Genomic DNA, 72,089 nt, shown 5'->3' on the forward strand with positions numbered 1-72,089 from the left:
CATCAGAACAGAGGCTTCTATATGCAGTGTCTTTAACAGAAAAAGATGCACTTGATTGGTGGGAAACAGTTTTAAGAAGCAGAGATCGACCAATGACTTTGATTTGGAATGATTTCTTAAGAGAATTTACTGAGAAGTATACTCTAGAAATTTATAGAGATAGAAAGAAGCTTGAATTTCTTCTGTTGAAGCAGAATGATATGTCAGTTGCAGAGTACGAAGTTCAATTTGTGAGATTATCTAAGTATGCACCAGAAGAAATAGCCACAAAAGAACTGAAAAGGAAGAAATTTGAGATGGGCTTGAGGGTTGACATTCGGGAGAAAATGGCAGTGAAACTTCAGAATTACAATGCCTCAATTGAAGCTGCTTTGAGAGCTGAAGAAACATCATTTGAAAATAATACTATGGAAGCTAAAAAGAAGAAAATCATTGGTACTTATAGTAATCCTCCAAGACAGATTAGTATTTCTTCGTTCAGAGGCTCTAATTCACAGAGGAGTAGTTATCGTGGATGAGGTTTTGGTGGTCAGTCTAGTAGATCCTCCACAGTACCTTATAGTATATGTGGATACAATTCATCCAGACTTGAGGGAGGACAAGTTTTGGCCAGTAAAGGGTTTGCTCCTGTTTGTCCTACGTGCAATAGGAGACATACTGGAGAATGTTGGGGACCTAGACCAGTAGTATGTTTCACTTGTAGTAGGCCAGGACATTATTCTAAAGATTGTCCTATGAGAAGAAATCATGTTGGAGAATCTTATACAGTAGGGCAGAGTAGTTTTGGTGAAAATATTCCAGTTGGTTCAGGCAGAGGCAGAGGAAGAGGTGGCAGAGGAGGTTTAACTATTTCAGCAACACCAATATAACAGATTGGTCAACCTCAAGCACAAGCTAGAGTATTTGCTACTACTAGAAATGAAGCATTTGTAGCATCTGAAGTTGTTACTGGTATACTTTCTATTCATGATTCTGATGCACATGTTCTTATTGATCCTGGATCCACATGTTCATTCATGTCACATGATTTTGCATCACATGTTCATGGCAATATAGAGGCTTTAGGTTATGATATATATATGTATCTATCCCTGCTGGGGGTATTATAACAGTAAATACGATAGTGAGATCATGTCCTATAGTAGTAGATAGTGTCAAACTACATGCAGATTTGGTTGTTATTAATCTTAGAGAGTTTGATGTTATCTTGGGGATGGATTGGTTGTCAAGGAATCATGCTATTGTTGATTGTAAAATGAAGGAAGTGGCTATAGAAATACAAGGAGAAATGAAAACAGTAATGGTGGGTGAAAGGAAGACAATTCCTAATTGTTTGATTTCAGTTGTGACTGCATGTCAGTTAGGTAAAGATGGATGTGAAGCATATTTGATTAGTTTTGTAGATACTACTAAGGTCAGTCCAGGGGTATTAGACATTCCAGTGGTCAGAGAATTTCCTAACGTATTCTAAAATGATTTGCCTGGTTTGCCACCAAATCAAGAGGTTGATTTTGAGATTGACATCATCCTTGGCGCGACACCTATTTCCATTGCACCATACAGAATGGCTCCATTGGAATTGAGAGAATTGAAGAAGCAATTAAAAGAGTTGCTTGATAAAGGTTTCATTAGGCCAAGTACTTCAAATTGGGGAGCACCAGTTTTGTTTGTGAAGAAAAAGGATGGTAGTATGTGATTATGTATTGAGTATAGGCAATTGAATAGAATTACAGTGAAGAATAAATATCCATTACCGAGAATTGATGATTTCCTTGATTAGTTAAAAGGTGCAACTATGTTCTCTAAAATTGATTTAAGATCAGGTTATTGGCAACTCCGGGTTGAAGAGAAATCTATTGCCAAGACAGCATTCAGAACAAGGTATGGGCATTATAAATTTATTATGATGCCATTTGGGTTAACAAATGCTCCTGTTGCTTTTATGTCACTAATGAACAAGACTTTCCAGCCATATTTAGATCACTTTGTTATTATGTTCATTGATGATATTCTGATTTAGTCTAGAAGCCTAGAAGAACATGAACAACACTTGAGAATTGTTTTACAAATTTTGAGGGAAAAATAGTTGTATGCAAAATTCAACAAATGCGAGTTTTGGATGGAGAAAATTGCATTCTTAGGGCATATTATTTCTAAACATGGAGTGCAACCAGATTCATCAAAGATTAAAGCAATTATTGAATAGGAACTGCCTAGAAATGTTTCTGAAGTTCAAAGTTTTCTTGGGTTAGCTGGCTATTATAGAAGATTTATAAAAGATTTTTCAGTTATTGCTAAGCCTCTCACAGCTTTGTTAAAGAAGAATGTGCCATTCCAGTGGACTGAATTGTGTGATCAAAATTTTCAAGAGTTGAAGAAAAGGCTTACTACTACACCAATACTTGCATTGCCATCTGAAAATGAAGGTTATGTTGTATATATTGATGCTTCTAAACAATTGCGACCTCATGAGCTTAATTATCCTACGCATGATCTTGAATTAGCAGCTATTATACATGCATTGAAGATATGGTGACATTATTTATACAGGGAGACATTTCAGATATTTACTTATCATAAGAGTTTGAAATATATCCCTATGTAAAAAGAGTTGAATCTGAGACAATGAAGATGGATTGAGCTTCTGAAGGATTATGATTGCACTATTGATTATCATCCTGGAAAAGCAAATGTTGTTGCTAATGCTTTAAGTAGGAAGACAGTGGAAATTTTTTCAAGTATGATTTGTTACAATGTGGAATATTTATTTGCACTTAGAGCTATGGATGTGAAGTTTTATGTTTATGACGATGTTCTGTTAGCCACATTACCAGTAAAGCCTTTGATTGGAGATAAAATTAAAGATGCACAGTGTGAAGATTCTTATTTGCAAAGGATGAAGGGTAGAGTACAAGAAGGAAAGAATACACAATTTGTGTTGAAAGATGATGGTGTGTTATTGAATAGAAATCGTGTATGTGTACCTGATGTAGGGGATTTAAGAAAGGAAATCATGCATGAAGCGCACTATGCACCTTATACAATGCATCCTGGAAGTACCAAAATGTAAAAAAATTTGAAGCCTTATTATTGGTGGCCGACAATGAAGAAGGATGTGGCAGAATTTATCAATAAGTGTTTGACATGTCAGCAAGTGAAAGGAGAGCACCAGGCACCTGTAGGTAAACTTTATTCTTTATCTATACCTGTGTGAAAGTGGGGCAAGATTACTATGGATTTTGTTATGGGATTGCCGCATACATTTAACAAGCATGACATTATTTGGGTAATTGTTGATCGACTTACTAAATGTGCTCATTTCTTACCTATGAAGCAAACAGATTCACTTGATAAACTTGCTAAATTGTATACTTCTGAGATTGTTAGATTGCATGGTTTGCCTATATGTATTGTATCAGATAGAGATCCTAGATTTACTTCTCGTTTCTGGGAGAGTTTGTAGAAAGCACATAGTACTAAGCTTCATTTCAGTACAGCTTTTCATCCTCAAACATATGGGCAATCAGAAAGAACTATTCAGACATTAGAAGATATGATGAGGGCTTGCACACTTGAGTTCAAGGGTAACTGGGATGATTACTTACCACAGATGGAATTTGCGTATAATAACAGTTTTCATTCTAGTATCGGTATGGCTCTATATGAAGCTTTGTACGGGAGGAAATGTAGAAGTCTAGTATGCTGGGATGTTGAAGGTTTAAGACAGCTTGAAGGTCCAGAATTGGTACAAGAAATAGTGGATAAAATAGAGATAGTTAAATAGAATTTGAAAGTAGCACAGGACAGACAAAAGAGTTATGCTGATTTGCATCGAAGGGAAATGGAATATATTGTGGGTGATAAAGTTTTCTTGTGGGTATCACCATGGAAAGGAATATTAAGGTTTGGTAAACAAAGGAAATTGAGTCCGAGGTATATAGGACCTTATGAAATTATTGAAAGATTTGGACCATTGGCATATAGGTTAGCATTACCTACAGAGTTGTCTTCTATTCATGATGTTTTTCACGTTTCTATGTTGAGGCGATATAGATCAGATCCTAGTCATATTATTCTAGAGCTAGAGATAGAAATCACAGAAAAGTTGACATATGTGGAAGAACCAATAGAAATTCTTGATCGAAGGGTTAAGAAAATGAGAAATAAAGACATTCCTATGGTAAAAATTAAGTGGAGTCATCATTCACCAAGAGAAGCAACCTGGAAAGTGGAAAAGCATATGAGACAGAAGTATCCGCATCTATTCTATAGTAATGTTGGTGAGTTGTTAAAATTTCGGGGATGAAATTCTTAAGGAAAGGAGAGTTGTAACGCCTGCATTTTCTCATCATACATGTTATGTGCATTTACATTTAATCATTGGGCATATGATGGTATATTAATAATATTTTTATTTTATGAGAATAGATATATATTAATTATAAGTAGAGAATAAGAAGCATGATATTAGATTATTAATTTAGATAAGTTGATTAAGTACTTGGTTTAGGTGTATTAAGCCTTAAGACTCAATTAAACCAATAGTTGAAGGTTGGGTAAATATATTGGACTTAAAAGATACAATTAAAAGTTAATACCTATGTATGGTTAGTAAGAATTAACTTAGGATGATAAAACTAGTTTAAGTAGGTGGTGGCATTGAGAGATGAATCTTGGAAATTGGAACAATGAGCAAGCTCATTTTACCTCTTCATTTCTCTAAAATTCGTACATGGCCAAAAACTCAAAATTTGGAACAAGAGAGAGGAGTGAAATACCTAGAATAACTTAAGATTAAGATAGGATTTTACCAACTATTAAAGGAGCCAAGCTAAAGCTAAAGGATTTGAGCATATTAGCAACCCAAAAGCTGAAATTGGTGAGTTGTTACTTGAGTATTATTAATTTGTCATTAGGGTTCTTGATTATAAATTGGAAAAACTTCAATTAATGCTTTCATTGATTAATTAAAGGTCTGATTATCATGAATTAGTAGAGTATTGAATGATTGCATAGAGATTAAGCTTGATTTAAGTTTAAGAATGTCAAGACAGAAAACTGTCAAAATTCCAGCAACCTTGATGTTATGTATTTTGGGCATAAAATGCGTTATATAAGTCTAAATTAAGCTTAATTGGTGTCTATGGAAATTAAGAGTCCTCTATAACTTTGTACTTTTGTTATTTTGCTATTTTTCCCATTTTGGTTACTTAAATTGAGCAAACAGATTGCTACTCGGGTACAACTAGCTGTATGACCCTTGCTCAGTAATTTGGGAATAATTAAATCTATAGAAGTCGGAATTGAGTAATTCTTCTTGCATATGAAACTAGACGTATAAAAGTATATGTCTATTTAATACGAGATTTTTGTATTAAGCAAATTTTGCCCAGCAATAAATATACTTTGGTACTAAATTCTATCAAGAAAACAGAGATGTTGGAGATTAGTTTTATGCAATTTATTTGATGGTAATTTGAGTTAAATTGGTATATAGCTAGATGGAACACGTTTATATGATATTAAAACACTAATTGAGAGTCTTAGAGGGAGAGTTAGACCTATGAATTAGAGAGGGGATGATCTTGTAATTCATTAGAACTAGCATTTACATGAATATTTGGAATATGCATGAAATGTGAATTGGTGAATGCGTTAACAGGAACTCAAAGGCTTGGAAAGGAAGTTGTGGAGAAAGGAGGTTCTTCTATGCTGAAGGAATAAGTGTATTTTGAGTAACTAAATAGTTAATATTTGTTATATTCATATATTTAATCAAATGTTTTGCGAATGGTTGTGTTTGCTTAATATTGTGTTATGTTTGAATGAATGAGATGGAAATGATTGGTGTTGAGTGGAACAATTGTTATTGCTTGAATATGATATAAGTGAAATGATTGAATTGTGATGTTAAGTGCATATGTGCATGTGAATGGTGGATTCCCCTGTGAAAAGAAATATATATATAAAGCCTTGGGAGGCTAAAGCCTAGAGAGGCTATAAAAGTGTGTAATGTGAGGATGAGGCGGATTAGCTTACGTGTGCGATAGGTGAGGATGAGGCGGAGCAGCATATTAAAGGGGATCCACAAGCCGTGAGAACTAACCATAATTGCTGAATTGTATTTTTTTTCTATGATGGTTGTAATGAATTGAGTAGAATTGTATGAATTTATGCCTAAATTATGAATCATGGTAAGTTATGTGATTGGGTGGAAATTGTATTAAGTGTATGTGATATAGATTATGTTGATTATTTATTTACTGAGCTGGAGGCTCACCCCTCTCCCAAATTTTTCTTTTCAGGTTTGTAAATAGTACTGTATCCGTTGGTTGTATCTCAAGTCTAGCTTTTAGCAGTTCTGTCAGCTTGGGCCAGTTTTGTGGAGTCTCCTCCTGATGCATTTTGTATGCAGTTATGTGATTATATGGAAGTGTGCCTTGTAAGGCATAAGAAGATTTTTGAATACTTGTTAAATGATGTTTATGTATAATCATATGTTTATATGTTAATAACCTTGTGTCTTGATTCTTAACAATCTGCATATTGACCTATCTACATGTAGTATATATTCTACGACGCTTGTATGCTACCTGGCTAATGTCTGTTGGTTAGCATGTAATGGGGGTGTGACACCATACTTTGTCTTAAATGATGTTTTCCACTCATCCACAAATTTCATGCGAATTTGATAACATCCTGAATGCAAATCAATCTTAGTAAAGTAACTTGCACCATGCAACTTATCAAGCATATCATCTAACCTCGCTCTCTTTTGTATCTTTATACACTCCTTGATTTTTCCCCCTCAATTTTGCTACTTTCAGCCTCACTCCTTTTTCTCTCCAATTTACATTGTTCATTATACACTTCTTTTGGAGAAAGAGGTGTAAGTGTGACTTTTCTCCCATCTTTTATAAAAGAGTACCTATTAAGGAGCCCATCATGAACATCCCTTCTATCAAATTGCCATAGCCTACATAGCAAGCTATGGCCAACATGCATTGGCACTTCATAGCACTTCATCTGAATACCTCCCAATAGTGAAAGTCACAATAACTTGCTTATTCACTTTTATCCCACTACAATTGGTTAACCATAACAACTTATAAGGTTTTGGATGCAGAATGAGATTTAATCCTTATTTCCCTTTGCTACTCCATATTATCTTCCTCCTACATTTGCACATTAAGTGTGCGCCTAACAACCAAAAGATCACCTCCCATAGGACCTTCAATACCATCATCACTATGATCCTATAATGGTGGCATCTCATCTTCACTACTCTCTTCACTTGCTGTTTCTATCTCACCATGCTCCCTAGCAACCATTGTCCTCTTATTAGGACATTGTGAAGCAATGTGCCCATGCCCTAAATATTTGAAGCATTTAATGTCCAAATTTTTCCCTTTGTTAGCTTCATTTGTGTTGGTCTCCTTGTTGCCTAAGACATTCTTACTCTTATTCCCATCAAAAACAGCCTTATCATCTCGTCTTTTATTTTCTTTCTATTGATTAGACCAATTAGGCCTACTTGAAGTGCTTTTCTATTCAAACCTTGCTGCTCCCCTTGGTTTTAATTGCTTTTCAACCTTATTTGCAAGATTAAATAACTCCTCAAGTTCTACATAATGTTGCAGTTCGACCCTATTTGCAATCTCCTTATTAAGCCCACAAATAAAACCTGTTATCATAGCTTCCCTATCTTCATCCAAATCAGTCCTTGTCATGAGCATCTCCAATTCCTTATAATAACCCTCTATGCTTTTTGTACCTTGCTTCAAAGCATAGAGTCTTTGATGTAACTCCCTATGATAATGTCTAGGTACAAAACGTCTTATCATGATGGTTTAAAGAACATGCCAAGTATCAATAGGCTCTTCCATGTTTCTTCTCCTACTCACCATCAATTGATCCCACCATACTATTGCATACTCAGAAAATTGAGTAACCACTAACTTTACCTTCTTCTCCTCATAAAAGTTATGATAATCAAAGATAAGGACTACTTGCTTTTCCCACTCTAAATATGCCTCCGGATCTTGTTTTCCTAAAATGGTAGGAATCCTAAGTTTGATGCTACCCATATTCCTATCCACATCATCATTATACCCATAATAACCACCAAACTCACCTCTGCAATTCCCTCTACCCATTGCGTTGTTTTGGCCTCCCCTAGCTTCTCTACCCATGCCACGGCCAACACCTATAATTATTGCATTATCATCATCATCATAATCTAGTTCTAAGTCTTCCTTAATGCCTACCATGCTCTGCCTATCATTTCCTAAATAAGCATTAGCATTGATTTGCTTTAATATGGCTCTTTGGTTGGTTGTCATATCTAACCGCATCCTCTCTACAGCCTCATTGATGTTCATTATGCTCCATTGCACTCTTTCATTTTCATGCATTTGTGCCACGGATATGCCATGATTAACTTGAGGCACATTCTCCTCTCTCCCACCTCCACTAAAGGTATTTGACATTGCTGTAAGAAAAAGTCAGTATGCAAAAACAAGAATTAAAAGTATTAGTACCTCACTAATCGCACCTTAATATAGATGATTCTATGCATGTTTATTGACTGTTTATCAGTCGTTTATTCGTATATTTGAGTCATATTTAATCCTGTTTGATCGTACTTTGGTATGTTTATGAGTTTTCAGGTTTTCAGACTCCTTGATGGGAAATTGATTGATTTTCGGGCAGAAACCAAGCTATTTTGATGACTTAAACATATTAGATGTTCGTCGGAGTCGATTCCTTGTTGGCGCGCATTTCAAGGCTTTTGCATCGGCCATTGCACGGCCCATTGCACAGCTTCCCTTGGATGGTTTTGAAGATTTGCATTTTTGGATGTATGTGGCCGTGGCACGGGCAGTGCATATTTGCACGGGCCGTGGCACGGGCTATGGCACTTCTACCTATAAATAGGCACACGCAAAATGAGACAGGGTTTTGCTTCTAACTTTTGGACTTCTCTACGCGCGCGACCCTTTACTTCTACACCTCTGTTCTTGACATTTTAGGAGACCAAACATCATTTCAAAGGATTGATTTGGGAGATTCAAGCAAAGATTAAAGGTTCCAGATGATTGATTGAGACATCAGAGATCCATACTTGAGGCTGGTTTTAGAGTTGGTGCTTGCAACATTTCCACTCTGATTCGAGAGAAGAGGGGTTACATGTTCCATTTCCTTTTCTGTTATTTATTTCCTTTTGTATTTGTTTCTTTCATTATGAGTAGCTAAGGCTACCAAACCCATTAGGGTTTACCTTTATTGATAGATTATGCTTATTTGTTAGATTTGTATTTGCCATTCTTGTAATCTGCTTGCTATTGATTAATAAAGTTTAATTTAGTTAATTTGAGACGTTGAATTAATTATCTTTTAGGTTATTTCTTGACATTGAGAAATGCTTGTTACAAATGGAATTTGAATAGTAAGAACTGGTAGTTAACACTTAAAGATAAGGTTAATTTACTTGCCGGATTAAGAATTAACAACTCTTAATAGTTCTAAATCACGCTTAATGCTAATCTGTAATAATCTGATAGAAAGAGATTCCATTAGGTTAGTGCAAGTTTAGGAACTCGGTGAGCTCGAGAGAGGAACCGAGTTCGATTCAGGATTTAGGCACGGGTAAGCAAGATTGGTAATTTATAAAATAAACCTTTAGAATTCCATCATTTAGGTCCCCTTTGGGTTTGTTTCTCTTGTTGCAGTTGTCTTTCGATTGTTAGTTGCTATTCATTTATTTATTTGCATTCATAGTCATTAGTTAGTTAGTTTAGACTTCTCACACCCTATTTCAAACTAGATAACATAGCGAACAGTAGTAACTCTAGGTTCACCCGATCTCCAGGGATAGGACCTTGATACTCACTAGTGCTAGGCCGCATCGATAGGTTCACTGCCTTAGGTGTAGGTTGTATCAGTAGACCATCACACCCTTACGTGTCTACTCTCCAAAAATGGGGTTTTGCTCTTATGTTTACACACAATAAGGTTAACACTCCAGGCTGAAACTCACACCACTCGACTTGGTCTCAAGTGTTCTTATGTGAATTAAGAACTCACACACAAAGTTCAAACTATACAAGCAACACATAAAGAATCAAGCTTTAAAAGTCTAGTTGAAGTAAGTGGGTAAAAATGAAGAATTTCAAGCAAAACAGTAATGAAATCAAGAAAAATAGGAGTCAAGGATAATAGACAACTCAAATAGATTCAATATACATGTGAAAGAATTCATCTAAAATGCAAAGATTTAAGGAAAATCGTTCAAGAATCAAGAAAGTATGGAAGAGAACAAAGAACTTTTGAATTCTTTCCTTATTGGATCTGAAATCTTATCTATGTAATCATTTTGTTCATCTCTTTTGTGCCTCTCTTTCTAATCTCTGTTTAGTATGATGGTTTGGTTTTATTTGGAAAGCAGAAACACGAGTGTTGTATGGAAGCATGTGGAAGCGGCAATTGTAGGCACCGATTCAATGCTTGGATAAATGCGAAGAAAGAAAATTAGTTAATCAAGTATTGATATCATTCTCTAAATGATATCAGACGAACCTTTTAGAGGAAAGAGGGAACAATTAGAATCTAGGCATGATCAAAATTTGACCACTCCCATCATTCATTGTTCCTCTAGGCGTAAGGAATGATGGGGATGTAGTTGTCAAGCTTGACCAATGGCATTGGGGCTTATCTTGATGATCATCTAGGATGAGACATAAATCACTCGCGTAAGGGAGAAATCATGTTGTTTTCAGTTAATCCAAGGGTAAAACAATTAGGAATGCGAGTTTTTTTTTATGTTTGGGATGCATATAATGAAGTAATTTGATTCGGAGCATTATTAGGTTTGCCCATGCGAATTTCCCCTTGTATTCGTTAAGCTAGTTCTTAAAATTTAGGACTATGAGATTTGTTGAATAGTCAACTCCTCTCTAGTTCTTGATTTGACTTTAGTTTATTTGTTTTTCTCTATTTATTTATTTATATTTAGCTTATAGTTTCTTCTTCTTATGGAATGAGGGCTTTTGCACTATAAAAGCAACATGCAACCGAATACTTAAGGCTAATGAGCATATAATTTCAATTTTTATATGAATCAAGGCCCATACACCCTTATGTGCTCCTTTATTCTCATTATGTCGATATTAGATTTATTCAAGCCCAATAAACTGAATTAGATTAATGAGCCTTGAATTTGAATCTAACTCTTCAAGCCTTAATGTGTCCTTAGCCCAAACATCTTGAATAAGCCTATTGAGAGCTTCTTTTATCTTTTTAGCCTTGGACTTTGTAATTGGGTCTTCATGGATGTGAAGTGGATCTTGAATCCTAGTTTGATTAGGATTCCCAATGTCACTTGAATTCTTGATGTCATTTAGACTCCTAATATCATTAGGACTTCTTGATGTCATTTAGACTCCTAATATCATTAGGACTCCTTGTTGGAGTAGAACTCCTAGTTAGAGTAGGACTCCTTATCAAAATAGGATTCTTTCAGCTAGTAGAATTTTCATCTTTAGGATTCCTTGTTGGAGTAGGATTTCTTATGCTAGATGGGCTCTTATTAGTTAGTGTAATATTTGAGGACTTATAAACACAAATGCTAACAAGCATAGACGTATTGCTCATGTCCTTCTATCTTTTTTATTGAGTATTAATATCATTCTCCGGATGATCACGGACGAACTTTTAGAGGAAAGAGAGAATAACGAGAATCGAGGCACGTCCAAATATTCTGATTCAAGATTTAGACCAATGGGATCTACATCATTCATTATTCCTCTAGGCACGAGGGCACTTGATGACACAAGGATTAGTATAAGGAATCATGGGAATATAATTGACAAGCTTGACCAGTGACATTGGAGCTTAGCTTGATAATCATGCAGGATGAGATGTAAATCTACTTGCGTAAGGGAGAAATCATGTTGTTTTCAACTAATCCGAGCATAATACAATTGGGAATGCAAGTGTTTTGATGTGTAGGATGCATATAAAAAGAAGTAATTTCTCCTTAGGTAGGTCCATGTGAATTTCTCCTTTTTTGGTTAAGCTAGATCACAAAATTTGGAACCACAAGATTTGTTGGCCAATCAACTCCTCTCTAGTTTGGATTTGACTTTAGTTTATTCTTCTTTATTTATTTATTTATTCATATTTAGCTTCTAGTTTCTTCTTCTTATGGAATGAGGGATTTCGAACTATGAAAACCGCATGCAACCAAATACTTGGCTAATCAGCATAATATTTTAGTTTTCTACCTTGCGGGAAATCAAGTTATGGGTTCTTTCAAGAACTTTGTAGAGTTATCAACACTCATGCTAGCGAAAATAGACTTAACGCTCACGTCCTTCCTTTATTTTGATCGAGTATTGATATCATTCTCCGAATGATCACGAAAGAATCTTTTGGAGGAAAGAGAGAACAACGAGAGTGTAGTAGGCGGGACGAAATTCGCACGACCATGCTTAGCCCATGCTTCATTCTTTATTGAAAGAACAGTAGATGACATGTCCTTGAGCACGGTCATGCATCTACCATGCTTCATTCTTTTGAAAGGGAAGTAGACGATAAGATCTGGAGCATGCCCATGCTTAGCCCATGTTGCGTTCCTTTTAAACAAAAGTTCAAGATTTGACTTCCAATGCCTTTAGTTTGGGTTTGATTAGTCCACATCCCAATGGTGCAAATCCTGAATCAAAATATTTGGGCGTGCCTCGATTCCTATTTTTCGTTGTTTCCTTCAAAAGATATCAATACTTAATCAATCGATTTTATCCTTTGCATCTGTCCGAGCATTGGATCGATGCTTATGATTGCCGCTTCCACACACTTTTACTCAACACTCGTGTTTATGCTCTCCAAATAAAAGCAAAGCATCATACTAGACCAAGATTAGACGTAGAGACAAAAAAGAAACGATCAAAATGAGAACATAAGGTTTTGAATCCAATAAGGAAAGAAATCACAAGTTCTTTGTTGTCTTCCATACAGCTAAGCATAAGGATTAAATCATAATTGATTTAAACACAAGGGTAGACGAAGAACATAAAAAAGGAAGGACATGAGCGGCAAGTCTATGCTCACTAATGTGAGTGTTGATAAATCTGCAAAGTTCTTAAAAGAACCTAACTTGATTTTCTACAAGATAGAAAACTGAAATAATATGCTCATTAGCCTCAAGTATTCAGTTGCATTCGGTTTCTATAGTATGTAAGCCCTCATTCCATAAGAAGAAGAAACTAGAAGCTAATTAGGAATAAAAAAATAAAGAAAGATAAATAAGCTAAAGTCAAATCAAGAACCATAGTGGAGTTGACTGGTTAACAACTCTCGTAGTCCCATATTTTAAGAACCAACTTAACGAATACAAGGGCAAAATCATGTTAGCCTTCCTAATAACACTCCGAACAAAATTACTTCATTATATGCATCCCATACATCAAAAAGCTCACATTCCTATTTGTATTATACTTGAATTAATTGAAAACAACATGATTTCTCCCTTATGCGAGTGGATTTATGTCTCATCCTGCTTGATCAACAAGCTGAGCCCCAACGCCACCGGTCAAGCTCATCAATTATGTTCCCATGATTCCTTATGCTAATCCTTGTATAATCAAGAGTCCTTATGGCTAGAGGAACAAGGAATGCTAGAGATCGCGATGGTGCAAATCCTAAAACGGAATATATGGGCATGCCTGATTCTCGTTGTTCCCTCTTTCCTCCAAAAAATTTGTTTGTGATCATTCTTCGAATGATATCAATACTCTATCACTTAATTATTTTTCTTCGCATTTGTACAAGCATTGGATCAGTGCCTATGATTGCATCTTCCATGCGCTTTCACTCAACCCTCGTGCTTATGCTCCTTAAATAAAGCCAAACTATACAGAGATTAGACAGAGAGGCACAAAATAAACGAAAAAGAAGAGAAAATAGGTAGGATTTTGGATCCAATAAGGAAAGAAATCATAAGTTCTATGTTCTCTTTCATATAGCTAAGGAGAAGGATCAAATCGAATTGATTTAAATACAAGGGTAGACAAAGAACACAAAAGAAAGGAAGGATGTGAGCAATGAGTCTATGTTTGCTAGCACGAGTGCTGATAAGTCCGTAAAGTTCTTGAAAGAACCCATAACTTGATTTTCCGCGAGCTAGAAACTAAAATAATATGCTCACTAGCCTCAAGTATTCAATTGCATGTAGTTTTTATAGTGCGAAAGCTCTCATTCCATCGGAACAAGAAACTAGAAGCTAAATATGAATAAATCAATAAAGAAATATGAATAAACTAAAGTCAACTCAAGAACTTGAGAGGAGTTACTGATGAATAACTCTCGTAAACTAAAATAATATGCTCACTAGCTTCAAGTATTCTATTGCATGAGCTTTTAATAGTGTGAAAGTCGTCATTCCATAAGAAGAATAAATTAGAAGCTAAATATGAATATATACATACAGAAAGATGAATAAACAAATGTCAAACTAAGAACTAGAGAGGAGTTGATTAGTCAACAACTCTCGTAGTCCCAGATTTTATGAGTCAGCTTAATGATAACAAGGGAGAATTTGTATGCTCCTACATAATAATACTCCAAACTAAATTACTTCATTATATGCATCCTAAATATTCCTGATTGTATTACGCTTGGATTAATTAAAAACAACATGATTTCTCCCATATGCAAGTGGATGTACATCTCGCCTTGCTTGATCATCAAGCTAAGCCACAATGCCATCGGTCAAGCTTATCAATTGTGTTCCCATGGTTCCTTATGTCAATCCTTCTATCATCAGGTGTCCTTGTGACTAGAGGAACAAAGAATGATGGAAATCCTAATGGTGCAAATCTTGAATTAAAATATTTCAACATGCCTCGATTCTCATCATTCCCTCTTTCTTTTCTTTTGCATTCTTTGTCTATCCTTGTGTTTATAACTATTTGATCCTTACGCTTAGCCTGATGAGAGAGGGAATGATAAGAAGCCTAGCACTCCCCAATATTCTGATTCAGGAGTAGCATGATTAAAATCTCCATCATTTCTTAATCCTCTAAGCACGAGGACTCCTAATGACACAAGGATCGGCGTGAGGAATCATGGGAATGAAATTGACAAACTTGACGGATGGCATTGGGGCATGACTTGATGACCAAGTAGGACAACACATAAATCCATGAGCGTAAGGGAGAAATCATGTTTCTTTCGATTAATCCAAGCATAAATGCGCAGGTTTGACAACTTTGGAGGCATATAATTAGTAATTTGGGTCGGAGTCTTATTAGGTAGGCCCACGCGACTATCCTTTTATTTTTGTTAAACTGGCTCGTAAAATTTAAGACTACAATAGTTGTTGGCTAATCAACTCCTAGTTTATTCATCTTTTTTTATTTTTTTACTCAAATTTAGCTTGTAGTTTCTTCTTCTTATGGATTAAGGGCTTTCGCACTATGAAAACCGCTTGCAACTAAATATTTCAGTCTTCTACATTGCAAGAAATCAAGTTATGGGTTCTTTCAAGAACTTTGTTGACTTATGAAGACTCGCGCTAGCGAACCTGCACTTATTGCTCACGTCCTTTCTTTCTTTTGCGTTCTTTGTCTACCCTTGTGTTTAAATCAATTCGATTTGATCCTTACCTTAGCCATATGGAAGAGAATAAAGAACTTATCATTTCTTTCCTTGTCGGATTTGTAGTCCTACCTATGTTCTCATTTTGTTCGTTTCTTTTATGCATCTCTTTCTAATCTCTCTATAGTATGATGGTTTTGTTTTATTTGGCGAGCATAAACACGAGGGTTGAGTGAAAGTGCGTGGAAGCTGCAATCATAGGCACCGATCCAATGCCTAGAAAAATGCGAGGAAAGAAAATTAGTTGATCGAGGATTAATGTCATTCTCCAAATGATCACAAATGAATCTATTGGAGGAAAACAGGAACAACATCAATGGAGGCACGCCTAATTATTCCAATTCAAGATTTGCACCATTGGGGTCTCAATTATTCTTTGTTCCTCTAGGCACGAGTACTCTTGATGCTACAAGGATTGGCTTAAGGAATCATAGGAATGCAATTGACAAGCTTGATCGGTGGCATTGGAGTGTGACTTGATGATCAAGCAGGACGAGATGCAAATCTGCGAGTAAGGGAGAAGTCATGTTGCTTTCGACTAATCCAAGCGAGAATGCGTGAGTTTTGATGTTTAGGACGAATACAATGAAGTATTTTGGACCGGAGTGTCATTAGGTAGGCCATGCAAATTTTTCTTATTTTGTTAAGCTGGCTCATAAAGTTTAGGACTACGAGGGTTCTCTAGTTCTTGATTTGACTTTAGTTTATGGATCTTTCTTTATTATCTAGACTTGCGCTAGCAAACATAGATTTATCGCTCACGTCCTTCTTTTCTTTTGTGATCTTTATCATCCTTGTGTTTAAATCAATTCGATTTGATCCTTATCCTTTGCCATGGAAGAGAATAAAGAACTTGTAATTTCTTTCCTTAACAGACAAAAAATTCTACCTAGGTTCTCATTTGTTCGTTTCTTTTGTTTGTCTCTTTTTAATCAATGTCTAGTAGTATGGCTTGGTTTTATTTGACGAGCCTAAACATGAGTGTTGAGTTAAAGTGCATGGAAGCGGCAATTGTTGGCTGCATCTTGATGTGCTATTTATATAGCTACAATCTAAGGCAGGGAACCTATTGATGCAGTCTAGCACTCATGGCGAGTATCAAGATCGTATTCCTCGCAAAAGTGAAAGCCTAGAGTTACTTTTTTGTTCTCTGTTATATTAGCCTAAAATGAATGATGAATAATTTTTAAACTAACTAATAACTATAAGCTAAGTTCTAAGGGAGATGCAGGAATGAATGGATAAATAAAACAACCAAGACAAGAAAGCAAACCCAAAGGGAACCTAAACTAGTTGGCAATCAAACAAAAGATAACAGATTGATGAATCCAATTATGCTACCTGTGGATGAATTCTTAACTGAATTCTATTTCTCTCTCGAGCTCACCGAATTCCTAAACTCAAGAACCTAAAGTTGAAATCTCTTCCTAACAATTGATTCTTAAATTAGCATTAAGCTTTAATCCGCCTCTATTAAGCTTTGTTAATTCTTAATCCGGCTAGTTAATTATCCTTATCTCTAAGTGATTATTAACCAGTTCTTGCTATTCAAAATTCCAATCGCCAAATGGATTTCTCAATCACATAAAGCAATCTAAACATCACAATTCACAACGTCTCATGAACAATGCATCATCTTATTAATACTGAAAGCAAGAAGGATACAAAACTAAACTCAAATAATCCAACAATTTAGTACTAAGCCAACATAGTAAAGAAATCCCAATGGATTTATTCAATCTAGCTAAACATGTTCATCTTTAAAACAACTAGGAAATCAATTATAATGAAAGAATAACAAAAATGGAACATATACACCCTTTTCTCTAGAATCGGATGACCAGCTCCAAATATGAATCAGCACTATGATCAGTCTTCCCAATTGCCTCTCGAATTGCTTCACTACTCTTTTGCATTCGAAACCTTGTGATTACGGGATTCTTCCTCTCTGTAACTCTCTCCCGAACTCAGCAGCACTATGTAAAAACCGAACCAGCCGCCAGGGCTCTCTACTTGCTTCTTGCTTAGCTAACCCTAAAAAAATAGTTTTTCTTATATATTTGTCTCAGCACGGCCGTGGTTATGGCCGTGCTGAAGCTTCGGATCTCACCAATTAGGGTTTCTTCATGGTCATGCCCCCGCCAGTGCTGAGCCACCATGGGCCGTGCTGGAGGGGGTGGTGGCTATGGAAACCGTGCCCAAAGTGCCATGTTTTGAAGACCAAAAGCTCATGGTTGGTCACGACCAGAGTCCAGGCCGTGCTTAATGTATGCACTGCGTGCTCTTGTCCGATTTTGATGAATTCCCATCTATTTTCGCATGTATTGATCTATAATTGCTCAAATACTTATGATGGTCCTATAAATTCTCCTGAATTGCAAAAGAACACAAAACACGGGTGATCTTGGAATAAAAGCACAATAGTTGCTAAGAAAATACGCAATAATATGCAAGCAAATATGTGTAAAACTATGCACATCACATCTAATGCTTGGACAAATGCGATGAAAGAAAATTAGTTGATCGAGTATTGATATCATTTTCTAAATGATCGAGGGCGAATGTTTTAGAGGAAAAAGGGAACACCAAGAATCGAGGCACGCCCAAATATTTCAATCCAGGATTTGCACCATTGAGATCTCCATCATTTCTTGTTCCTCTAGGAATGATGACTCATGCTGACATAAGGATTAGCATAAGGAATCATGGGAATGCAATTGATAAGCTTGATCGGCAGCATTGAGGCTTAGATTGATGATCAAGCAGGATGAGACGTAAATCCACATGCGTAAGGGGGAAATCATATTGTTTTCAATTAAGCCAAGTGCAATACAAGTGGGAATGCGAGCATTTTGATATTTGGGATGCATATAATGAAGTAATTTGGGTCAAATTATTATTAAGTGGGCTCTCATGAATTTCTCTTTATTTTCATTAAGATGGCTTATAAAATTTGGGACTACGAGAGTTGCTAACTAGTAGACTCCTCTCTAGTTCGTGATTTTACTTTATTTATTACTCTTTATTTATTTATTCATATTTAGATTTTAGCTTCTTCTTCTTATGGAATGAGGGCTTTCCCATTATAGAAACCGCATGGAACCGAAAATTTGAGGCTAGTGAACGTATTATTTCAGTTTTCCAAGAAATCAAGTTATAGGTTCTTTCAAGAACTTTGCCGACTTATCTAGACTTGTGCTACCAAACATAGACTTATGCTTATATCCTTCCTTTCTTTTGGGTTCTTTGTGTACCCTTGTGTTTAAAACAATTCAAATTGATCCTTACGCTTAGTCATATGGAAGAGAATAAAGAACTTGTGGTTTCTTCCTTATCGGATATGAAATCCTACGTATGTTCTCATTTTATCTTTTTATTTTATGCCACTCTTTTTAATCTTTATCTATATAATGGTTTGGTTTCATTTTAGGAGTATAAACACTAATGTTGAGTTAAAGTGAGTGAAAGCAACAATTATAGGCACCGATCCAATTCTTGGACAAATGCAAAGAAAGAAAATTAGTTGATTGAGTATTTATATCGTTCTTTGAATGGTCACAGACGAATCTTCTAGAGGAACGAGGGAACAACAAGAATTGCAGTACGCCATAATACTCCGATTCAGGATTTACACCATTAGAGTCTCTATCATTCCTTGATCCTTTAAGCACAAGGACTCTTGATGACATAAGTTTTAACATAAGGAATCATGGGAATGCAATTCACAAGCTTGACCGGTAGTATTGGGGCTTAGCTTGATGATCAAGCAAGACGAGACATAAATCCATATTGTAAGGGAGAAATCATGTTGCTTTCAATTAATACGAGCGGGAATGCATGCGTTTTGAAGTTTAGCAGTCATATAATGAAGTATATTCGGTCAGAGCGTTATTAGGTACACCTAAACAAATTTTCCCTTGCTTTCGTTAAGGAATTATGGAAATGTAATTGACAAAGTTCACTAGTGGCATTAGATCATGACTTGATGATCAAGCAGGACGAGACACAAATCCATGCGCGTGATGGAGAAATCATGTAGCTCTCTATCAATCCAAGCAGGAATGTGCACATTTTTATGTTTAGGACGTATAAAATGAAGTAACTTGGGCCGGAGTGTTATTAGGTAGGCCACACGAATTTCCCCTTACTAGATTCATTCAAGCCTAATAAACTCAATTAGATTAATGAAATTCTTCAACACTTGATGTGTCCTTAGCCCAAATATCTTGGATAAGCTTATTGACTTATAATTTGAATCGGACTAGGACTCCTAGTTAAATTATGATTCGTTTTGTTGCTTGAACTCCTAATATCATCAGGACTCCTTGCTAGATTAGGATTCCTAGTTGAGTCAGGATTCCTTGTTGGATTAAGATTCCTTGAGCTAATAGGATGTGCATCATTAAGACTCCTTGTTGGAGTAGGATTTGTTGTCCTAGTTTGGTTTGTATCATTCCCCCTTTGATTGAAAAGATTCGTCCTCGAATGTTGCCCGAATATTGTGAAAGAAGCAAACATATAATCTCCAAGAACAATATTAACTCATTATCAACCTGCAAATCTTTCACAGAAGTTGTTAGAGGAACTTTAGAACAAAGAATACTTTCAATGCCAATAAACTCAACATGTTCAACCCCCTCAATGGCATCAAACAAAATATCTTCATTCTTCACCAGCTCAACTTTTGCTTCATCTTTAACAATGATCTCTTCACCTTGGGTTTCATTCAAAAGTTGCAAATCATTGTCTTTTTTACCATCTTCATTAATCATGTCTTCAGAATCTTCATTGACTTTGGTACAGTGTTGTAACTCCTATACATCATCAATCTTCTTGTTTTTACTCTCCATAGCACTCTTTTTATCTTCACTCTCTAAAGCACTTTTTTATTTTTCCATCTCTTTCTTTTCGGCCTCTACTCTCATTCTTTCCATTTTGCATTGGTCTTCATACATTTCTTTTGCTAAAAGTGATGCAAGTGTAGTCTTTCTTCCATCCTTAGTGAATGAATACCTATTGAGGTACCTATCATGCATCGCCCTCCTATCAAATTGCCATGGTCTCCCAAGCAAAATATCATTAGCATGCATAAGTACTACATTGCACAACACCATATCATGTTATTTACCAATAGAGAAGGAATTAATTGCTTGCTGGTTTACCTTAACCTCACCACAATCATTAAGCCATTTAAGCTTATATGGACGTTGGTGTGGTATGGTAGGCAGCCCCAATCTACTAATTAAGAGAGTACTTACAACATTAGTGCAACTCCCACTATCAATAATCACATTACATGCCTTGCCTTGTACATGACATCTTGTGTGAAACAATTTGTCCATTTGTTGCTCATAGCAATCCTCCTTTTGATAATACATCTCACACACACAACTCACGTCTTTAACACTCAAAACAAATCAGAATTAAAACGACACGACAACCAGAAGACAAAACTAAACTTAATAAACAAGATTAAGCCTAAACATAATAAAACATGTAAGAACAATATGTAATGGAGAATAACTAATCTTAATGAATGAATAATAAAAAGTATAGAATACCAAATCAATTTTTTTTTTAATTTTAGAAGTCTAACAATTGAATTAGACAAAGAAGTAATAAGAACCAAATTAAAAGAAAGAAAAAGGAAATAAGAAATTAGAATTTAATAATGAAAATATGAAAGGATAAAATCTGATCTAAAGCCAAAGCTCTGATACTAAATGATATGGAACCTCCATGAATAAGCTATAGAACCCTTTTTGAATTACGGACCCCCAACACATTAACATGAAAATTGGTTCAACCCCTAAGAAAGGTTAGAAAACAGATTATTTAGAAAGATTACCAATTTCGAAACACTCCATAAGAAGATGATCAATCTACTTAAATGTTTCTTAAGCATGCATTCTATAAAAGAATGCAAAGACAAAGCAAACAGCTTTAAGGTAAAAATACTAATTATCATTCAACTTTTAACTTCAACTTTTTAATTCATTACATCAAAATTCGTACTAGCCTTATATAGGCCCTAGAAAACCCCAAATCTTAACTAATAAGGATTTACATCTGATCTAGGATAAAGATAACCTTCCTAACTAAAAGAGATAACTTAAACAAAATCCTAATTAGGTTAAAATACATGTGTGGCCGCCCAAAATAAGCTATAAAACCCTAATTTACATAAGTCATATAGATGGGCCTCACAGCATAAGCCAATTTAGGCTCAAAGTCTTCATATGCTCCAATTCATATACGCCAATCTTTATGTCATCAGCAGTACTCATGCCTAGAGGAACAAATAATAATGGAGACCCCAATGGTGCAAATCCTGAGTCAGAATAATTGGACATACCTCTATTCATGTCATTCGCGCTTTCCTCCAAAAGATTCATCTGCAATCATTCAGAGAATGACAAAAATATTCGACACCAAAATGAGCTCATTCCCACTTGGATTAATCGAAAGCAACATGATTTCTCCGTCATGTGTGCGGATTTACATCTCATTACGGTTGACCATCAAGCTGAGCCCCAATGCCACCGGTCAAGCTTGCCAAATGTGTTCCCATAATTCCACATGCCAATCCTTGTGTCATCAGGAGTCCTCATGCCTAGAGGAATAAGGAATGATGGAGACCCCAATGGTGCAAATCCTGAATCAGAATGTTTGGTTGTGCCTCGATTCTTGTCGTTGCCTCTTTCCTCCGAAAGATTCATCTGCAATCATTTAGAGAAAGATATCAATACTTGATCAAGTAATCTTCTTTCTTTGCATTTGTCCAAGCATTGGATCAGTGTTTATGATTGTCGCTTCCATGTGCTTTCACTCAACACTCGTGTTTATGCTCCCCAAATAACAAACCATCATATTATACAAAGATTATAGAGAGAGGCACAATAGAGACGACCAAAATGGTTACATAGATAGAATTTTAAATTCGATAAGGAATAAAATCAAATTGATTAAAACGCAAGGGTAAATAAAGAATACAAAAGAAAAGAAGGACATGAGTGATAAGTCTATGCTCGTTAGCACAAGTGCTTATTAAACCGCAAAGTTCTTAAAAGAACCATAATTTGATTTCCTGTAAGATAAAAAAACTAAAATAATATGCTTATTAGCCTTAAGTATTCGGTTCCATGCAGTTTTTATTGTGTGAAAGCCCTCATTCCATAAGAAGAAGAAACTAGAAGCTAAATATTAATTAATAAATAAAGAAAGATGAATAAACTAAAATCAAATTAAGAACTATAAAGGAGTTGACTGGTCAACAACCTCGTAGTCCCAAATTTTAAGAATCAACTTAACGAATCCGAAGGGATATTCGCGTGGGCCTACCTAATAACACTCCAAACCAAATTACTTCATTATATGCATTCCAAACATTAAAATGCTCGTATTCCCAATCGTAACTAAAGTGAAATCATGAATGAGAGAGGAGTTAAGTGGTCAACAACTCTCGTAGTCCCAAATTTTATGTGTCAGCTTAACGAAAACAAGGATAAATTCATGTGGGCGGCCTACCTAATAACATTCTGACCCAAATTACTTCATTACATGCATCCCAAACATCGAAACACTCACATTGCTACTTGTATTATGCTTCAATTAATTGAAAACACCATGATTTCTCCCTCACGCTCGTGGATTTATGTCTCATCCCACTTGATTATCAAGCTAAGCCCCAATGCCACCATTCAAGCTTATCAATTGCATTGCCATGATTCCTTATGCCATCAGGAGTCCTCGTGCCTAGAGGAACAAAGAATGATGGAGATCCCAATGGTGGAAATCCTGAATCGAAATATTTAGGCGTGCCTCAATTCTCATTATTCCCTCTTTCTTGTAAAAGATTCATCCGTGATCATTCGGAGAATTATGTCAATACTCAATCAATTAATATTCTTTCTTCACATTTATCCAAGCATTGGATAAGTGCCTATCATTGCCACTTCCACGGGCTTTAACTCATCGCCAAACAAAACTAAACTATCATACTAGACATAAATTAGAAAGAGAAAAATAAAAGAAAGGAATGAATGAGAACATAGGTAGGATTTCATATCCGATAAGGATAGAAATCGTAAGTACTTTATTCTCTTCCATGGCTAAGCATAAGGATAAAATCGAATTGATTTAAATACAAGGATAGACAAAGAACACAAAAGAAAGGAAGGATGTGAGTAATAAGTCCAGGTTTGCTAGCACGAGTCTTTATAAGTTCGCGAAGTTATTGAAAGAACCCGTAACTTAATTCTCCACAAAGTAGAAAACTGAAATAAAATACTCACTAGACTCAAATATTATGTTGCATGCGGTTTTCATTGTGCGAAAGCCCTCATTCCATAATAAGAAGAAACTAGAAGCTAAATATGAATAAATAAATAAAGAAAGAAAGATGAGTAAACTAAACTCAAATCAAGAACTAGAGAGGAATTGACTGGCCAACAACTCTCATAGTCCTAACTTTTATGAGCTAGCTTAACAAAAAATATGAGCAATTCACGTGGGTCTACCTAATAATACTCCGAACAAATTACTTCATTATATGCATCCCAAACATAAAAAAATGTACGCATTCCCACTTGGATGAATCGAAAGCAACATGATTTCTCCATCACACGGGTGGATTTGCCCCTCGTCCTACTTGATTATTAAGTCATGTTTCAATGCCACCGATTAAAACAAGGGACAATTTACAAGCCTTGATTCTCATCGTCCCTCTTTCCTCTAAAAGATTCATCTGCGATCATGTGGAGAATGATATCAATACTCGATCAAATAATTTTCCTTTTTTGCATTTGTCTAAGCATTGGATTAGTGCCTATGATTGCCATTTCCATGAGCTTTCACTCAACACTCATGCTTATGCTCCCCAAATAAAATCAAACCATCATACTAGATAGAGATTAGAAAGAAAGGCAAAAAAGAAACGAACAAAATGAGAACATAAATATTATTTCAGATCTGATAAGGAAAGAAATCCCAAGTTCTTTGTTCTCTTCCATACGGTTAAGAGTAAGGATCAAATCAAATTGATTTAAACACAAGGGTAGATGGAGAACACTAAAGAAAGGAAGGACGTGAGCAATAAGTCTTTGTACACTAGCGTGAGTGTTGATAAGCCCATAAAGTTCTTCAACGAACCTATAGCTTGATTTCTCGCAAGGTAAAAGACTGTAATAATTTTATACAAATGTGGCTAACTTGTGCCAAACCCATATTCAATGTTGATGTCTTCACCAAGGATCGCTCACCTAATCAAGCAAAAAAACTCTAACTCCCAAAAAGGCCCTTAAATAAATTGTACTTAAAAACCTTAATTATAAGAATTAAAGGCTGTTTAACATAAACAAAAGTTTAGATTTAAACTAAGTTTGTAAAATACCAAGCCCCCACTTGATAAGTTCACCAAGTTCATAAAAGCCAAAAGAAGAGAATTAACTCCAAAATAATCAATATTCAACAACCTTTACATAGAAATTCATACTAGCTCATATAGGCCTTAAAAAACCTAATTCTATAATGATAAGGAAACAAATAATAATAAGACTATGAATAGAACTTCTAAACTAAAAGGATAACTTAAAACAAGACTCCTAGTTATTAAAAGACTTCTTTAAATGAACAAATACTCCTAAAATTCGTCCAACACAAGCCCATCTAATAAACATGACATTTGGGCTTAAGTAACATGTAATAAGCAGCCCATTCTTAAGTATTGTACTCAAAATAGCTTAACTTGTATATTTTGGGCTTATCTTGACTTGTTCATGCCTCCATATGTTGGATTAAGTTGATAAGAGTATCTTGAGACCTATTATTTTGATTAAGCCCAATCTTACTTGGACTTTGAATCTGACTAGGACTCTTAGTTGGAGTAGGATTCCTAGTGGAAATAGGATTCCTTTCGTCACTTGAACTCCTCCTGTCATTAGGACTCCTTACTGGATTAGAATTCCTTGTTGAAGTAGGATTCCTTGAGCAAGTCGGATTTCCATCATTAGGATTCCTTATTGGTATAGAATTCCTTGTGCTACATGGGTTCTCATCATAATTAATCGAAAGCAATATGATTTCTCCCTTATACGCATGGATTTGCATCTCGTGCTGCTTGATCATCAAGTCATGCCCCAATACCACCCGTCAAGCTTGTTAATTGCATTCTCATGAATCCTTAATAAAAACAAGGGGAAATTCACTTTAGCATTACCTAATAATACTCCAGCCCAATTTACTTCATTATACGCCTGCCAAACATCCAAACGCGGTCATTCTTGCTTGGATAAATCAAAAGCAACATGATTTCTCCCTTACGGGCATGGATTTACACCTCGTCCTGCTTGATCATCAACCTAAGCTGCAATGCAATCAGTCAAGGTTATCAATTGCATTCCCATGATTCCTTAACCAATCCTTATGTCACCAAGAGTCCTCGTGCCTAGAGGAACAAGAAATAATGGAGAATCCAATGGTGCAAATCCTAAATCGAAATATTAGGGCGTGTCATGATTCTCGTTGTTTCTTCTTTCATCCAAAAGATTCATTTGTGATCATTCGGAGAATGATATCAATACTTGATCAACTAATTTTTTTCTTTGCATTTGTCCAAGAATCGGTGCTTATTACTTATGCTTCCATGCGCTTTAACTCAACACTCGTGTTTATGATCTCCAAATAAAACCAAACCATAATACTAGACAAAGATTAGAAAGAGAGGCATAAAAGAAATGAACAAAATGAGAACATAGGTAAGATTTCATATTCAATATGGAAAGAAATCACAAGTTGTTTATTCTCTTTCATACAGCTAAGCATAAAGGATCAAATCAAATTGATTTAAATACAAGGGTAGACAAAGAACACAAAAGAAAGGAAGGACATGAGTGATAAGTTGTTCACTCGCACGAGTCTAGATAAGTCCGCAAAGTTCTTGATAGAGTTCATAACTTGATTTCCTATAAGGTAGAAATGATGTAAATGCTATTGGCACTAGGAGTCTTACACCAACAAGGAATCCTACTTTAACTAGGATTCAAGATCCACTTCATATCCATGGAGGCCTAATTACAAGGTCTAAGACTAAGAAGATAAAAGAAGCTCTCAATGGGCTTATTCAAGATATTTGGGCTAAGGACACATCAAGGCTTGAAGAGTTGGATTCAAATTCAAGGCTCATTAATCTAATTCAGTTTCTTAGCTTGAATAAATCTAATATGGGCTTAATGAGCATAAAGGAGCACATAAGGGAGTTTGGGCCTAAGTAGCTCCACCAAAGATGGCCCATACGTATGGTTTAAAGAAACTAGGGTTTCTTACTCCTAATGGGTGGCTAGATAGTATTTTGGGAGTATTAGGACTTTGTTTTTAGTTATCTCTATTAGTTAGGATATTTATCTCTATCCTATTTGAGTTGTAATTCCTTAATAGCTTAGAATTAGGATTTTCTAAAGGCTATAAAAGCCTAGTACGAATGTTCAAGTTCATTAATTGATGATTAATATATTTTGTGAGTTTATACCCTATTCTTAGCTCTTGTTTAGAGCTAATTCAAACTTATCAAGCAATTCATTATTTATGGCATTCAAATCTGACTTATCAATTTAGAATTCATACTAATTTATGGCATCTTCTACCTCTAATACCTTAGGTTTGATAGTTTAATATACTTGAAGGTCTAAGGTCTTCATTAATCTGGCTCTAAATAGATCTTCGGCAATGAAATCAAACTTGCATATAAGTTTAATCCTTTGATATAGGTTAGGTTCGTATCATTTGGTATTAGAGCTTTGACTTCTAAATCAGGTTACATATCTTTAATTTTCGCATATTCTTTTTGTTATCTTCTTTTGTCATTCTTCTCTATCCAAATTTTATTCAAATTAAAAAGAAATCAGTTTCGTTCTTGTGGTCTTATATAATCATTTTTATGATTATTGGTGATGAATTATTCTAATCACATCTTTACTTGTTCCAAATTCTTTAGTCAAGTGCCTTCAAAAAAAAAAAGAAGAAGAAAAGAAAAAGGAGCTAAGAAAAAATCAAAAAAAAAAAGAAAAAGAAAGTTGTTGTTATCAACCAGCTTTACGACCGATTCTCAAAAAAAAAGAACGACATTTATGCCTTTTGTTTTCTTCACTTGTTAAGCTTAGTTAGTCTTTTATTACCTCTATTCTTGTCTCCTTATTGTGTATAGGCTTAATCTTGTTCATTAAGTCTAGTTTAGTCTTCTTATTTTGCTGTTCTTGTGTGTGTTTTGAATCTGATTTATTGGTTATTGAATAGTTACAATTTTGGTTGTTTGATAATTGATTAATGATTAATATATTTTGTGAGTTTATACTATACTCTTAGTTCTTGTTTAGAGCTAATTCAAACTTATCAAGCAATTCATTGTTTGTGGCGTTGAAATCTGACTTATCAATTTAGAATCAATATTAAATGGCGTCTTTTATCTGTAATACCTTAGGTTTGATAGTTTAATATACTTGAAGGGTCTGAGATTTCCATTGATCTAGTTCTAGATAGATCTTGAGCAATGAAATCAAACATGTATATAGGTTTAATCCTTTGATATAGGTTAGGTTCATATCATTTGGTATCATAGCATGAGTCACGAGCATTATTGATTGTTTTAGCCTTTACAAGAACCAAAGAGTAGAGATTGAGTGGTAAAGGCGAATGGTGAGTTCACTAGAGGGTAAAAGCCTATTTAAGTAAAACACAAGCGTAAGTCATATCCTTTGAGTGTAACACGCGAGGGAGTGTTATTTATGAGATTTTTTTATTGCTTTTTGTGTTATTGTAGAATGACATGGCTGATCCGCCGAAGCTAACCATGGCACAAGTTACGGAGCATTTGGAGTGTATAGGGAGGAAACTTTGAGATTTTGGTGATCGAGTGGAGAGGGTGGAAATAAATCAAAATGGCCCCTACAACAACGCCAACTATATAAACAAATACGCACTTAGACAAATTCGTAGAGGGAGATGGTATGATGATGATGATGATGAACCCGTTAATGTTAATGAACAAGGGTGTAGAAGGCAAGATAACAACTTTAGAAACATAAAGATGAAGATTCCTAAGTTCCAAGGCAAAGCCGATCCTGAAGCATACTTGGAATGGGAAAAGAAAGTAGATTTCATCTTAATTGTCATAACTACTCTGAAGAGAAAAAAGGTTAAACTCACAGCTATTGAATTCACAGATTATGCTATAATTTGGTCGGATAATTTTTATTGAGTATTAGGACAAACGGAGAAGCACACATTACTAGTTGGCAAGAGATGAATACCGTCATGAAGAAGAGATTTGTACCCCAACATTACTATAGAGATGTATGCAATCCATTATAAAGATTGGTACAAGGATCTAAAAGTGTGGAGGGGTACTATCAAGAGATGGAAATTGCAATGATAAGATGCAACGTAGAGGAGGAGAGAGAGAGGCAACTATGGTGCAGTTCTTGAGTGGATTGGATAAGAACATTGTTGATGTATTAAAGTTGCAAGAATATGTTGAGATGGAGGACATGCTACATAAAGCCATCAAGATTGAAAAGCAATTGAAGAGTAAAACGACTAGGTACAATTCGGGAAATACAACTTCCACATGGAAATCGAATTGGAAAGATAGTGACAAGACCTTTTCCAAGTCCAAAGTAGATGTTAGCAAGAATAGGAAAGATTTGGGCAACACTATAACACAAGGTAAACTCAAAACTTCTAGCACTAGTTCTCGAGATATTAAGTGTTTTAAATGTTTTGGGCAGGGACATCTTGCATCACAATGTCTAAATAAGCGTGTAATGGTGGCTACACAAAATGGTGATGTTGAGAGTGATAATGATGATCATGAAGAATGCATGCCCAAGCTTGAGGATGCAAGTAATATAGATGAGCAAATTGGGCCTAATGGTGAGTTGTTTGTCACAAGACGTGCTCTTAATATGCAAGCAAAGGAAGAGAATGAAGTCTAAAGAGATAACATCTTTCATGCTAGATGCAAGTCCAAGACAAGGTATGTAGTTTGATTATAGATGGAGGGAGTTGTACCAATGTTGTTAGTTCTAGTTTAGTTGATAGGTTGCATTTACCACCACTAAGCATCCAAAACCCTATAGATTGTTATAGTTGAATGATTATGGGGAAATAAGGGTTAATAGGCAAGCATTGATATCATTCTCTATTAGATGTTATCATGATGAAGTGTTATGTGATGTTATTCCTATGCATTCTAGTTATATATTATTAGGATGTCCATGGAAATATGGTAGGCGAGTTGTGCATAATCGATATTCTTCTATGATGAATAACAAACCTATTACACTTGTAGCATTATCTCCTAAGCAAGTTTATGAGGACCAAAAAGTTCTAAAAGAGAGAGAGAAAGCGCTTGAAAGGGAAAAAGAGTTAAAACCGCAATAGAAGAAGAATTGTGTGAAAAGCCATAAGAGATGTGAGCATAGAGAGGAAAAGGAGAGAAAGAAAATGATGCACAAAGAAGGAAAGAGAGAGAGGTGCATGCAAAAGGAGAGGGTGCGATTATGAGTTATGAGAAAAAAGACAATTTCTATGCAAGAGAGGATGAGGTGAATAGGGCTTTTCTTTCAAGGTAACCCATGATTGTATTTTTGTACAAGGGCACCTATTTAAGCACTAACTAAGAAAACACTAGTTTGCCTAGTGTATTTCAATCTCTTTTGCGGGAATTCAAAGACTTATACCCCGAAGAGATGCCTAAAGGACTACCATCAATAAGGGTAATCGAGCATCAAATTAATTTTATACCCGACGCTTCAATTCCAAATAGACTAGCTTATCGAAGTAATCTTGAGGAAATGAAGGAGTTGCAATGACAAGTGGAAGATTTGATGGCCAAAGTGTTGATTAGAGAAAGTATAAGCCTATGTGCAGTGCCGGTCTTACTAGTACCAAAAAGGATGGAACATGGCATATGTGTGTTGATTGTCGTGCTATCAACAAGATTACGGTAAAGTATCGCCATCCCATTCCTCGTTTGGGTGATATGTTAGATGAACTCTATGGGTCGACTATCTTATCTATAATTTATTTGAAATCTCGTTATCATTAAATTAGGATGAAGGTGGGTGATGAATGGAAAACCGTATTTAAAACAAAGTATAGTTTGTATGAATGGTTAGTCATCCTTTTGGCTTGACTAATGCACCTAGTACTTTACAAGATTAATGAATCGTTTTTGCATGCTTTATTGGAAAATTTATGGTTGTCTATTTTGATGATATCTTGATTTATATCAAGTCCTTAGATGATCATGCTGAACATATGCGCATGGTACTTGATATTTGGCGCAAAGAGAAGTCGTATATCAACTTTGCTAAATGTTCTTTTTGCACTAATATACTTGTGTTTTTAGGATTTGTGGTGAGTGTTGAAGGAATAGAAGTTGATAGTGAAAAGGTTAAGGCAATAGAGTCTTGGCTGAAACCTAAGAGTGTTGGGGATGTAAGGCCGTTCCATGGCTTAGCTACTTTTTATAGGAGGTTTGTTAAGGATTTTTCTAGCATAGCCGCACCTTTGACATAAGTAATTAAAAAGTATGTGGGATTTAAATGAGGTGAGGAACAAGAAAAGGCTTTTAACTTGCTTAAATCTAAGTTAGTTAATGCATCTTTACTTTCTTTACCTTATTTTGACATGACTTTTGAGATTGAATGTGATGCTTCTGAAATTGGTATTAGAGTTGTTCTTATGTAGGATGGACAGTCTATAGCTTATTTTAGTGCAAAGCTCAATAGGATAGCCTTGAACTACCCAACTTATGATAAGGAGATGTACGCATTGGTGAGAGCTTTAGAGATATGGCAACACTATCTTTGGCCCAAAGAGTTTGTGATTCACACAGATCATGAGTCATTAAAGAATTTGAAGAGGCAAAATAAGCTTAACAAATGCCATGCTAAATGGAGTGAGTTCATTGAGTCCTTTCCATATGTGATCAATTATAAGGAAGGTAAAGATAATGTTGTTGTAGATTTGTTATCTCGAAAGTATGCACTTCTTTCTACTTTGAATGCCAAATTCCTTAGTTTTGAGCATATTAAAGAAATTTATGAGCATGACTATGATTTTGGCAATGTGTTTAATGCTTATGAAAAAGGTGCTTTTAATAAGTTTTATAGACATGATGGTCTTTTGTTTAAAGAAAAATGTTTGTGTATTCCCATATGTTTTATACGTGAGGTATTAGTTAGGGAAGCTCATGAGGGTGGTTTAATAGGACATACTAGAATTGCTAAGATTTTAGATGTTTTGAAAGATGTTCACTATTGGTCTAATATGAAGCGAGATATCGCTAGATTTTGTGATAGATGAATTGTTTGTAAACAAGCAAAGTCTAAATCTAAACCCCATGGCTTGTATACACCATTGCCCATGCCTAGTTCACCTTGGATTGATTTATCTATAGATTTTATGCTTAGTTTACCTAGGTCTAGGTGTGGTAATAATTCCATATATGTTATTGTTGATAGATTCTCTAAGATGGCTCATTTTATTTCATGTCATAAAACTGACGATGCAACATATATTTCTAACTTGTTCTTTAAAGAAATTGTGCGTTTGCATAGTATGCCTAGAACTATTGTTAGTGATAAGGATGCAAAGTTCTTAAGCTACTTTTGGAAGACTTTGTGGGGAAAGTTGGGAACTAAGTTATGGTTTTCTACTACATGTCATCCACAAACTAATGGTCAAACTGAAGTAGTTAATAGGACTTTTGGTACTTTGTTGCGTACTATGGTTAAAAAGAACCCAAAATCTTAGGAAGAATATTTGCCGCATATAGAGTTTGCATATAATCGTAGTATGCATTCATATACTCAATTTTGTCGTTCTGAAGTTGTTTATGTTTTTACTCCTTTACCTCCATTAGACATGATTCCTTTACCTTTGAGTGAACATGTTAATCTAGATGGAAAGAAAAAGGCAGATTTAGTGAGGAGTTTGCATGAGAAGGTGCATGCAAATATAAAAAATAAAGAATTAAGTTTATGCTTAACAAGCCAACAAAGGGCGTATGAAGGTTGTTTTTGAACCCGATGATTGAGTTTGGGTGCACATGCGCAAGGAAAGGTTTCGTTCACAAAGTGGTTCCAAGTTACTTCCATGAGGAGATGGTCCTTTTCAAGTTCTTGAAAGGATTAATGATAATGCATATAAATTGGAATTGCCCAATGAGTATGGAACTAGTGCTACTTTTACTATTGTTGATCTTTCTCTTTTTGATTTTGACATAGGTGATGATTCGAGGATGAATTATGCTAATGGAGGGAATGATGCAAATCCTATTAGCATTAGGAGTCCTACTCCAATAAGTAATCCTACTTCAACTAGGATTCAAGATCCACTTCACATCCATGGATGCCCAATTACAAGGACCAAGGCTAAGAAGATAAAAGAAGCTCTCAATGGGCTTATTCAAGATACTTGGACTAAGGACACATCAAGGATTGAAAAGTTGAATTTAATTCAAGGCTCATTAATCTAATTCAGTTTATTGGGCTTAAAATGACCAAAGAAGACGAATTGGAGCATATCAAGACTTTGGGCCTTACTTGGCTTATATTTTGAGGCCTATCTATATGACTTATGTAAATTAGGGTTTTATGGGTTATTTTGGGCGGCCACACATGTATTTTATCTTAGCTAGGACTTTGTTTAAGTTTTTTTTTTTGAGTTAGGAAGGTTATCTTTATCTTAAATCATATGTAAACCCTTATTAGTTAAGATTTAGGATTTTCTATGATCTATATAAGACTAGTATGAATTTTGATGTAATTAATTAAGTATTTGAGTAATTATTGGTTATTAAACTTAAAAGCTGTTTTGCTTTTGTCTTTGTGTTCTTGTGTAGAATGCATATTTAAGAAACATTCAAGTAGATTGATCATTTTCTTGTGGAGTGTTTCGAAATTGGGATTTAGGAATAAATTTTCTAAATTCTAATTCTTGATCAACTTTCTAAGAAATCTGTTTTTAACCTTTCTTAGGGGTTGAACCGAATTGGTTCTTAAGGTTTTCATATTAATGTGTTGGGGGTCCATAAATCAAAAGGGATTCTCAAGCTTATTCATGGATATTCCATATCATTTGATATTAGAGTTTTGGCTCTATATCAGATTTTATCCTTTCATATTTTCATTAGTCAATTCTAATTTCTTGTGTATCTTTGTTCTTTGTTTTAATTTGGTTCTTGTTATTAGTTCTTGGTTTAAGTCAATTGTTAGAGTTCTAAAATTAGAAAAGAATTTTGGTATTTTAATTTTGTCCTTTTTGTTGTTCATTCATTAAGATTAATTATTCTCCATTACATCTTGTTCTTACATTTTCTTATTGTGTTTTGGCTTAATCTTGTTTATTAATCTAGTTTTTTCTTCTGCTTTTTGTGTCATTTTAATTCTGAATTTTTTTTAGTGTCAAACATGCGAATTATGTGTTGAGAGATGTTTCATCCAGAGAATTAAGCAAGACAACATCAAGATCTTTGTTATCAATCTTATAATACATGGTGGGGACAAAGGAGTGATGATTATCATCAAGAGTTTCCATGGAATTTTTGGATTAGCGCAAGGAGTGTAAGAAAATTATGGAGTCTCAGGAATTATTCTTTCTAAAGCAGCTATTAAACTATTTAGAATAAAAAATTGATTTTCTATTTCTTGAAGATTCAAATAATCTTCTAGATTATTATAATAATCATTATACAAAAATTTTCCTTGTTGAACTAATTCTCCTCTTAATTGAATTAAGCTTTCTTTATCTCCCTACTCTATTAATCCAAACTTTTCAAGAAAATTCTCTAGGACTGTAACCATGAAGAATGCATAAGAGATGAGATAGAAAACTTGCTATGTTATTATTTAGTACAACCACTGGTCTAAGCAGGAAAATACACAGCTACTTACAAGCTTGCACAAACAATGCACACTCACTGATCACTACTTAAGAACACTCACACTTACTATGCACTCTTTTACAAGCCTAATTTAGAAACTAACAAACACTCAGATTTTAAATACACTCACTACTTAAGAACACTCAAATTTTAGAGAGAACGTAGAAATTGTTTTTGAATCTTTTTCTTCACTTATTCTCCCACTTCCTTCTCCTTAGGTTTTTATAGAGCCTTTGGAGAATCTTTTGACATCATTGCTGTCATAAGCAATCTTAATTATTTCTGATAGAATATTTTAGATATCATAATCATAAGGGTCTTGGGAATCTATTATTGGCAGTGCATCCACTGACATATTATCTTCATTATCATATTCCTCTGAGTTGTCTTTGTCTTTTAGGGTGTCATGTCTCCAGTGTGATCTTGTTTTTGAAGAAATGGATTACTTGTTATCTGCCATAGCTACCATGAATTGTTGCTTTATTTTATCTTTTGGAATATTATTAAAAATATCTCTAAACAGATTTTTTAAATCTGCAATGTTTAGCTGTCTAAGGATAGGCTGGGATGAGGAGGAAGCCTAAGCAAAGTTCTTTTTTTCAAAAGTAATTATTTCTTTTGAAATCAAGACAATAGGCCTCAAGACACTCTTATCAACTCAATTCAATATATGGAGATGAAAGTCGTCCAAAATAAAGAAGTCAAGCTAATTGGAGTCCAATACTCAAGAATTGGCCACTTATTACATGTTACTTATGCCCAAATGTCATGTTTATTATATAGGCTAGGGTTGTATGAATTTTAGGAGTATTTTCTTATTTAGTATGAATTGCTATGTAAAGGGAGGTGTTGAATATTGATTATTTTGGAGTTAATTCTCTTCTTTTGTTCTTTATGAACTTGGTGAATTTATCAAGTGAAGGCTTAGTATTTTACAAACTTAGTTTAATCTAAATTTATGTTTATATTAAATAAATTTAATCTTTATAATTAAGGTTCTTAAGTACAAGTTATTTAAGGGCTTGTTGGGAGTTATAGTTTCGGTGAAGACATCAACATTTGGCACAAGTTAGCCACATTCATACCATTTGGTATAGCTCATTCAAGTACATATTCAATTCATTTTCTTTTCAAGTTTTCATTTTCTTACTCCCACTTTATAATCCATTGGCTTTTATAAAAAATAGCAAAGTAGAGACGATGTTTTCTATGGTTATTCAAGAATGATGATTATTATGAAAAGTGTCGGCAAAATTATTATAATCCTAAGCCTAAGCCAAAGAAGATAGAAAGACAACTACGTCAAGATTTCAATGATGAACTTTCAAAGGATATATAATCTTTAAGGAGCAGCCTTGATTCACTTAAAAATAGTTTGAAGATTTAAAAGGATTGGTTCATCATTATGCTAAGCATCTTGAAGATAAAGCCGAGTCTAAGCCATCTTTGGAAACTAATATTAATGATGTAGAGAAGGTATATTGCTCTATTGATGTCAATGAAGAATTTGAAGATGTGATTATTAAAGATGGTGAGGAAGACAACGATTTGCCAACTTTAAGTGAGTCCAAAATTGAAGAGATCATTATCGAAGATAAGGCAAAAGTTCAGTTAGTGAAGAGTGAGATTGTGTTGCTTTATACAATGGAGTCTTTTGAGCATGTCAATTTTGTTGGCGTTGAAAATATTATTTGTTTTAAAGTTCCTCTAATCGCACTTGTGAAATATTTGGAGGTTAACAATGAGCTTATTGTTCTTTGAGATTATTTATTTCTTTCTTTCATAATATTCAGGCAAGATTTGAGGATGAATCTTTTGAAAGAAAGGGAGAATAATGAGAACCCATGTAGCATAACGAATCCTACTCGAACAAGAAATCCTAATTTAACTAGGAATCCTAATCCAACAAGGAGTCCTAATAATATTTGGAGTTCAAGTGAAGATGGGAATCCTGATTCAGCTAGGAGTCCTACTCTGACTAGGAATCCTACTGAAGCTAGGAGTCCTACTCTAACTAGAAATCCTAATCCAGCTAGAATCGTACACGAGCCACTCAAATATGATGGACTAATGACTAGAGCTTGCATGATGAAGTTCAAGGATGCTTTAGGAGTGGTTGTGAAGTGAGAGTTGAAGCTTGGGTTGAAGATCCAAAGTCCAAATGAGATTTGGTTTAATCAAGATAATGAGCCTGAAGGTACTCTTATCAACTTAATTCAATGTATGGAGACATGAATAAGTCAAAATAGGCCCAAAATAAACAAGTCAAGCTAATTTGGAGTCCAATACTCAAGAATGAGCCACTTGTTACATATTACTTAAGTCCAAATGTCATATTTATTATATGGGCTAGGGTTGGATGAATTTTTAGAGTATTTGCTCATTTAAAGAAGTCTTTTAATAGTTAGGAGTCTTGTTTTAAGTTATCTCTTTAGTTTAGGAGTTCTATTCCTAGTCTTATTGTTATTTGCTTCCTTATCATTATAGAATTAGGTTTTTTTAAGACCTATATAAGCTAGTACGAATTTCTATGTAAAGGAAGTTGTTGAATATTGATTATTTTGGAGTTAATTCTCTTTTTCTTCTTTTATGAACTTCGTGAATTTATCAAGTGAAGGCTTGATATTTTACAAACTTAGTGTAATCTAAACTTATATTTATGTTAAACAACCTTTAGTCTTTTATAATTAAGGTTCTTAAGTACAAGTTACTTAAGGGTCTTGTTGGGAATTATAATTTTTTTGCTTGATTAGTTGAACGATCCTTGGTGAAGATATCAACATTGAATACGGGTTTGGCACAAGTTAGCCACATTTGTATCACGTGAGGCATCTCAAAACATATTTCAGCCATCATTTCTTACTGAATAATTTCAATTCTTTCTTTTACTACTAATAGTACTAATAGTTCTTCTATTTTCTTCAATTAACTTCCTTAGATAAGAAAGCTAAGAATGGTTCTTTTTCCTTGATTTTATTTTGAATAACTTGAATTTCTTTTATTCTTGGACTAGAAATAAAAGAGAAATGAATTATTCTTCTTTCCTTTTCTAGTGTTATTCCGTTCTCAGACACCTCTTTTATTGGATATTACTGGGTGAGATAACCCTTTCACCATTATAAATGGTACTTGGAAGCAAACTCCTTTATTACATAATGCAACATATGATAGTTTATACTTAATCCTTAATCTTGACCTGTCTACCATATTTAATTCTTCTGTTGTTTTACAGAAATATTTGGATGGAACTATCCCCTTATTAATGCAATTCAAGTCAGCTCCTGAATCTAATAAAGCAATACTATGAAAAAAATTGCTTATTGACTACTATGGTAATATAAGTATTCCATTTATGAGTAACTACGTGATCTACCAAATTAATAAATTGGAGATTATCTACTTCGTCCTCATTTAATGTGTCTCTTTCTACCTTTTTTAGGTCGGTTAGCAGACCTTTCCATCTCTTCTTCTTCCTCCTCTTCCTCTCTTCTTTTGGCTATTTCTAAAAGAGATATTCTCTCTCTTAATTCTTTTAATTCTGTGTTAACAACATTTATCTCCGCTCTTAGTTCTCCTAATGTAGGTTCTCTGACTTTAGCCTTTCTAGATCTCTTTTGATGCCAAACTTCCATATGTATACATATTATGTGGGATTACTCCATCCTATTTATTTTTAATCCTCGTCTTAACCCTTTCTGCAAATAAGGGCGGTAATCCTTATAGGAACTTTTCTTTTCAAAAATCATTATGATTGTCTTCATCTAGTGTAAACCGTAGAGAAGAACACTTCTTTATACCATTTAAAATGTGATAAATCGGGGCACCTGAAATTCATAAGCTATTCATACGATTTATCTAAAAAGCAGTAGTGGATCCTATGAAGTGAATTATAATAAGGTATTAACTGCATCAGAATCGCTCTTTGTTGCATAACTAGTTGCTTCCAGTGTTTTGAATAGTAGTCATTTCAGTTTGCTCCAAGAATCTGCATTTTCGCTTCTTACAATAAATAAAAATCCCACCAGCCTTTAAGCTGGCGTATAAAGCCTACGGTGACGTCTTTAGCTACCGTGTCATCAGAATTCCCTCGCACTCTTGAAGGGTTTACATTCAGATAGTCTGTCTATATTCCATTCAACTATAGATGTACCATCATATTAGACAAAATTAAAGGAATTATCTTCATATGGAAGATCAATAGGGGATGGCCTTAGATAATAAGGCTTTGCTGGAATACTATCATTTATCTTAGGATAGGTAATTTTATTAATCTGGTTTATGTCTTCAGAAAATATACTTTCGAGATTATTAATAAATCTTTCTTCCTTTTCAAACTCTTCTAAGTCGGATCCTTCCGATTCCCATCCCTCTAGTTCAATACTTTCTATCAGAATCTCGACAGAAGGTGGCTTAGAATAAAATACCTTGAAGTCGAATTTTCCTAATGGTTGTCCTAAAAGATCTTTGCATTTGTTTAAAGGAGTAATACTCTTACCATGATCATTTATTTCTAGTGACGAGAGTCTCTTCATTAACTCTTCGACCATTTAAGTTTTTTCATCTCTTGCTAGTTTTAGATCTAGCTTATCCATTGGTTGAAATAAGATCTTCTTCTCATACGAAGTAGAAGAAGATTCTTGCTTCGAAATATAATTAGTTGTTGGCTTTAAGCCGCCTACTTTGGATTCTATTTTATCCAGTTGCTTTCCAATTGTGTATACCGATAAGTTGGAAAATTTATTTTATTGTATTATAACTTCTACATTTCCTCCTTTATAAGGAGAGCATATGACTTTCTTTTTTATTTTCTATTTTATGGGAGAGATCTATTGGAGGGGAATGGACACTTTTAATAAGTTTTCCTTTTGTTGTAAAATAATTTTTATAAACAGTTTTTAAGGTATTAAGAATCTGTTTATTCGAGAAGTTTGGAAAAGATTTTCCTAACAGTTTAAAGCAATGTCGAAGGAATTCTGGAAATTCTTTAGTTCCTTCTTTAGCTTTGTAAAGGTGGTATTTTTTCCACATCTTTTGATCTTTAATCGAAAGATATGTAGGTTATTATAATAATCGTTATATAAAAATCTTCCTTGTTGGACTAATTCTCCTCTTAATTGAATTAAGCTTGTAGTGTGAAACGAACAAGACTAGCACAATGAATCCTACTCCAACAAGGAGTCTTAATGCTACAAATCCTACTAGCTCAAGGAATCCTAATCCAATAAGGAGTCCTGACTCAACTAGAATCCTAACCATGCAAGGAATCTTGATGATATTAGGAGTTCAAGTAATGAAAGGAATCCTAATTCAACTAGGAACTTTAATTCAATGAAGAGTCCTAGTTTGATTCAAATTACAAGTCGATAAGCTTATCCAAGACATTTGGACTAATGAAACATTAAGGCTTGAAGAATTAGATTTAAGTTCAAGGCTCATTAATCTAATTCAATTTATTGGGCTTGAATAAATCTAATTGGGCTTAAAACAACCAAAGAAGATGAATTTGAGCATATGAAGACTTTGAGCCTAACTTGGCTTATGTTTTAAGGCCCATCTACATATAACTTATGTAAATTAGGATTTTATAGCTCATTTTGGGTGGCCATACATGTATTTTATCCTAGTTAGGACTTTATTTAACTTATCTTTTTTAGTTAGGAAGGTTATCTTTATCTAGATAAGATGTAAATCCTTCTTAGTTAAGATTTAGGGTTTTCTAAGGCCTATATAAAGGCTAGTATGAATTCTAATATAATTAATTCAGTTGAATTTGAGTAATAATTCATTATTAAACCTAAAAGTTGTTTTGCTCTTATCTTTAAGTTCTTGTGTAGAATAATGCATGCTTAAGAAACATTCAAGTAGATTTGATCATCTTCTTATGGAATGTTCGAAATGCGGATTTAGGAACAAGTTTTCTAAATTCTAATTCTTGATCATCTTTCTAAGAAATCTATTTTCTAACCTCTCTTATGGGGTTGAACCAAATTGATTCTTGGGATTTTCATGTTAATGTGTTGGGGGTCCATAAATCAAAAGGGGTTCTCAAGCTTATTCATGGAGGTTCCATATCATTTGGTATTAGAGCTTTGGCTTAGATCAAGATTTATCCTTGACAAGCTTGACCGGTGGCATTAGGGCTTAGTTTGATGATCAAGCAAGATGAGACGAAAATCCACCCATGTAATGGAGAAATCATGTTGCTTTCTATTAATCCAAATGGAAACGAGCGCATTTTAATGTTTAGGAGGCATATAATGAAGTAAATTGGGCCAGAGTGTTATTCGGTACACCCACTCAACTTTTCCCTTGTTTTTGTTAAGGAATCATGGAAACGCAATTGACTGATGGCATTGGGCGTGACTTGATGATCAAGCAGCATATGCAAATCCATGCACGTAAGGGAGAAATCATATTGCTTTCCATTAATACAAGCGAGAATGCACGCATTTTGATGCTTGGGAGGCATATAATGAAACAAATTAGGTCGGAGTATTATTAGGTACGCCCATGTGAATTTTCCCTTATTTTCATTTATGGAGTCATGGTAACACAAACAAGCTTCACTAGTGGCATTATAGCGTGATTTGATCATCAAGAAGGAAGAGACATAAATCCATGTGCATGATGGAGAAATCATGTTGCTTTCAAATAATTCAAGTGGGAATGTGCACATTTTGAAGTTTAGGACGTATATAATGAAGTAATTTGGTCCGGAGCATTATTAGGTAAGCCTATGCGAATTTTGCCTTGTTTTCATTAAGCTGGTTCATAAAATTTGGATTACGAGAGTTGTTGGCTAGTCCAACTCCTCTCTAGTTCTTTATTTGACTTTAGTTTATTCATCTTTATTTATTTATTTATTCATATTTAGCTTATAGTTTCTTCTTCTTATGGAATAAGGGTTTTCGCACTATAAAAACGACATGCAACCAAATACTTGAGCTAGTGAGCATATTATTTGTCTTCTACCTTGCAAGAAATCAAGTTATGGATTCTTTTAAGAATCTTACGGACTTATAAAGACTCGTGCTAGTGAACCTAGACTCATCACTCACGTCCTTTCTTTGTTTTGTGTTCTTTGCCTACCCTTAGCATTTAAATCAATTTGATTTGATCCTTACACTTAATCATATGAAAGATAATAAAGAACTTGAAATTTGTTTTCTTATTGGATCCGAAATCCTAACTATATTTTCATTTCTTCATTTCTTTTGTTCATCCCTTTCTACACCGATCCAATACTTAGAAAAATGCAAAGAAAGAAAATTAGTTGATCGACTATTGATATCATTCTCTGAATGAACCTAGACGATTCTCTTGGAGAAAAGAGGGAACGCCGAGTATCTAGGCATGCCCAAATATTCCAATTCAGGGTTTGCATTATTGGGATCTCTATCATTTCTTGTTTTTCTAGGCGCGAGGACTCTTGATGACATAAGGATTGGCATAAGAAATCATGGGAATGCAATTGACAAGCTTGGCTAGTAGATCGAGGCGTAACTTAATGATCAGGAAAGACAGACATAAATCCATGCACATAAGGGAGAAATCATGTTGTTTCAATTATTCCAAGTGTAATACAAGTGGGAATGCGAGTGTTTTGATGTTCGAACGCATATGATAAAGCAATTTGGGTCAGAGTGTTATTAGATAGGCCCATGCGAATTTTCTCTTAGTTTAGTAAAGCTAGCTCATAATTTGGGACTACGAGAGTTATTGACTAGTCAACTCTTCTCTAGTCCATGATTTGACTTCAGTTTATTCAACATTCTTTATTTATTCATTCATATTTAGCTTCTAGTTTCTTCTTCTTATGGAATAATGGCTTTAGCACTACAGAAACTGCATTCAACTGAATACTTGAGGACATGAGCGATAAATCTATGTTCGCTAGCGCGATTGTTGATAAGTCTGCAAAGTTCTTGAAAGAATCCATAACTTGATTTCCCATAAGGTAGAAAATTGAAATAATATGCTCACTAACCTCAAGTATTTTGTTACGTACAATTTTTATAGTGCAAAAGCCCTCATTCCATAAGAAGAAGAAACTAGAAGCTAAAAATGAATAAACAAATAAAGAAAGATGAATAAACTAAAGTCAAATCAAGAACTAGAGAGGAGTTGCCTAGTTAACAACTCTCATAGTCCTAAATTTAAGTGGGCCTACCTAATAACACGCTAAACCAAATTTTTTATATTGATAAATATACCACTTTTACTAGGTCGTTTTCTCATATTACATTATTAGCACTACAATGGTGTTGTTTTGTCAAATTCATAAATATACACATTTTACGGGGTTATTTCTTATATTGATAAATGTACCCCTTTTACGGGGTTATTTTCTCATATCATAAAATTAACCTATTTAAGGGGTTGTTTTCTCATACTCACAAATATACCAAAATTATGCGGGTTTTTTCTCCGATTGATAAATATCCCCATATTACAGGATTGTTTTCCCATATTATAAAATTTACCCATTTTACGAGGTTGTTTTCTCAGACTCGCAATTACACTACTTTTACGGGGTTGTTTTCTCAGATTCATAAATTGACACGTTTTTTACGGGGTTATTTTCTTATATCGACAAATATACCCTTTTTACGGGGTTGTTTTCTCATATTATAAAATTAACCCATTTAAGGGGTTGTTTTCTCATACTCAAAGATATACCAAAATTACCGGGTTATTTTCTCTAATTGATAAATATCCCTGTATTATAGTGTTGTTTTCTCATATTAAAAAATTTACCCCTTCTACGAGGCTGTTTTCACAAACTCGCAATTACACTACTATTATGGGGTTGTTTTCCCTAATTCATAAATATAGACGTTTTTACATGGTTATTTTCTTATATCGACAAATACACCCATTTTACGGGGTTATTTTCTCAGATTAAAAAATTAACCCATTTAAGGGGTTGTTTTCTCATACTCACAAATATACCAAAATTACGGGGTTATTTTCTCTGATTGATAAATATCCCCGTATTACGTGGTTGTTTTCTCATATTGAAAAATTTACCCCTTCTACGAGGCTGTTCTCACAGACTCGCAATTACACCACTTTTACGGGGTTCTTTTGTCAGATGCATAAATATACATGTTTTCTAGGGTTATTTTCTTATATTGATAAATATACCACTTTTACGAGGTCGTTTTCTCAAATTAAATTATTAGCACTATTATACGGTTGTTTTTAATAAATTCATAAATGTAGATGTCTTACGGGGTTATTTTCTTATATCGACAAATATACCCCTTTTTACGAGGTTATTTTCTCATATTATAAAATTAATCCATTTAAGGGGTTGTTTTCCCATACTCAGAAATATACTAAAATTACGGGTTATTTTCTTTGATTGATAGATAACCCCGTATTACGGGGTTGTTTTCTCGTATAAAAAAATTTACCCCTTCTACGAGCCTGTTTTCTCAGACTCGCAGTGAAACTACTTTTAAAGGGTTATTTTCTCATGATTCATAAATGTACACGTTTTACGAGTTTTTTCTTATATAGATAATTATACCACTTTTATGTGGTCGTTTTCTCATATCAAATTATTAGCTCTATTATACGGGTGTTTTGTCAAATTCATATATATACACGTTTTACGGAATAATTTTCTTATATCGACAAATATACACCTTTTACGGGATTATTTTCTCATATTATAAAATATACCCATTTAAGAGATTGTTTTCTCATACTTACAAATATATAAAAATTACGGGATTATTTTTCCGATTAATAAATATCCCCGTATTACGGGGTTGTTTTCTCATATTAAAAAATTTACCCTTTCTAAGAGGTTGTTTTCTCAAACTCGCTATTACACTATTTTTACGAGGTTGTTTCCTTAGATTTATAAATATACACGCTTTACAAGGTTATTTTCTTATATTGATAAATATAAAACTTTTACGGGATCATTTTCTCATATTTAATTATTAGCACTATTATAGGGTTGTTTTGTCAAATTCATAAATTTACACATTTTACGGGGTTGTTTTCTCATATTATAAAATTAACTTATTTAAGATGTTGTTTTCTCATACTCACAAATATACCAAAATTACGGAGTTATTTTTCTCCGATTGATAAATACCCCGTATTTACGGGGTTGTTTTCTCATATTAAAAAATATACCCCTTCTACGAGGCTGTTTTCTCATACTCGCAGTTACAATACTTTTACGGGCTTGTTTTCTCATATTCATTAATATACATGTTTTATGGGGTTATTTTCTTATATTGATAATTATACCACTTTACGGGGTCATTTTCTCATATTAAATTAGTAGCACTATTACGGGGTTGTTTTGTCAAATTCATAAATTTACACATTTTACAGGGTTATTTTCTTATATCGACAAATATACCACTTTTACGGGGTTGTTTTCTCATATTGAAAAATTAACCCATTTAAGGGCTTGTTTTCTCATACTCATAAATATACCAAAATTACGGAGTTATTTTCTCCGATTGATAAATATCCCCGTATTACGTGGTTATTTTTCATATTAAAAAATTTACCCCTTCTATGAGGCTGTTCTCACTGACTCGCAATTACACTACTTTTACGGGGTTCTTTTCTCATAATCATAAATATACACGTTTTACCGGGGTTATTTTCTTATATTGATAAATATACCACTTTTATCTGGTCGTTTTCTCATATTAAATTATTAGCCCTATTATACGGTTGTTTTGTCAAATTCATAAATATAGACGTTTTACGGGATTATTTTCTTATATCAATAAATATACCCCTTTTACGGGGTTGTTTTCTCATACTCTAGAATTAACCCAATAAAGTGGTTGTTATCCCATACTCACAAATATACCAAAATTATGGGGTTATTTTCTCTAATTCATAAATATCCCCGTATTACGAGTTATCTTCTCATATTAAAAAATATACCCCTTCTACGAGGCTGTTTTCTCATACTCGTAGTTACACTACTTTTACGGGGTTGTTTTCTCATATTCATAAATATACATATTTTACGGGTTTATTTTATTATATTGATAATTATACCACTTTTACGGGGTCATTTTTCATATTAAATTATTAATACTATTATGGGGTTATTTTGTCAAATTCATAAATTTACACACTTGACGGGGTTATTTTCTTATATCGACAAATATACCACTTTTACAGGGTTGTTTTCTCATACTCTAAAATTATCCCATTTAAGGGGGTTGTTTTACCATACTCACAAATATACCAAAATTATGGGGTTATTTTCTCTGATTGATAAATATCCCCGTATTACGGATTGTTCCCTAAGATTTATAAATATACCCCTCTTACGGGATTCTTTTGTTATATTAAAAACTTTACCCCTTCTATGAGGTTGTTTTCACATACTCACAATTACACTACTTTTACGGGATTCTTTTCTCATATTCATAAATATACACGTTTTACGGGGTTATTTCCTTATATTGATAAATATACCACTTTTACGGGGGTCATTTTCTCATATTAAAATATTAGCACTATTATGGGGTTGTTTTGTCAAATTCATAAATATATATGTTTTATAGGGTTATTTTCTTATATCAACAAATATATCCCTTTTACAGGGTTGTTTTCTCATATTACAAAATTAACCCATTCAAGGCATTGTTTTGTCATACTCACAAATATATAAAATTTCGGTGTTATTTTCTCAGATTGATAAATATCCCCGTATTACGGGATTATTTTCTCCGATTGATAAATATCTTCGTATACGAGGTTGTTTTCTCATATTAAAAAATTTATCCCTTCTACGAGGCTGTTTTCTCAAACTCGCAATTACACTACTTTTACGGGGTTGTTTTCTCAGATTTACAAATATACACGTTTTCCGTGGTTATTTTCTTGGATTTATAAATATACCACTTTTACGGGGTTAGATTCTTATATTAAATTTTTAGCACTTTTATGTGGTTGTTTTGTCAAATTCATAAATATACACATCTTACGGGGTTATTTTCTGATATCGACAAATATATCCCTTTTACAGGGTTATTTCTCATATTCATAAATATACACATTTTATGGGGTTATTTTCTTATATTGATAATTAAACTACTTTTATGGGGTCGTTTTCTCATATTAGCACTATTATAGGGTTGTTTTGTCAAATTCATAAATTTGCACGTTTTACGAGGGTTATTTTCCTATACCAACAAATATACCCCTTTTACGGGGTTGTTTTGTCATGCTCTAAAATTAACCCACTTAAGTGGTTGTTTTCCTGTACTCACAAATATACCAAAATTACGGGATTATTTTCTCTGATTGATAAATATCCCCGTAATACGAGGTTGTTTTCTCATATTAAAAAATTTACCCCTTCTACGAGGATGTTTCAGACTCGCAATTACACTACTTTTATGAAGTTATTTTCTTATATTGATAAATATAAAACTTTTACGGGGTTATTTTCTCATATTAAATTATCAGCACTATTATAGGATTGTTTTGTCAAATTCATAAATTTACACGTTTTACGGGGTTAGTTTCCTATATCGACAAATATACTCCCTTTTATGGAGTTGTTTTCTCATGCTCTAAAATTAACCCATTTAAGGGGGTTGTTTTCCCATACTCACAAATATACAAAAATTACGTGGTGATTTTCTCTGATTGATAAATATTCTTGTATTACGGGATTGTTTCCTAATATTTATAAATATACCTCTCTTACGGGGTTGTTTTATTATATTAAAAAATTTACTCCTTCTACGAGGCTGTTTTCATAGACTCGTAATTACATTACTTTGACGGGGTTCTTTTCTCGGATTCATAAATATACACGTTTTACGGGGTTATTTTCTTATATTGATAAATATACCACTTTTACGGGGTTCATTTCTCATATTAAATTATTAGCACTATTATGGGGTTGTTTTCTCAAATTCATAAATATACACATTTTACTGGTTATTTTCTTATATCGACAAATATACCCCTTTTACGGGGTTGTTTCTCATATTATAAAATTTACCCATTTAAGGGGTTGATTTCTCATACTCACAAATATACAAAATTACGAGGTTATTTTCTCGGATTGATAAATATCCCCGTATTAAGGGGTTATTTTCTCCGATTGATAAATATCCCCATATTATGGGGTTGTTTTCTCATATTAAAAATTTATCCCTTCTGACGTTTTCTCAGACTCGCAATTACACTACTTTTACGGGGTTGTTTTCTTAGATTCACAAATATACACATTTTCCGAGGTTATTTTCTTATATTTATAAATATACCACTTTTACGAGGTCGGATTCTCATATTAAATCTTTAGCACTTTTATGTGGTTGTTTTGTCAAATTCCTAAATATACACATTTTAAGGGGTTATTTTCTGATATCGACAAATATACCCCTTTTGCGAGGTTGTTTTCTCATATTATAAAATTAACCAATTTAAGGGGTTGTTTTCTCATACTCACAAATATACCAAAATTATGAGGTTATTTTCTCCGATTGATAAATATCCCCGTATTACGGGATTGTTTTCTCATATTAAAAAGTTTACTCCTTCTAAGAGGTTGTTTTCTCGGACTCGCAATTACTACTTTTACGGGGTTGCTTTCTCATATTCATAAATATCCATGTTTTACGGAGGGTTATTTTCATATATTGATAAATATACCACTTTTACGGCCGTTTTCTCATATTAAATTATTAGCACTATTATGGGGTTGTTTTCTCAAATTCATAAATATACACATTTTATAGAGTTATTTTCTTATATCGATAAATATACCCCATTTACGGGGTTGTTTTGTCAAATTCATAAATATACACGTTCTATGAGGTATTTTTATTATATGGACAAATATACCACTTTTACGAGGTCATTTTCTCATATTAAATTATTAGCACTATTATGGGGTTGTTTTCTCAAATTCATAAATATACACGTTTTACGGGTTATTTCTTATATCGACAAATATACCACTTTTAGGGGAATGTTTTCTCATATTATAAAATTAACCCATTTAAGGGGTTGTTTTCTCATACTCACAAATATATAAAATTACTTTTACGGGGATGTTTTCTTAGATTCACAAATATACACATTTTTCGAGGTTATTTTCTTATATTTATAACTATACCACTTTTATGCGGTCGGATTCTAATATTAAATTTTTAGCATTTTTATGTGGTTGTTTTGTCAAACTCCTAAATATACACATTTTATGGGGTTATTTTCTGATATCGACTAACTACATTTAAGGAGTTGTTTTCTCATACTCACAAATATACCAAAATTACGAGGTTATTTTCTCCGATTGATAAATATCCCCGTATTACGGGATTGTTTTCTCATATTGAAGAATTTACTACTTCTAAGAGGTTGTTTTCTCATACTCGCAATTACTACTTTTACGCGGTTGTTTTCTCATATTCATAAATATCCACATTTTACGGGGTTATTTTCTTACATTGATAAATATACCACTTTTACGGTCGTTCTCTCATATTAAATTATTAGCACTATTATGGGGTTGTTTTCTCAAATTCATAAATATACACATTTTATAGGGTTATTTTCTTATATCTATAAATATACCCCATTTACGAGGTTGTTTGTCAACTTCATAAATCTACACGTTCTACGAGGTTTTTGATTATATGGATAAATATACCACTTTTACGGGATCATTTTCTCATATTAAATTATTACCACTATTATGGGGTTGTTTTCTCAAATTCATAAATATATACGTTTTACGGGTTATTTTCTTATATCGACAAATATACCACTTTTACGGGGTTGTTTTTTCATATTATAAAATTAACCCATTTAAGGGGTTGTTTTCTCATACTCACAAATATACAAAATTATACGGGGTTACGGTTATTTCTTATATTCATAAACGTATCACTTTAACGGGGTCGGATTCTCATATTAGATTTTTAGCACTTCTATGTGGTTGTTTTGTCAAATTCCTAAATATACATATTTTACGGGGTTATTTTCTGATATCGACAAATATACCCCTTTTACAGGGTTGTTATTTCATATTATAAAATTAACCCATTTAAGGGGTTGTTTTCTCATACTCACAAATATACAAAATTACGGAGTTATTTTATCCGATTGAAAATATCCCTTCTTACGGGATTGTTTTCTCATATTAAAAAATTTACTTATTCTAAGACGCTGTCTTCTCAGACTCGCAATTACTACTTTTACGGGGTTGCTTTCTTATATTCATAAATATCCATATTTAACGGGGTTATTTTCTTATATTGATAAATATACCACTTTCATGGGGCCGTTTTCTCCTATTAAATTATTAGCACTATTATGGGGTTGTTTTCTCAAATTCATAATTATACACGTTTTATCGGGTTATTTTCTTATATCGACAAATATACCCCATTTACAGGGTTGTTTTGTCAAATTCATAAATATACACGTTTCACGAGGTTTTTATTATATGGATAAATATACCACTCTTAAGGGATCGTTTTCTCATATTAAATTATTAGCACTATTATGGGGTTGTTTGTCAAATTCATAAATATACGCGTTTTATGGGTTATTTTCTTATTTCGACAAATATACCCCTTTTATGGGGTTGTTTTCTCATATTATAAAATTAACTCATTTAAGGGTTGTTTTCTCATACTCACAAATATACAAAATTACGGGATATTTTTCCTATTGATAAATATCCCCGTATTACCGGATTATTTTCTCATATTAAGAAATTTTCTCCTTCTAAGAGACTGTTTTCTCAGACTCACAATTACTATTTTTACGGGGTTGTTTTCTCATATTTATAAAATATCCACGTTTTACGAGGTTATTTTCTTATATTGATAAATATACCACTTTTACGGGCCGTTTTCTCATATTAAATTTTTAGCACTATTATGGGATTGTTTTGTCAAATTCATAAATATACACGTTTTACGAGATTATTTTCTTATATCGATAAATATACCCCTTTTACTAAGTTATTTTCTCATATTATAAAATTAACCCATTTAAGGGGTTGTTTTCTCATACTCACTAATATACAAAAATTACCGGGTTATTTTCTCCGATTGATAAATAACCCCGTATTACGAGGTTGTTTTCTAATATTTATAAATATATCCCTCTTACCGGGTTGTTTTGTCATATTTAAAAAATTTACCCTTTCTACGATGTTGTTTTCACAGACTTGCAATTAGTCTACTTTTACGGGGTTGTTTTCTCAAATTTATAAATACAAAGATTTTACAGGTTATTTTCTTATATTGATAAATATACCACTTTTACGGGGTCGTTATCTCATATTAAATTATTATCACTATTATGGGGTAGTTTTGTCAAATTCATAAATATACACGTTTTATGGGGTTATTTTATTATATCGACAAATATACCTCTTTTACGAGGTTGTTTTGTCATATTCTAAAATTAACCCATTTAAGGGGTTATTTTCTCACACTCACAAATATACCAAAATTACGGAGTTATTTTCTCTGACTGATAAATATCCCCGTATATAGGGTTGTTTCTAATATTTATAGATATACCCCTATTACGGGGTTGTTTTCTCATATTAAAAAGTTTACCCCTTCTACGAGGCTATTTTTTCAGACTCGCAATTACACTACTATTTCACGGTTCTTTTCTCATATTCATAAATATACACGCTTTACGGGGTTATTTCTTATATTGATAAATATACCACTTATACATCGTCATTTTTCATATTATATTATTAGCACTATTATGGGGTTGTTTTCTCAAATTCATAAATATACATGTTTTACAGGGTTATTTTCCCATATCAACAAATATACCCCATTTACGAGGTTGTTTTATCATATTATAAAATTAACCCATTTAAGGGGTTGTTTTCTCATACTCAGAAAGATACCAAAATTACGGGGTTGTTGAGCAATATTCCGTATTACGATTGTTTTCTCATATTCAAAATTTACCCTTCAACGAGGCTGTTTTCTCATACTTGCAATTACACTACTTTTACGGGGTTGTTTTCTTAGACTCATAAATATACATGTTTTACAAGGTTATATTCTTATATCGAAAGTATATCCCTTTTACGGAGTTGTTTTCTCATATTATAAAATTAACCCATTTAAGGGGTTGTTTTCTCATACTCACAAATATACTATTACGGGATTATTTTCTCCGATTGATAAATATCCTCGTTTACGGGATTATTTTATAATATTTATAAACATACCCTTATTACGGGGTTGTTTTCTCAAATAGAAAAATTTACCCCTTCTACGAGCCTGTTTTCTCAGACTCAGAATTACACTACTTTTACGGGGTTGTTTTCTCATATTCATAAATATACACATTTTACGGGATTATTTTCTTATACTGATAAATATACCACTTTTACGGGGTCGTTTTCTCATATTAAATTATTAGCACTATTATGGGGTTGTTTGTCAAATTCATAAATTTACACGTTTGAGGTTATTTTTTTATATTGATAATTATACAACTTTCACGGGGCCTTTTTCTCATATTAAATTATTAACACTATTATGAGGTTGTTTTGTCAAATTCTTAAATTTATACATTTTACGGGGTTATTTTTTTATATCGATAAATATACCTCTTTTACACGGTTATTTCCTTATACTATAAAATTAACCTATTTAAGGGGTTGGTTTTCCATACTCACAAATTTACCAAAATTACGGGCTATTTTCTCTTATTGATAAATATCCCGTATTACGGGGTTGTTTTCTCATATTAAAAAGTATACCCCTTCTAGGAGGCTGTTTTCTCAGACTCGCAATTATACTACTTTTACGGAGTTATTTTCTCAGATTCATAAATATAAACGTTTTATGGGATTATTTTCTTATATTGATAATTATAACACTTTTATGGGGTTGTTTTCTCATATTTAATTATTAGCACTTTTATGGGATTGTTTTGTCAAATTCATGAATTTACTTGTTTTACGGGGTTATTTTGTTATATTCATAATTATACCACTTTTCTAGGGTCTTTTTCTCATATTAAATTATTAGCACTATTATGTGGTTGTTTTATCAAATTCATAAACTTACAAGTTTTACGAGGTTATTTTCTTATATCGACAAATATGCCCTTTTTACAGGGTTGTTTTCTCATCCTCTAAAATTAACCCATTTTAGGGGTTGTTTTCCCATACTCACAAATATACCAAAATTACAGGGTTATTTTCTTCAATTGATAAATCTTCTCATATTACGGGGTTGTTTTCTCATATTAAAAGATTTACCCCTTCAACGAGGTTGTTTTCTCATACCCGCAATTACACTACTTTTACGGGGTTGTTTGCTCTAATTCATAAATTTACACATTTAATGGGGTTATTTTCTTATATTGATAATTATACCACTTTTACAAGGTCTTTTTCTCATATTAAATTATTAGCACTATTACGGGGTTATTTTATCAAATTCATAAATTTACACGTTTTATGGGGTTTTTTCTCATATCGACAAATATACCGCTTTTATACGGTTGTTTTCTCATACTCTAAAATTAACCAATTTAAGGTGTTGTTTTTCCATACTCACAAATATACTAAAATTACGGGGTTATTTTCTTTGATTGATAAATATCCCGGTATTATGGGGTTGTTTTCTCATATTAAAAAATTTACCCCTTTTATGATGTTGCTTTCTCAAACTCGCAATTACGCTACCTTTACGGGGTTGTTTCCTCAGATTCATAAATATAAACATTTTGCGGGGTTATCTTCTTGCATTGATAATTATAACACTTTTACAAAGTCGTTTTCTCATATTAAGTTATTAGCACTATTATGGGTTTGTTTGTCAAATTCATAAATTTACACGTTTGACGGGGTTATTTTCTTATATTGATAATTATACCACTTTTATGGGGTCTTTTTCTCATATTAAATTATTAGCACTATTAAGGGGTTGTTTTGTCAAATTCATAAATTTACATATTTTACGGGATTATTTTCTTATATCAACAAATATACCGCTTTTAAAGGGTTGTTTTCTCATACTCTAAAATTAACCCATTTAAGGGGTTGTTTTCCCATACTCATAAATATACCAAAATTACAGGGTTATTTTCTCCAATTGATAAATATCCCGGTATTATGGGGTTGTTTTCTGATATTAAAAAATTTACCCTTTCTACGAGGTTATTTTCTCAGACTCGCAATTACACTACCTTTACGGGATTGTTTTCTCAGACTCATAAATTTAAACGTTTTACGGGGTTATTTTCTTATATTGATAATTATACCACTTTTACGGGGCTGTTTTCTCATATTAAATTATTAGTACTATTATGGGTTTGTTTGTCAATTCATAAATTTACACGTTTGGCGGGGTTATTTTCTTATATTGATAATTATACCACTATTATGGGGTCTTTTTCTCATATTAAATTATTAGCACTAGTATGGGGTTGTTTTTTCAAATTCATAAATTTACAAGTTTTACGGGATTATTTTCTTATATCGACAAATATACCCCTCCTACAGGGTTGTATTCTCATACTCTAAAATTAACCCATTTAAGTCGTTGTTTTTCCATACTCATAAATACACCAAAATTATGGGGCTATTTTCTCTAATTGATAAATATCCCCATATTACGTAGTTGTTTTCTCATATTAAAAAATTTACCCTTTCTACGAGGCTGTTTTCTCAGACTCGTAATTACACTACTTTTACGGTGTTGTTTTTTCAGATTTATAAATATACACGTTTTATGAGGTTATTTTCTTATATCGATAACTATAACAATTTTACGGGGTCATTTTCCCATATTAAATTATTAGCACTTATTATGGTGTTGTTTTTTCAAATTCATAAATATACACGTTTTACAGGTTATTTTCTTATATCGACAAATATACCTCTTTTACGGGGTTATTTTCTCATATTCTAAAATTAACCCATCTAAGTGGTTGTTTTCTCATAATCACAAATATACCAAAATTACGGGTTATTTTCTCCGATTGATAAATATCCCCGTATTACGGGGTTATTTTCTAATATTTATAAATATACCCCTCTTACGAGGTTGTTTTCTCATATTAAAAAATTTACCCTTTTACGAGACTTTTTTCTAAGACTCAGAATTATACTACTATTACGGGGTTGTTTTCTCATATTCATAAATATACAGGTTTTATGGGATTATTTTCTTGTATTGATAAATATACCATTTTTACTCGGTCGTTTTCTCATATTAAATTATTAGCACTATTATGGGGTTGTTTTGTGAAATTCATAAATATACACGTTTTACGGTGTTATTTTCTTAGATCGACAAATATACCCCTTTTACGGGATTGTTTTCTCATATTATAAAATTAACCCATTTAAGGGGTTGTTTTCTCATACTCACAAATATAACAAAATTACAAGGTTATTTTCTCCTGATTGATAAGTATCCTGTATTACGGGGTTATTTTCTCATATTAAAAAATTTAGCCCTTCTACGAGGTTGTTTTCTCATAATCGCAGTTACACTACTTTTACGGGGTTGTTTACTCAGATACATAAATATACACGTTTTAAGGGGTTATTTTTTTTATATTAAAAATTATACCACTTTTATAGGATCGTTTTCTCATATTAAATTATTTGCAGTATTATTAGGTTTTCTTATCAAATTCATAAATATACCACATTTTACGGGGTTATTATTTTTATATCCATAAATATACTCTTTTTACGGTGTTGTTTTCTCATATTATAAAATTAACCTATTTAAGGGTTTGTATTCTTATACTCACAAATATACCAAAATTACAGGGTTCTTTTCTCCGACTGATAAATATTCTCGTATTAAGGGGTTGTTTTCTCATATTAAAAAATTTACCCCTTCTGCGAGGCTGTTTTCTCAGACTCGCATTTACACTACTTTTACGGGGTTGTTATTTTAGATTCATTACTATACACGTTTTACTGGGTTATTTTCTTATATTGATAAATAAATCCCTTTTACAGGGTCGTTTTCTCAAATTAAATTATTGGACTATTATGGAGTTATTTTGTCAAATTCTTAAATTTACATGTTTTACGGGGTTATTTTGTTATATGGATAATTATACCACTTTTACAGGGCCTTCTTCTCATATTAAATTATTAGCACTATTACGGGGTTGTTTTGTCAAATTCATAAATTTACACGTTTTAGGTTATTTTCTTATATCGACAAATATACCCCTTTTACATGGTTGTTTTCTCATACTCTAAAATTAACTCATTTTGGAGGGTTGTTTTCCCATACTCACAAATATACCAAAATTATGGGGTTATTTTCTCCGATTGATAAATATCACCGCATTACGGTATTATTTTCTAATATTTATAAATATACCCCTATTACGAGGTTGTTTTCTTATATTAAAAAATATACCCCTTCTACGAGGTTGTTTTCACGGACCCATAATTACACTACTTTTACGGGATTTTATTCTCAGATTCATAAATATACACGTTTTACGGGGTTATTTTCTAATATTGATACATATATCACTTTTACGGGTTCATTTTCTCATATTAAATTATTAACACTATTATGGGGTTGTATTGTCAAATTCAAAAATATATATACGCTTTACGGGTTTATTTTCTTATATCAACAAATATACTCCTTTTATAGGATTATTTTCTCATATTATAAAATTTTCCCATTTAAGGGGTGGTTTTCTCATACTCACAAATATACCAAAATTTCAAGGTTATTTTCTCCGGTTGATAAATATCCCTCGTATTACGGGATTGTTTTCTCATATCAAGGAATTTACCCCTTCTACAAGGCTGTTTTCTTAGGTTCCCAATTACACTAATTTTACGGGGTTATTTTCTCCGATTAATAAATTTCCTCGTATTACGGGGTTGTTTCTAATATTTATAGATATACCTCTCTTACAGGGTTGTTTTCTCATATTAAAAAATTTACCCCTTCTACGAGGCTGTTTTCTCATACTCGCAATTACATTACTTTTACGGGGTTATTTTCTTATGATTCATAAATATACACGTTTCATGGGGTTATTTTCTTATATTGATAAGTATACCACTTTTATGGGGTCGTTTTCTCATATTAAATTATTAGCACTATTATGGGGTTGTTTGCTCAAATTCATAAATATACATGTTTTATAGAGTTATTTTCTTATATCGACAAATATACCATATTTACGGGGTTGTTTTATCAAATTCATAAATATACACATTTTACGAGGTTTTATTTATTATATGGATAAATATACCACTTCTACGGGGTCATTTTCTTATATTAAATTATTAGCACTATTTATGGGGTTGTTTTCTCAAATTCATAAATATACACATTTTATGGGGTTATTTTCTTATATCGACAAATAAACCACTTTTACGGGGTTGTTTTCTCATATTATAAAATTAACCTATTTAAGAGGTTGTTTTGTCATACTCACAAATATATAAAAATTACGGGGTTATTTTCTCGGAATGATAAATATCCTCGTATTACGGGATTATTTTCTCCGATTGATATATATCCTATATTACGGGGTTGTTTTCTCATATTAAAAAATTTATCCCTTCTACGAGGCTTTTTTCTTAGACTCGCAATTACACTACTTTTACGAGGTTGTTTAATTAGATTCAGAAATATACACGTTTTACGGGGTTATTTTCTTATATTAATAAATATACCACTTTTACGGGATCGTATTCTCATATTAAATTTTTAGCACTTTTATGTGGTTGTTTTATCAAATTCATAAATATACACGTTTTACGGGATTATTTTCTTATATCGACAAACCCTTCCACGGGGTTGTTTTGTCTTATTCTAAAATTAACCCATTTAAGGGGTTGTTTTCTCACACTCACAAATATACCAAAATTACGGGTTATTTTCTCCGAGTGATAAATATCCCCGTATACGGGGTTCTTCTAATATTTATAAATATACCCCTCTTAAGGGGTTATTTTCTCATATTAAAAAATTTACCCCTTCTACGAGGCAGTTTTGTCAGACTCGAAATTATAATCTTTTTACGGGGTTGTTATCTCAGATTCATAAATATACACGTTTTATGGGGTTATTTTCTTATATTAATAAATATACCACTTTTACGGGGTCGTTTTCTCATATTAAATTATTAGCACTATTATGGGTTATTTTCTCAAATTCATAAATATACACGTTTTATGGGGTTGTTTTCTCATATTATAAAATTAACCGATTTAAAGGGTTGTTTTCTCACACACAAATTTATCAAATTTACGGGGTTATTGATCAATATCCCCATATTACGGGATTGTTTTCTCATATTAAGAATTTTCACTTCTACGAGGCTGTTTTCTCATGCTCGCAATTACACTACTTTTACGGGATTGTTTTCTCAGATTCATTAACATACACATTTTACAGGATTATTTTCTTATATTGATAAATATACCCATTTTATGGGGTCGTTTATTCTCATATTAAATTATTAGCACTATTATATGGTTGTTTTCCAAATTCATAAATATAGACATTTTTACAAGGTTATTTTCTTATATCGATAAATATAGCCTTTTTACGGGATTGTCTTCTCATATTATAAAATTAACCCATTTAAGGGGTTGTTTTCTCATACTTACAAATATACCAAAATTATAGGGTTATTTTCTCCGATTGATAAATACTTACGGGATTATTTTCTCATACTAAAAAGTTGACCACTTCTACGAGGCTATTTTCTCAAACTAATACATATACACGTTTTAAAGGGTTGTTTTCTTATATTGATAAATATACCACTTTTACGGGATCGTTTTCTCATATTAAATTATTAGTACTATTATGGAGTTGTTTTGTCAAATTCATAAATTTACACGTTTTGCGGGGTTATTATCTTATATCGACAAATATACCCCCCTTTATGGGATTGTTTTCACATATTATAAAATTAACCCATTTAAAGGGTTGTTTTCTCATACTCACAAATATACCAAAATTACGGGGTGGTTTTCTCATATTTAGGAATTTACCCCTTCTACAAGGCTATTTTCTTAGAGTCCCAATTACATTACTTCTACGTGGTTATTTTCTCCAATTAATAAATTTCCCTGCATTACGTGGTTATTTTCTAATATATATGAATATACCCCTCTTACGGGTTATTTTCTCATATTAAGAAATTTATCCCTTCTACGAGGTTGTTTTCTCATACTCACAATTACACTACTTTTATGGGGTTGTTTCTTCTAATTGATAAATATCCCTGTATTATGGGGTTGTTTCCTCATATTAATAAATTTACCCCTTCTACGAGCCTGTTTTCTCATACTCACAATTACACCACTGTTACGGGGTTGTTTTCTCATATTCATAAATATATACGTTTTATGGGATTATTTTCTTGTATTGATAAATACACCACTTTTATGGGATCGTTTTCTCATATTAAATTATTAGCAAGATTATGGGGTTGTTTTCTCAAATTCATTAATTTACATGTTTTACGGGGTTATATTCTTACACTGACAAATATACCCCCTTTACAGGGTTGTTATTTCATATTCTAAAATTAACCCATTTAAGGGGTTATTTTTTCATACTCACAAATATACCAAAATTACAGGGTTATTTTCACGATTAATAAATATCCCTGTATTACAATGTTATTTTCTCATACTCATAAATATACCAAAATTATGGGGTTATTTTATCTGATTGATAAATACACCCCTCTTATGAGGTTGTTTTACTCGTAATTACACTACTCTTACGGGGTTGTTTTCTCATATTAAAAATTTTATCCCTTTTACGAGACTGTTTTCTCAGACTCTTAATTACACTACTTTTACGGGGTTATTTTCTTATATTGATAAATATACCCCTTTTACGGGGTTGTATTCTCATATTATAAAATTAATCCATTTAAGGGGTTGTTTTCTCATATTCACAAATATTTGATGAATATCCCCGTATTACATGGTTATTTTCTCATATTAAAAAATTTACCCCTTCTACGAGGCTGTTTTCTCAGACTCGCAATTACACTACTTTTACGAGGATGTTTTCTCATATTCATAAATGTACACATTTTACGAGGTTATTTTTGAGTATATTGATAAATATACCACTTTTACAAGGTCTTTTTCTCATATTAAATTGTTAGTACTATTATGGGGTTGTTTTGTCAAATTCATAAATTTACAGGTTTTACAGGGTTATTTTCTTACATCGACATATATACCGCTTTTACGGGATTATTTTCTCATATTCTAAAATTAACCCATTTAAGGGGTTATTTTTTCATACTCACAAATATACCAAAATTATGGGGTTATTTTCTCATATTAAAAAATTTATCCCTTTTCTCAGACTCGCAATTACACTACTCTGACGGGGTTGTTTTCTCAGATTCATAAATATACAGGTTTTCCGGAGTTATTATCTTATATTGATAAATATACCACTTTTACGGGATCGTTTTCTCATATTAAATTATTAGCACTATTATGAGTTCATCTTATCGAATTCATAAATATACAGGTTTTACGGGGTTATTTTGTTATATCGACAAATATACCCCCTTTACGGGATTGTTTTCTCATATTATAATATTAAACCATTTAAAAGGTTGTTTTCTCATACTCACAAATTTACCAAAATTATGAGGTTATTCTCTCCGATTGATAAATGTCCCCATATTATGGGGTTGTTTTCAAATATTTATAAATATACCCCTCTTACGGGATTATTTTCTTATATTAAAAAATTTACCCCTCCTACGAGTTTCTTTTCTTAAACTCGTAATTACACTACTTTGACGAGGTTGTTTCCTCATATTCATAAATATACACGTTTTACGGAATTATTTTCTTATATTGATAAAAATACCATTTTACGGGGTCGTTTTCTCAAATTAAATTATTAGCACTATTATGGGGTTGTTTTCTCAAATTCATAAATATACACCTTTTACAGAGTTATTTTCTTATATCGATAAATATACCACTTTTACCGGATTATTTTCTGATACTTTAAAATTAACCCATTTAAGGGGTTGTTTTCACATATTCACAAATATACTAACATTACTGGGTTATTTTCTCCGATTGATAAATATCCCCGTATTACGGGGTTATTTTCTAATATTTATAAATATAACCATCTTATGGGACTGTTTTCTCAAATTAAAAATTTACCCCTTCTACGAGGTTGTTTTCTTAGACTCGCAATTAAACTACTTTACTTGGTTATTTTATTATATTGATAAATATACCACTTTTATGTGGTCGTTTTCTCATATTAAGTTATTAGCACTATTATGGAGTTGTTTTGTCAAATTCATAAATATACACGTTTTACGGATTTATTTTCTTATATCGATACATATACCCCTTTTATGGCGTTGTTTTCTCATATTATAAAATTAACCCATTTAAGCAGTTGTTTTCTCATACTCACAAGTATATCAAAATTACGGAGTTATTTTCTCCGATTGATAAATATTTCCATATTACGGGGTTGTTTTCTCATATTTAAAAATTTACCCCTTCTACGAGACTCTTTTCTCAGACTCACAATTACATTACTTTTAAGGGGTTGTTTTCTCATATTCATAAATATACACGTTTTACAGGGTTATTCTCTTATATTGATTAATATACCACTTTTATAGGATCGTTTTCTCATATTAAATTATTAGCACTATTATGGGGTTGTTTTCTCAAATTCTTAAATTTACACGTTTTCTGGGGTTATTTTCTTACATTGACAAATATACCCCTTTTACGAGGTTGTTTTCCCATATTCTAAAATTAACCCATTTAAGGGTTATTTTTCATACTCACAAATATACTAAATTTACGGGGTTATTTTCTCCAATTGATAAATATCCCCGTATTACGAGGTCGCTTTCAAATATTTATAAATATAACCCTCTTACGGGTTGTTTTCTTATATTAAAAAATTTACCTCTACCACGAGGCTCTTTTCTCAGACTTGCAATTACAATACTTTGACGGGGCTGTTTTCTCAGATTCATAAATATACACATTTTACGGGGTTATTTTCTTATATTGATAAATATACCACTTTTACGGGGTCATTTTCTCATATTAAATTATTAGCACTATTATGGGGTTGTTTTGTCAAATTCATAAATTTACACGTTTTACGAGGTTATTTTCTTATATCGACAAATATACCCCTTTTACGGGGTTGTTTCCTCATATTATAAAATTAACCTATTTAAGGGGTTGTTTTCTCATACTCACAAATATACCAAAATTACGGGGTTATTTTCTCCGATTGAAAAATATTCCCCTATTACGGGGTTATTTTCTCATTTTAAAAAATTTATCCCTTCTGCGAGGCGGTTTTCTCAAACTCATAATTGACTACTTTTATGGGGTTGTTTTCTCATACTCATAAATATACACGTTTGACGGGGTTATTTTCTTATATTGATAAATATACCACTTTTACGTGGTCGTTTTCTCATATTAAATTATTAGCACTATTATGGGATTGTTTTGTCAAATTCATAAATATACATATTTTACGGGGTTATTTTCTTATATCGACACATATACCCCTTTTACGGTTGTTTTCTCGTATTCTAAAATTAACCCATTTAAGGGGTTATTTTTTTCATACTCACAAATATACCAAAATTACGGGGTTATTTTTCCGATTGATAAATATCCTCGTATTACGGGTCTTTTTCTCATATTAAAAATTTACTTTTCTAAGAGGTTGTTTTCTCAGACTCACAATTTCACTACTTTTACAAGGTTGTTTCTTAGACTCATAAATATACACTTTTTACGAAGTTATTTTCTCATATTGATTAATATACCACTTTTACACGTTCATTCTCTCATATGAAATTATTAGCATTATTATGGGTTTGTTTTTTCAAATTCTTAAATTTACACTTTTTACGGGGTTATTTTCTTATATCGACAAATATACCCCTTTTACGGGGTTGTTTTCTTATATTATAAAATTAACTCATTTAAGGGGTTGTTTTTCATAGTCACAAATATACCAAAATTACGGGGTTGTTCTCTTATATTGTTGAATATCCTTGTATTACGGGGTTGTTCTTTCATATTAAAAAATTTACCCCTTCTACGAGGCTGTTTTCTCAGATTCGTAATTACACTACTTTTACAGGGTTGTTTTTTCATATTCTTAAATACACATATTACGGGATTATTTTCTTATATTGATAAATATACCACTTTTACAGGGTTGTTTTCTGATATTAAATTATTAGCACTATTATGGGGTGTTTCTTCAAATTCATAAATATATACGTTTTACTTGGTTATTTTCTTATATCGACAAATATACCTTTTTTACGGGGTTGTTTCCTCATATTATAAAATTAACCTATTTAAGGGGTTGTTTTCTCATACTCACAAATATACCAAAATTACGGGGTTATTTTCTCCAATTGAAAAATATTCCCATATTACGGGGTTGTTTTCTCATTTTAAAAAATTTATCCCTTCTTCGATGCGGTTTTCTCAGACTCATAATTGACTACTATTTTGGGGTCGTTTTCTCAGATTCATAAATATACACGTTTTACGGGATTATTTTCTTATATTTATAAATATACCACTTTTACGAGGTCGTTTTCTCATATTAAATAATTAGCACTTTTTATCGGGTTGTTTTCTCATATTCATAAATATACACATTTTAGGGTGTTATTTACTTATATCAACAAATATACTAGTTTTACGGGGTTGTTTTCTCATATTCTAAAATTAACCCATTATGAAGTTATATTCTCATACTCACAAATGTACTAAAATTACGGGGTTTATTTTCACCGATTGATAAATATCCCCGTATTATGGGGTTGTTTTCTAATATTTATAAATATACCCTCTTACGGTTTTGTTTTCTCATATTAGAAAGTTTACCCCTTCTAAGAGGTTGTTTTCTCGGACTCACAATTACACTACTTTTACGGGGTTGTTTTCTCCTATTCATAAATATACATGTTTTACGGGGTTATTTTCTTATATTAATAAATATACCACTTTTACGAGGTCGTTTTCTCATTTTAAATTATTAGCACTATTATAGGGTTGTTTTCTCAAATTTTTAAATACACGTTTTACGGAGTTATTTTCTTATATCGACAAATACACCTTTTACGGGGTTGTTTTTTCATATGATAAAATTAACTCATTTATGGGATTGTTTTCTCATACTCACAAATATACCAAAATTACGCGGTTAATTTCTCCGATTGATTAATATCCTCGTATTATGGGGTTGTTTTCTCATATTAAAAAATTTATCCTTTCTACGAGGCTGTTTTCTCAGACTCGCAATTACACTACTTTTCCGGGTTGTTTTCTCATATTCATAAATACACGTGTTTTACGGGGTTATTTTCTTATATTGATAAATATACCACTTTCACAATGTCATTTTCTCATATTAAATTATTAGCACTACTACGGGGTTGTTTTGTCAAATTCATAAATATACACATTTTAGGGGGTCATTTTCTTATATCGACAAAGATACCCCTTTTACAGGGTTGTTTTCTCATATTCTAAAATTAACCCATTTAAGGGGTTGTTTTCTCATACTCACAAATATACTAAAATTACGGGGTTGTTTTCTAATATTTATAGATATACCCCTCTTGCAGGTTTATTTTCTCATATTAAAAAATTTACTCCTTCTACGAGGCTGTTTTCTCAGACTCGCAATTACACTACTTTTACGGGGTTATTTTCTTAGACTCATAAATATACACGTTTTCGAGGTTATTTTCTGATATTGATAAATATACCACTTTTATGGGGTCGTTTTCTCATATTAAATTATTAGCACTATTATGGGGTTGTTTTGTCAAATTCATAAATATACATGTTTTACGGGGTTATTTTCTTATATCGATAAATATATCCCTTTTACGGGTTTATTTTCTAATATTATAAAATTAACCCATTTAAGGGGTTGTTTTCTCATACTCACAAATATATCAAAATTAAGGGGTTATTTTCTACGATTGATAAATATCCCCACATTACGGGGTTGTTTTCTAATATTTATAAATATACCTCTCATACGGGTTTGTTTTCTCATATTAAAAGATTTACCCCTTCTTTGAGGCTGTTTTCTCAGACTCGCAATTACACTACTTTTACGGGGTTGTATCAAACTCATATATATACACGTTTTACGAGGTTATTTTCTCATATTGATAAATATACCACTTTTACGGGGTCATTTTCTCATATTAAATTATTAGCATTATTATGGTGTTGTTTTCTCAAATTCTTAAGTATACATGCTTTACAGGGGTTATTTTCTTATATCGACAAACATACCTCTTTTATGAGATTTTTTCTCATGTTATAATATTAACTTTTTAAGGGGTTGTTTTCTCATAGTCACGAATATACCAGAATTACGGGGTTGTTTTCTCATATTAAAATTTATCCCTTCTACGAGGCTAATTTCTCAGACTCGCAATTATGCTACTTTTACGAAGTTGTTTTCTTGGATTCATAAATATACACGTTTTACGGGGTTACTTTCTTATATTGATAAATGTACCACTTTTAGGGGTCGTTTTCTCATATAAAATTATTAGTACTATTATGGGGTTATTTTTGCAAATTCATAAATATAGAGATTTTACGGGTTATTTTCTTATATCGACAAATATATTCCTTTTACGAGGTTGTTTTCTCATACTCACAAATATACTAAAATTACGGGGTCATTTTCTCTCGATTGATAAATAACCTCGTATTCACGGGGTTGTTTTCACATATTTGAAAACTTACTCCTACGAGGCTATTTTCTCAGACTCGCAATTACACTACTTTTATGGAGTTGTTTTCTTAGATTCATAAATATACAGGTTTTACGGGGTTATTTTCTTATATTGACAAATATACCCCTTTTATGAGGTTCTTTTCATACTCTAAAATTAACCCATTTAAGGGGTTGTTTTCTCATACTCACAAATATTCCAAAATTTTGAGATTATTTTCTCCAATTGATTAATATCCTCGTATTACGGGGTTGTTTTCTCATATTAAAAATTTAGCCATTCTTCGAGGCTACTTTCTCAGACTCACAATTAAGCTACTTTTACGGGATTATTTTCTTAGATTCATAAATATACACGTTTTACGGGTTATTTTCTTATATTGACAAATATACCGCTTTTACGGGGTTGTTTTCTAATATTATAAAATTAACTCATTTAAAGGGTTGTTTTCTCATACTCACAAATATACGAAAATTATGGGGTTATTTTCTCAAATTGATAAATATACTTGTATTACGGGGTTGTTTTCTAATATTTATAAATATACTCGTATTACGGGGTTTATTTTCATATTAGAAAATTTACCCCTCCTACGAGGCTATTTTCTCAGACTCACAATTACACTACTTTTACGGGGTTGTTTTGTCAGACTCAAAAATATATACGTTTTACGAGATTATTTTCTTATATTGATAAATATACCACTTTTATGGGGTTGTTTTCTCATATTAAATTATTAGCACTATTATGGAGTTGTTTTGTCAAATTTATAAATATACATGTTTTATGGGGTTATTTTGTTATATCGAAAAATATACCCCTTTTACGGGGTTATTTTCTCACATTCTAAAATTAACCCATTTAAGGGGTTGTTTTCTCATACTCACAAATATACCAAAATTACGGGGTTATTTTCTCCGATTGATAAATATTTTTATATTACGGGGTTGTTTTCTCATATTATAAAATTTACCCCTTCTACGAGGCTATTTCCTCAGACTCGCAATTACACTACTTTTACAGGGTTGTTTTCTCAGATTCATAAATACATACGTTTTACGGGGTTATTTTCTTATATTGATAAATTTATTTTACGGGATCATTTTTTCATATTAAATTATACCCCTCTTATGGGTTTGTTTTCACATATTAAAAAATTTACCCCTTATACGAGGTTGTTTTCCCGGACTATATTTGATATTTTTATGGGTTATTTTCTGATTCATAAATATACACGTTTTACAAGGTTATTTTCTTATATTGATAAATATACCACTTTTACGGGGTCGTTTTCTCATATTAAATTATTAGCACTATTATGGAGTTGTTTTCTCAAATTCATAAATATACATGTTTTACGGGGTAATTTTCTTATATCGACAAATATACCCCTTTTACGGGGTTGTTTTCTCATATTATAAAATTAATCCATTTAAGGGGTTGTTTTCTCATAGTCACAAATATACTAAAATTACGGGGTTATTTTCTCCGATTGATAAATATTCTCGTATTATGCGGTTGTTTTCTAATATTTATAAATATACCACTCTTATAGGTTCGTTTTCTCATATTAAAAAATTTACCCCTTCTACGAGGCTGTTTTCTCAGACTCGCAATTACACTACTTTTACGGGGTTGTTTTCTCAGATTCATAAATGTACACATTTTACGAGGTTATTTTTTGATATTGATAAATATACCACTTTTACGGGGTCATTTTCTCATATTAAATTATTAGCACTATTATGAGGTTGTTTTATCAAATTCATAAATATACACGTTTTACGGGGTTATTTTCATATATCGACAAATATACCTCTTTTACGGGGTTGTTTTCTCATATTCTAAAATTAACTCATTTAAGGGTTTGTTATCTCATACTCACAAATAACTAAAATTACGGGGTTATTTTCTCATATTATAAAATTTACCCCTTCTACCACGCTTTTTCTCAGACTCGCAATTATACTACTTTTACGGGGTTGTTCTCTCAAATTGATAAATATATATATTTTACGGGGTTATTTTTTTATATTGATCAATATACCACTTTTACGGGGTCTTTATCTTATATTAAATTATTAGCACTATTATGGGGTTGTCTTTTCAAATTCATAAATATATATGTTTTACGAGGTTATTTTCTTATATCGACAAATATACTCCTTTTACGGGGTTATTTTGTCATATTATAAAATTAACCCGTTTAGTTATTTTCTCATACTCATAAATGTACCAAAATTACAGGGTTATTTTCTCTGATTAATAAATATCCCGTGTTACGGGGTTGTTTTCTCATATTAAAATTTATCCGTTTTCTCAGACTCGCAATTGCACTACTTTTACGGGGTTATTTTCTTATATCGACAAATATACCCCTTTTACGGGGTCGTTTTGTCATATTATAAAATTAACCAATTCAATGTGTTATTTTCTCATACTCATAAATATACAAAAATTACGGGGATAATTTCTCTGATTGATAAATATTCTCGTATTAAGGGGTTGTTTTCTCATACTCACAAATATACCAAAATTACGGGGTTATTTTCTCCGATTGATAAATATTTTTATATTACGGGGTTGTTTTCTCATATTATAAAATTTACCCCTTCTACGAGGCTATTTCCTCAGACTCGCAATTACACTACTTTTACAGGGTTGTTTTCTCAGATTCATAAATACATACGTTTTACGGGGTTATTTTCTTATATTGATAAATTTATTTTACGGGATCATTTTTTCATATTAAATTATACCCCTCTTATGCGTTTGTTTTCACATATTGAAAAATTTAGCTCTTATATGAGGCTGTTTTCCCAGACTCGCAATTGCAATATTTTTATGGGGTTATTTTCTCAGATTCATAAATATACACGTTTTACAGGGTTATTTTCTTATATTGGTAAATATACCACTTTTACGGGGCCATTTTCTCATATTAAATTATTAGTACTATTATGGAGTTGTTTTCTCAAATTCATAAATATACATATTTTACGGGGTAATTTTCTTATATCGACAAATATACCCCTTTTACGGGGTTGTTTTCTCATATTATAAAATTAATCCATTTAAGGGGTTGTTTTCTCATAGTCACAAATATACTAAAATTACGGAGTTATTTTCTCCGATTGATAAATATTCTCGTATTATGCGGTTGTTTTCTAATATTTATAAATATACCACTCTTATGGGTTCGTTTTCTCATATTAAAAAAATTTACCCCTTCTACGAGGCTGTTTTCTCAGATTCGCAATTACACTACTTTTACGGGGTTGGTTCCTCAGATTCATAAATGTACACATTTTACGAGGTTTTTTTATATTGATAAATATACCACGTTTACGGGGTCATTTTCTCATATTAAATTATTAGCACTATTATGGGATTGTTTTATCAAATTCATAAATATACACGTTTTACGGGGTTATTTTCATATATCGACAAATATACATCTTTTACGGGGTTGTTTTCTCATATTCTAAAATTAACTCATTTAAGGGTTTGTTATCTCATACTCACAAATAACTAAAATTACGGGGTTATTTTCTCATATTATAAAATTTACCCCTTCTACCACGCTTTTTCTCAGACTCGCAATTACACTACTTTTACGGGGTTGTTCTCTCAAATTGATAAATATATATGTTTTACGGGGTTATTTTTTTATATTGATCAATATACCACTTTTACGGGGTCTTTGTCTTATATTAAATTATTAGCACTATTATGGGGTTGTCTTTTCAAATTCATAAATATATATGTTTTACGAGGTTATTTTCTTATATCGACAAATATACTCCTTTTACGGGGTTATTTTGTCATATTATAAAATTAACCCGTTTAACGGGTTATTTTCTCTGATTAATAAATATCCCCGTGTTACGGGGTTGTTTTCTCATATTAAAATTTATCCGTTCTACGAGGCTGTTTTCTCAGACTCGCAATTGCACTACTTTTACGGGGTTATTTTCTTATATCGACAAATATACCCCTTTTACGGGGTCGTTTTGTCATATTATAAAATTAACCAATTCAATGTGTTATTTTCTCATACTCATAAATATACAAAAATTACGGGGATAATTTCTCTGATTGATAAATATTCTCGTATTACGGGGTTGTTTTCTCATATTAAAAAATTTACCCCTTCTACGAGAATGTTTTCTCAGACTCGCAATTACACTATTTTTATGGAGTTGTTTTCTCATTCTCATAAATATACACGTTTTACGGGGTTATTTTCTTATATTAAATTATTAGCACTATTATGGGGTTGTTTTGTCAAATTCATGAATATACACGTTTTACGGGATTATTTTCTTATATCGATAAATATACTCCTTTTACATGGTTGTTTTCTCATATTCTAAAATTAACCCATTTACGGGTTTGTTTTCTCAAGCTCACAAATATACCAAAATTACGGGGTTGTTTTCTCCGATTGATAAATATCACCATATTATGGGGTTGTTTTCTAATATTTATAAATATACTCCTCTTACTGGTTTGTTTTCTCATGTTAAAAAATTTACCCCTTCTACGAGGTTGTTTTCTCAGAGTCGCAATTAAACTACTTTTACAAAGTTGTTTTTCAAATTCACAAACATACACGTTTTACGGAGTTATTTTCTTATATCGACAAATATACCTCTTTTACGGGGTTATTTTCTCATATTATAAAATTAACCCATCTAATGGATTGTTTCTCATACTCACAAATATACCAAAATTACGGGGTTATTTTCTCCAATTGATAAATATCCCGTATTACAGGATTATTTTCTTATATTAAAAAACTTACCTCTTCTATGAGTCTATCTTTTCAGAATCACAATTACATACTTTTACGGGGTTGTTTTATCAAATTCATAAATAGACACGTTTTACGATGTTATTTTCTTATATTGATAAATATACCACTTTTACGGGTTCGTTTTCTAATTTTAAATTATTAGCACTACTCTAGGGTTGTTTTGTTAAATTAATAAATATACACGTTTTACGGAGTTATTTTCTTATATCAACAAATATACCCCTTTTATGGGGTTATTTTCTCATATTCTAAAATTAACCCATTTAGGGGTTGTTTTCTCATACTCACAAATATACCAAAATCAGGCGGTTATTTTCTCCGATTGATAAATATCCCCGTATTACTGTCACGACCCACTTTGTGGACCGTGACTGCCTAGGAATGGGTAGCGGCCACCGAATCCAGTAAGCTGACACACCTTGACTTAAACAAATCTCATCTCAATTAATACTATTGATTCTACAATTTCGTAACCGTTAAATTTACAATTAATTCGGTCTGCCATAAATGTCACGACCCACTCTGTGGACCCGTGATCGGCACTAGGTAATGGGTAGGCTTAAGGCCACCGAATCCCGTAGTAAGCCTGACACTCACTAACTCAATCAAATCTCATCTCAAATTAATATTATTAAAGCCATAAATTATCTTAATAGTTACATTCTACATAAATACTTGATGCGGAAAATTAGGGCGAGACCCGAAACTCATAAAATTTACAACTAATACATCTACTATTACTCATCACGGAGAATCGAAGATTTACCAATTTACATACCAAATCAGAACTAACCACGCATCTAAAAAAAAAAAAGTAAATTGAGACTATCAGTCTCGAGAGTGAGTTAAAATCAAATAATCTAGAGACAATTGCAGTCTTCACAAAAAATATTAATTATTCAAATCAGTATATCAAACCATGCACATAAATACCAATCATACTATAATCATACCATAATAAATAAATAAATAAAATATATTTTTACTTTTACGGGACGAGTGGCTCAGTAGAACCCTAACCCCAAATTCTAGTAGCCTTTCGGCTCTCTTAATCCAACAGGTCTGGTGCCCAGAGAGCAAGCTCGATCAGGGTCCTTACCTCCAGCCTGAACACTTGAATTCCAAATAAGCCGGCGCCCAGAGAGCGTTGCTCGATCAGGGACCTTAACTCCGGCAATCAACTGAACTCAGCCCAGAGAGCAATGCTCGATCAGGGCAAACAAATCCATAATAATCTTATATCCATGATCATTACCGGTGCGTACGCAGTCCTAATGTAACCCACCAAGTGGCATGTTCTACGAAAGCCACATTTCCCAAAACGCAATCATCACATATCGAAATAAAGATTAAAAATTTAGGATAAGACAACGTGCAATTCGTGTCGAAAAAATAATAATATATGTATTATTATAACGTTACTAATAATAATGTTTATATTATTTCCAATAATTAATAATCAAGTAAAATTTTTTATTTTGCGATACTAATAATCATATTAAGCACAAATTCTAAACTAGCATATTAAAATCAGACTTAGCAATAGTGCAATGATTAAATGACTTTAACTCACAGGATTGGGCGACCTCCTAGCCTTCCGCCTCTACCGAGCGAGCGGAACAAACGGACAATCTAGTCACGGAAAACAATTTATCAAAACGCTGAAACAATCGATCATTAATCCTAGGTCTAGACTCCTAGGACTGACTGTATAAGAATCTCGACTCGGGAGAATTCTACCAAAAATCTTGCAGAACCTCCCCTACAACATGGACATTACCCTCCATAAAAACGGGTCCAGGACCTGCCAGAAAAATACTTCAAATACTTAACAATTCAAACAACGGGAGTCGGGTCCCCAAA

This window comes from Ricinus communis, chromosome 1, assembly GCF_019578655.1.
Source record: "Ricinus communis isolate WT05 ecotype wild-type chromosome 1, ASM1957865v1, whole genome shotgun sequence".
Classification (NCBI taxonomy): domain Eukaryota; kingdom Viridiplantae; phylum Streptophyta; class Magnoliopsida; order Malpighiales; family Euphorbiaceae; genus Ricinus; species Ricinus communis.